Here is a 72,089-nt window from a genome sequence, read left to right on the forward strand (position 1 = left end):
TTATAAGAGATGCAGTGCCTTAATATGATTGTCCGAATGAAAGAGGAGGAAAATCGGAAAGAGACTTAAGTGCAAAGCATAGTTGGAGAGGTATCCGAAACGGGAGCTCGAGGTTTAATGTGGTAATAAAACTCGTCGCGTCATGTGAATGCCGAACCAACTGTTTCTTGATCAATACAGGTGGATATCTCACGTATGAACACCGTGTGCTTTGAGGGTCATTAACTTTTGTAATTGTCGCTTGAGGTCAAGCAACGGTTTAAGTTTGGGGGAGTTTGATCAGTGGTTTTCACACATATATTTACCGTTGTTTTTAAGTATGTTTAAGTTTTGTTATTGAGTATTTTATTTCTTTATTCGTCATTTTATGCTTTGGTTGTATGTTTTAATGTTTTCAGGTTCATATGGAGAAACCGGAGTAAATCAGTGCGAAACTCGGAAGTTTTGAAGGAATTTCAAAAACATGCTACAGGAGGCCTGACACGGGTGGCCGTGTTGCTCAACACGGGCCGTGTCAGGAAGAGCGCTAGGAGCAAAGTTTGAGAAGAGAGGAAAACAGTGGTGCAACACGGGTGCCCGTGTTGCTCAACATGACCCGTGTTGCTAAGTCTGGGACCAAGTGTAAAAAATAAATATTCCAGGGGACCAACACGGGTGCCCGTGTTGCCTGACACGGCCAGTGTTGGCTAAAACGCTGATTTTGCTGATTTTTGTGATTTTTTATTAAGTGTTGACCCAAGGGGCATTTTGGGTACTTCCAATCAACCTAAGTGAGTCTGCACTATTTAGAAGAGTTTTAACGATGAATTAAAAAAACTTTTTGGCTAGGAGAAGACACGATTGAAGATTGGAGAAAACAAGGGTTTGGGAGAGAAGAAGGTCTTCATGAACGGAAGCGATTGAAGATCAACTTTCATCTCAATTCTTGTAATGTATCTATTTTATAATTTGTTTTCTTTGAACAATATGAGTAACTAAACCCTAATGCTAGGGGGTGTCCCTGATTTGACTCTGTAATGATTTTGAATTCCTGAGTTCATCAATAGATTTGTTTTCTTATTTAATTTAATTGTACAAGGTTTTTATGCTTTCTTTGTCGGACCAACAAGATTGATTTACGGTTAACAACCAGCTGGACAGCGGTTGTTAAGGTTTTTGTACGATTAGACTATAGTAGATATCACCTAGGACTAGGGATACCCTATAGTTACCGGTTAACTCTTGATAACATAAAGGCTTGGTTTCATCATAATTCTCTAAGGACTTAGGAGTTAGGATGAATGTTCAAAGGTTTTCCCACTAAGGACTTAGGGGAAAATAATCTAAAGGGCGGTAATTAAAGGTTATGAACTTGTTGAAGAGATCTAAATCCAAGGTTATTACAGGAACAATCACACACTATACCCCTAGCATAATACTCATATTTGTCAAAAAGCCAATTTACTTTTCTGCTTATTTTAATTATTGTTTAGTGACAATTTGCAAACAAAACCCCAATATTAGTTTTTGTTTAATTGAACCACTATTGAAACTCGATATTAACGTGCAGTCCTTGAGATCGACATTCGGGGAATTTCCCTATTATTACTACAGAGGCAAAATAGTACACTTGCTATTTTACCGATCAAGCTCACATTCACCCAACGTGAAATTTATAAATAAATTATTTTTGAAATGCATTTTTTTTTGTTTATCACCGCCGGTTTAGTCCGGTTCGGAGATCAGTTCTGACATCAATTGGTTTCAGACCCCTCCCGATCGCAGTTGTGGGGGATGGAACTGTGGTTCTCCCTACCAAATCTAGCACCAATCACCACTAGACCAACTAATGATTGATTTTTTTAAATGCACTTTTGCTCTCCTAGTTTGTTGATTTTTGACTGTCAGTCTTTTATTTTAAAAATCAATTTTTTGGTGCCTCAACTTTACATCCCTTAAAATTTAGTTGGTCCCCTCCAATTTTGCACATCTAGCTTCCTCATTAATGGCGTGGCATTGCTATAGTAAAATCAGGTCCGATTTTATTTCATTTCTAATAAAAATTATTTGTTTTCACAATTATTATAACATTTAGGTTTATAATTGAATGTCAAAAAATTGAGCTAAAGAACAAATTTTAAAAAAACTCGGCTTCACGAAGAACACTTCTTCTTCATTCTTACCTATAACAAACCTGTCGGAAAAACAAAAAAAAAACAAAAAAATTTTGACATACGTAGAAGCATACCCACAAAATAAGATAAGAAGCAAAAAATTCTAAAATAAAACTCACAAATTTATTATTCAACTTTTAATTTTTACGAGGACAAAATAACAAACTCTCTCATACAATTGCAATTTTTAGAAGAAAATTACTAACCTCTCTCAATTACAATTTTTGGATAGAAAAATTATAAACCCTCTCTTAACTACAATTATTGGACGAAAAAATTGCAAATTATCTCTCAACTATAATTATTGGACAAAAAAATTGCAAACCCTCTCAACAAACTATTTTTGAACGGAAAAATAGGAAACTCTCTCAATAAACTATTTTTGAAAGGAAAAATAGAGGATTCTCTCTAGACATAACTACCCAAATCTCCAATACACCCAAAAGACTATATTTTGTTGTTATGCGTAAAACTCAAACTAACCATCTCTATTTATGCTATACTCCAATTCTCTTTTCTTTCTACTACCTGATGTGAGACTTGAATGAATATATTATTTATTTCTCCACACAACTCACACTTGTTTCTCAATAATCCCTCCCTCAAGTGTGAGTTCATCCACTGTGATTCCCCCTCATGATGACCCATACTAGTATCGGATTCCGGTTCGAGTAAGGGATCGACCGGCAACTTGTGTTGAAACTCTTCCTGACATGGTACCAGTTGAAGTGCTCATAATGAGATAAGGGTGTCTCTCAATGGCGGTACAAGCATGTGGATAAAAGAGTTTCCGCTTGAGGAGGATCTAATGGATAGACTCGCACTTAAGGGGGAGATTATTGAGAAACAAGTGTAAGTTGTATGGAGAAACAAGTGTGAGTTCTAAGTCCTACATTGCTTAGAAAAATGGAGGTTAAGCACTTTATAAATGAGAGGACCCATAGACCTAGTTCCTTAAAGTTTTGGATGAATAGGTGGTGTCTCTCTCACTTGTTTGGGTGAGTCTTTGGCTTTTAGGTAAGTGTTTGACCCAATGTGAATGCTTCTCTCTCATGATGACCCAACACAACCCTAGAAATCAAATCAACCACGAAGAAACATGTCATTGCTGTCTTTCGTCATATTCTTCCTCCTAATCCCAAATGTCTCGGAAATCAGTTTCTAACAGTAATAGCTTATTTCGTTCATTAAGGTATGAATCAAAAGTATATTTGTTTTAACCATATCATTGTTGGTGTATCTTCTTTCTTTTCCATTGAGATATCCGGGTGCAAGGCTGCAATAAGTGTAGTCATTTTGTTTGGTTGGATGAAGAAATGAACCCTAGAACAAAAGAAGTTATCTCTCCATTACTGTAGAATTTAATAAATGTATTTAAGCCTAAACTATTTTTAATAACATTTTACAATATTTATGATGTATTTATTAATTTGTAAAATTAAGAGATCATTTTGACTTGATTGGTCCTTGATTTATTTATCCACTATTTGTAAAGGCACACCACATAAAAAAAAACAATACCAGATAAAAAAACTCAAGCAACAAAAGTCACCATCCCTACTGGAGCACATGCTAAAGCTCAAGCTATTGGGAGCACCATCAATAAAACAAATACAACTAGTAAAGTATAAAACTCACTCCAACCTCTAAACCAGATCATAAACTCTCAATCTGCTATTGATTAAGATAGATGATTGGATTATAAAGTCATTCAGATTAATTACATGAGTTCATCACTAATCTTCCAAGATACAATTTTCACGCCACAAAAATGCTCTTTTTTCCACAATTTTCACATTTATTGATGATGTAGAGTAAATAATATCATTGTATACACTCCAAATAGTCCAAACAACATAATGCCAAATCATCATAAAACCACTCCTAACTCTCTCGTTATCTCCTAACGAGAGTGGATTTTAAAAAAATCTAGAATCTCCAAGAACCATTGACCACCCAACCAGTTAAGATCACATACCATATAGTCGAAATTATATCACAATTGACAAAGAAATGGGAAAATGACTCTACATCTTCCCTACAAACATGACAATATAACTTTATTGGATCAACAATCGCCTACACTTAATCTTATTCTCTTTAGATGGAATTCTATCTTGCAGAAATTGCCAAGAGAAAACAGTCACTTTATAAAGGATCCATCTAACCAAATGATAGGAATGGTCAAATGTGAGAGAGAGAGAGAGAGAGAGAGAGAGAGAGAGAGAGAGAGAGAGAGAGAGAGAGAGATTATTTAGGCCAATTCGTTTCTAGAGTAATGTCACCACCACCTATTTCTATCTAAAGTAAGAGTCAAAATCAAAACTTGAAGAAGATAAAGAAAAATTAGAAATCAAAGATTACTCGTAAAAAAAAATCTCTATCATCTCAAATCCAATATTAATTCTCCCTTCCTCCAAACTCGCATTGACGTGAAATTAGTAAATAAACTATTTTCAATAACATTTTATGATTTATGTGGTATTTATAAATTTACAAAAGTAAAACATCATTTTGATTGATCCTTAATTTATTTATCCACATCTTTGTAAAGGCCCGCCGCATGAAAAAACATAACTTGTAAAGAGAAAAAAAAAACCAGCAGATTCTTCACATCACTCATGAACATTTCACATATTGTATCTTAACTTTTATATGAATTAATCCTAATAAAAAAACACAACCTGCAAAAGCATTTAGAAATTGTTAATAAAGATCCCAATAATATTTGGTATGGCTACCTTCCTTACCTGTCCCCAAAGCCATTGGGATCAAAATAAAGTAGCATAAGAAAGAAAAAAAGACCACATTTGACAGAAGACATATTAACCATAAAGGAATAGACATAACCCCAGTAACAAGCAAGCTTTATAAAAAAGCTTATCCACTAGAAACCATGTGCAAAAAGTGTCTATATGATGTAAAAGTAATAAAACCATTGCACTCAATTCCATACTCTTTTTTCTTTCTATTATTAGTTTCTTATTTTGTGGTACCATTCCAGCTTTGTAGACAGATCATCATCAATATTTAATTTCTACTTAACACATGTCATTTATTCTACTTTATTTTTAGGCATAAAATACTTATTTAGTGTAACTTTAAATAATTTAAAAACAAAACTAAATCGGATTGGTTCTCTAGATTAGTCTGTCTTAAGAAATGTACGGTAGAGTATTGGTGCAATCGAACAAGTTTTTGGTGCGACGGTTAAGAGGATGGATTGCACTTCAACAATCAAGTCGGTGAATGAATTATAAAATAGTAGAGTAAGTTATAATTAGAGTTAATTTAGGTCTGGCGCGCGGGAGACTTTATATATAAGGAACCGTTAGAGATGTCTCATGTTTCCTGGCGTGGAGCGTGTGGGCATCGTTAGATAAATCTAATAGTGAATAATCGTAGTGGCGTGGATTGAGTGTGGGTATCAAGCTAGTGAATACACTATACCTTCAAGTTCAACACCTTATGACTTTTGACTGATGACTGATGACTTGTTATTAGCCTCTCGCCGGTCCGATGATGTTACCAAATTTGAAAAAGCAAAGTTAAAAAAATTTTATTTTAATCTATATTATTGTTGGATCAAGCAAGAATTTTACTTGACTTTTATACTTTATATCCAACTCTAATAATGTAACAACCTTTATATCAAACGTGCATTGGCATATATATTATATAGTTGAGTACAATTAATGTCATTGTGAAAGTTTTCTCTTTTGGAATTGGCAAGCTTAGATAGGTTTCACTGTTGGCTTGGTAAGAAATGTCTTCTCAAGAAATCATGCTATTAGGTCTCATGAAAGCAAAGTAAGTCTCTCAAATTATATAGCTTCCATCTTTTATCTCTTCAAATTGCATTTGTCTTAATTCGCAATAATTTTTATATTGTTGAGAATTATAGTCAAATGCAGATGATGTAGCCTCAACGTTGAGGCTACACAGACATCAAAAATCTTGATGTCGCAGTTAAAATTGCGGTCTAAACTCAGGCCGTGATTATCAACCACGAAGTTAGAATAATACAATGTTCTCTGTGTAGAGTTCAAGAATTCTAAAAAAGTTTTGAATTATCTCATGTTAACAGATAATGAGACGCAATTCAACCGAAAATCGAAGATGGATTTCTGTTAAATCATACTTGTGCGGAAATGAATTCAATTCAGTCCTTGCAGAGGAAGATTCAGCTTCATTCAAGAGTTCTGAAATCACAGTCACACAGTCTCTTCAAGAAGATTTTGCGACCGATAAAGAAGATACCAAGAGTGAAGAAACTGTTGAGAATGCAATAGATAAAAAACCAAATTCAAACCATAAATCATTGAATGAAGAAGAAGCAGCTATTATAATTCAATCAGCATATAGAAGCTTCAAGGTTAATCACTAATCATTAAATCGTAACTTCGATTTTTATCATGTTTAAGCCATGCATAAGGAATTATGTTTGTTTATGCTATGAATTTCAGTTAAGGTGTAAAAATGAAGAAATCGTAAGGTCGGAAACTCGTGAAGAGAAGCTCGATTTAGTGACGGAAAGTCCAGATAGAAAATCTATGGCTACATCAGTTGAAGTTCAAACAGGAAATTCCACTGAGGTTTTCTCAATTGAAGGAGAAAAGATTAGCATTTACAATCATATTCAGAACAGGAACAGAACAAGAGGAATAAAGCAAAAGGTATAAGTTATAACATAACACAATGTTACTTTGTGAATTAAAATTGATATATTGATATTAAATAAAAGAGTGGTTAACATTTTATCAGAAAACAAAAGGAAAAATATAGAAGAGTGGTTAAAAATATGTAAAGAAGATTCCTCTAGTTTTTTAAAGTTCAAGTGTGATGATGATGTTGTTGTAAAGTTTAATCTTTCATTAGGCCACTTTTCTCATACTTATTATTTGAATTTCCAACAAAACTAAAATCAAAAATGCTTCTTAAACGTGCAAGACGGACTAACGTATAGGGGCCAAAATATTTGTTCCATAATTAAATAGAGTTCATATTTGTTTTGTCACAGTTGAACCGTGACTAATCTACACCGAATCTCACAAAACTTAAGACGGCTTTGGCTTTGCCAAAAGTCAAATATCTTTTGCATAAGACATTTTTAAAGCTAGAGACGAGCTCAATATGAGAGAATAAAGAGTAGTTTAAGAAATCGTACATAACTCGTGTGTCAAATTTTAGACGACTTATAATATGAAACGGAAGAAGTTCTAAGCTATATTGAAATTTTTCAGGAAGATTGGGATGACAGCACTGTGAGTAGCAATGTTTCGAAACTGAGAATGCAGAACAGAATGGAGGCAACAACAAGAAGAGAAAGAGCATTGGCTTATGCTTTCTCACAACAGGTAATAAACAAAAACCATTGATAAGTGTTGAAGAAATAAGCGCTTAATTAAGTTGTTTATCCGTATTGTTGCAGCTACGAATATGTTCTAAGAGAAAATTAGCAAAACATAACAGCATGGATCAAAATGTGAGCTGGAGTTGGCTTGAAAGATGGATGGCAACTCGAAGTCAAGACACTGCATCGGTCGAGAGCCATGCTATGAATCAGTATGAAAATTTCACTAATGATCACAAAATCACTATAAAGACGAGGTTTTTAGATGGTTCTGGTGGCGAAGAAAAGGAGAGTTGTGGATCGAATGAAGTGCCGATTCATTATGATAATTATTCGATAAGTTCACATGAAGAAAAAGTTAGCAACTTCAAATTATCAACTACAAAGACAAATTTCAAAGCTAGGAGAACTGTGTCCAGGAGGAAAACTGTACCAAGTTATCAATTTCATGATGAGCATTCAAAGGTTAGAATTTCTTCATTAATATGAAGTACAAACACCAGAAATACGACACTGACATTGACACATTGATATTGATAATAATTCGAAAAAAGTAAATAAATTAAACGTATTCATAAGTGTTAGTAACGGTTTCAGAGACTAACACATTTTTTTCCAGAGGTGTCGCTGCCACATAAACATAGTACATTTTATAAATATGATTTTTATGATGTTGCAGGTAAGCATCAAAGATGGTTCAAACAATGCTAGTAAAGATATTAAGCCAAAACTAAAGCAAGATGGAAGCAAAACAGAAATGAGTCAAATGACAATTAGCACTTCCAAAACTTCTAATGAATGACTTATTGTAATTAACCTACAAAATAAAGTCAACTAATAATGTGTCTTATAGTATTGACTAAGAAGATGAACAAAAATGATATTTAGCACCCTCAGAGGTTTATAATGAGTGACTTCAAAGTTGTTACATTAGTATGTGTTAAATAAATTTAACTAGTGTGTCTAATATTGAGATTTAATTAGTGGTTGCATTTTCATTTAGGTTCTAATTCTATCATTCTGTTTGTATAACTTTTTTTTTTTACAACTGTTTGTATAACTTGTATTCAGTACAGTATATAATATTAAGTGCATGGAATGAGATGGTGGTTCTGATGATTTGCTTTTCATATATAGTTGGTTGTTCAGTTACTTAAAATTGTTAGATAACTTGCATTGCAAGTAACAGAGTTGGTTAAGTATTTGTTCACTATTTCTAAGGCATATACCACATGAAGTCGGGAGCAAGATGGATGATAAGGCTCAACCAATGGTGATGATAGATTATCCTTTAAATGTTGCATACAAAGTCTTTGATAAAATCCTATTTGTTATTCAAGAGAAATTAAACTTCTAGTAGTTTATCATATCATACTAAATTATAATCCTAGAACTTCTTCCCACCAAAACTCTTTTATTATAATTAATTAATAAATAATTAATCATACTAAATTATAATTTTAAAACTTAATTAATTAATTAAATAATAAAAAGTAAACCCCACTACTTCATTTCAATTAAAAAGTGATTAAAATTAACCAACTACCTTGAAACAATATGGGTCATGAAACCATTCCCCACTCACTCCATTAACTTTCAATACACCTCTTAAGAAAAAACAACTTCCATTAACTCTCTTATTTATACCCTATAATTTCATTTTTCAATCTAAATAGATCACTTCTTTTTCCTTCTTATTATTTAGTATTATAATACTCTTTAATTTGTTGTTGTTGTTCTTGCTGCACCATGTATAAGCATGACATGACATGAACGAAGGAATTGCATATGAAATCAAAATATTATTTTTAATTTTTTTATTTAATCAATTTAATATGTTTTTAATTATTTTCAATTGTTTGTATTTTTTTCTTATGTTATTTCTATTTTATGGTTTTTTTCTCTCATTTTTTAAATTTTTTTGTAAATATATATTGTTATTGACCATATATTTTTATTGGGTCATAGATCAAATATGGATTGAAATAATTTAAAATTATTAAAATGATAAAAAGAAGAACAACAAATTGAATTATTAAAAATATGATTTATTATGATAACAAATAACGCAAATTATTAAAACTATTACAAATCATAATTTATTATGATATACTACCTATAATATCTACATTTTTTTAAATCATTGGTTGTTTATTAGTATATAGCTTTTTTTATACTAATAATAACAACGGAAATACACTACAAGAAAAACACTCCCTAGCCACGTGAAGTTGTGACGTGATTATCTCGTGGGTAAAAAAAGTTAGTTGCGACGTGATAATCACGTCACTAATTTTTTTAATATTAAAATAATATACATAACGTAAACATTGTGGGTGTCAGAACTTTATTTTTATTTAAAAAAAATTGCGGCGTGGGAATCACCTCGCAACCATAAAATTAAAATAAAAAATTGAAAAGGCAATGATGTTCACATGGGGGGAGTTTGAAAATTTTCAAAATTTTAGTTGTGACGTGGGATTCACGTCGCAAAAATTTAAGAGGGAAATGGTCTGACTTGAGTAGGTGAGAGAAACAGCTTTTGCAGGTGAGAGAATATTAATTATGATTGTTGGGATGGTTGCGACGTGAATATCACGTGGCAAAGTTAAGACGTGAATTTCACAACACGTTTCACTTTCCCCATAAGCCATTCGTTCCCATTTTTTCTCCTCTTCTCTTCTTCTCTTCCAATCTCATACCCACCATATCTATAGATTCAAATCTAAAAAAATTTTCTCACAAATTTCTTCCAAATCTTGTATCAAAGGTAAATTACATCAATTAATTTTTATCATTTCGTTTTTATAATTGCAACAATTAATATTTCTGTTTGTTAATTTAGTTTTTTTTAAAGGTTTTTGAAGAGAAGAAGATTGAAGAAAAAGAAGGTTGAAGAAGAAGAAGGTTGAAGGAGATTGAAGAAGAGGTATTTTTGTAATTCTTTAAATAAATTTTAATAGAATAATTGAAATTTTTGTTTAAATATTATATTTTGTTTTGTTATAAATTAATTTAAAACGAAATTATATATATTTTTTATTATATATTTTGTAAAAAGAATATATTATAAAAAAAAAGAATTTGATTTTGATACACTTTTTATTTACTATGCAAGAATAGAATTTACTAAGTAACAATAGAAATTGATACTCTTTTTAAAAAAAATTGTTTTGAAAAATGTGGTCTTATTATTTACTAAGTAAGAAAAGAATTTGATACTTTTTTTAAAAAATACAATTTGATTTTCTGAGTGATAATTTAATATATTATCAAATGTGACAAAAACTGCATTAACTTGAACCACAAAAAATGACAGTATATATGTCAACTGCATTAACTCCTGATAATTTTAATTTTTAAAATTAAATTTATTTACTTATAAAAAATTAAGTTTGTATCAAACATGACATTATTAATAATTAGTATGTGATCATGACATTAAATAATATACTAATAAAAAAAGATTTTACCAATAAAAACACATTTATATTTTATTTACTGGGTTCAGTTTAAATGGTTTCACTTAAATGTGCATATATTATTCTTTTTACTTTAGATCTACAAGAAAATCAAAGCTTTATAATAATCGTTTTTTCGTTGCATACATAACTTTTTTAGAGAGTAATTATCATCCAAAAATAATAGAATAAAATGAGAAATGAATTTTCTTCAGTTAATTGGAGGTCTGAAATTGAATTAAATGTTGAGATTATTAATTTAATTTATATATTTTAATTTAATTAAATGTTGAATTAAATTGAATTAAATGTTGAGTATTTATTTTAATTAATTTAATTTATATATTTTAGTATATTTAGATTATTAATTTAATTTATATACAATTTATTAATTGGGTTTCAAAAATTATTTTAAAAAAAAAAAATTAGTGACGTGATTTACATGTCACTAAATAGTGACATGGGAATCACGTCGCAACTCATCAATTAACTACAATTATTAGTGACGTGATTTTCACTTCACTAATTAGTGACATAAATATCACGTGGCAAATAAAGCTGCTTTTCTGAACACCATCTGCTGCGTCTGCTTTGAGTTAAATGTTGAGAATCTCTATGCAAAATCATAGATTAAATGTAGTAAAATTAATAGAGTAAAACATATTTAAAATATATATTTTAAATATGTTTTACTCTATTAATTTTACTACATTTAATCTATGATTTATTTTATTTTTTAAATTTTGTTGAAAATATATATTGTTAAATTGTACGTTCTATTATTATTAGTATTATAATACTCTTTAATTTGTTGTTGTTGTTGCTACATCATGTATAGGCATGACATGGACGAAGGAATTGCATATGAAATCAAAATATTATTTTTTTAATTTTTTTATTTAATCAATTTAATATGTTTTTAATTATTTTCAATCGTTTGTATTTTTTTCTTATATTATTTCTATTTTATGGTTTTTTTCTCTCATTTTTAAAATTTTGTTGTAAATATATATTGTTATTGACCATATATTTTTATCGGGTCATAGATCAAATATGAATTGAAATAATTTAAAATTATTAAAATGATAAAAAGAATAACAACAAATTAAATTATTAAAATTATGATTTATTATGATAACAAATAACGCAAATTATTACAAATCATAATTTATTATGATATATACTACCTATAATATCTACATTTTTTTTAAATCATTGGTTGTTAATTAGTATATAGATTTATTGTATACTAATAATAACAACGAAAATATTTTAAATATGTTTTACTGTATTAATTTTACTACATTTAATCTATGATTTATTTTATTTTTTAAATTTTGTTGAAAATATATATTGTTATTTTTTCAAGACATACAAACAATTAAATTATTGCTAATTCAAATCATTGTATTTTAAACCATTAATTTAAACTATAATATTTATTATTTATTTAATAAAATTTATCCGCACATCGTGCGGGTGGACGTCTAGTTTATTTTTATATGAGAACTCCAATGTTTAGTGTAAATAATGATTTAAGAAAATGACTGAAAATCTCGGTTCTCTTCCAACTTAATTAGAGGTCTTGAGTTTGAATTCAGTTTTAAACATGCAACAGTGTTAAATTTTTTAGAGAGAATTTTCCGTCTATTATAGTCTTACAAGATTTGAGATATTAGTCTACGCAGTTGCACGCAGAAGATATCTGATTTATATAAAAAAAATTCTTTAAGTATTAAAAGCTGTCAAATTGTTATTTTAAATATTAAAAGAATCATCTAAAACAATATTAAAACATTACTAGAGTATATGAAAAATAAAATATAGGTCTACTTAGAGATTTGATCCTCTTATTTTATATTTTTATAAAATGGAAGAAAGATGATATTTTCAATGCGTCTTCATTAAACTTTTATAATATTTAAATTTTCAAATAATTTTATTTTTTGTATATTATTTAATTAAAGATAATAATATATTTATTTTTAAATAACGATAATAAGTTACAAAGATCTTTATTAAAATTTTAAAATAAAAAATATAAATTAGTTTAAAAAAATGAAAATGTCATCTATTTTTAATCCAAAAGTGTGAGAGGAACAAATTTTTTTTATAAAATTTCAAAGATTAAAAATATAAGTATTTTCCATATAAATATATAAAAAATAAACATTAATTTCGTGCCTAAAATAAAATAATAAATAAATAAATTTATATTTAAATTTAAAATATATGAATATCAAAGAATTCACTAAGAAAAAAAGAAAAAGTTTTTTACCTACCAAAAGATGACATTAAACAGAAGATGGGCAGTTTTGTCTTTTTCGCATCATCTTCAACAGTTTAGAGTATTGTTGGGGCAACTTAGTTTCCTTCTCCATGTTCCCTTATGTTGTCTCTGTCTTTCATCCAATGAACTACCAACTCCATTCTCCACAACCCACAAACCAAAATGCCACCTTTCCTTCTTCTCCTTCTCTTCACCTCTTCTTTCATTCACGGCCACGCACAATCTCCACCCCAAACCCAAGGTTTCATATCCATGTTAATCACCCAAAATGGTCTTGATTTTGTGAAAGACCTTCTGGTGAAAAAGGCTATTTCCTCTATAGTTTCACTCCGGTTACCGAATATTGAAAAGGGTACAAGGATTCCGTTTTTGGGTAATGTTTACTTGGTGCTTTCTGATGTGACAATTTATGAAATTGATGTTGCTTCATCGGTTGTTAAGCCTGGAGAGAGTGGGATTTCGATTGTTGGTTCTGGGGTTAGTTGTAATTTGAGTATGAGTTGGTATTATGCTTATAGTACTTGGATTGGTCCTGTTGAAATTTCTGATCAAGGTTTGGCACATGTTCAGGTATGAGAATTTTGTTTGATTTTGATATAATCTAGCTTGATGCCCTGTGTTTAGATGTTTTGAGTGTAATCTAGCTAGCACTCCGACGCAGTAATTGAGTGAAAAGTAGTATGAGAGTGGGAATGAATTGAATACCTCAGAGGCACGGTCTAATCCTTATTTAGTATGGGCTGTTAAAACCATCCTTGTGTGATTTGGCGCCTTGTACAGGTTGCTGTTCGATTAGATTCAACGATGAGAGATGTGATGGAAGGTGTGATCACATATCCTCGCAGGAATGAGGATCCACCTGTTTGGTGCGTCTTTCTATTCAATACTTGTTATTGGACCTTCTCTGTGAGCCTTGTGGATGGCTCTGGACATGAATGATTTCCTTTCTTCTTGTAAGAAGTTGTGTACTTTGGCAAGTTTAGAGTACATCAAATCATTACAGAATTAAAGGGAAGGGAAAAAGACTATGCTAAGTTTAGATTTCCTTTCATGACTATTCATCATGTGTTTTTACTTTCATCAATTTGGAAATATTTAGATGACAGTCTTTAGAGAATTGAAGTGATTGACGCCATTATGATCCCTAGATTCCCTCTTACAAACTCGACAGAACAGAATTAAAATGACTCAGCAATTTGATGATGAATATGCTTCACGGCTGCCTAAGTTCAATTAGTAGTTGTTGAACCAGTTCTAGAAGTTAGATCGTTTCTCCTCGCCATTTCTCACTAGAAACTCACACCGAACCCTGGTGATGACGTTCAACCTAGCAATGATGGCTTTTGCCAGTTAAGTTAGGATTTTTTAATGAGATTCGCAAGTACCTATTGCATCTAGTTCTGAGAAATTGGTGACGATGAATCAAAATTAAACTTATTGTGCGCACACGCTTTGAAGTCATTGCACAATCTTCCTCTTCATCTTTATTCTCTTTGTTGTAGGCTTATAGCATCCTCAGCCCACAAAATTTGATCTAAAAATCAATGTTTTACTTATTTTATATTTGTAACCACTCTTGTGAACATGGGCTCAAAACTATACCGGTTTCTTGTTAGTAATATTTTTGTTTTTATCTGTTTAATTTCTTCATAAATGTAATAAAAAATTTGATAAGTGCTGATTTTGGAAAGGTTGAAGGCATGGAAGTTGAACTTTCATTGGGATTAGAGAACCAAGAAGGATCTTTGGATCTCAAACTTAAGAACTGTGATTCTTCTGTTAAAGATATTTCAATAAAATTGGATGGAGGTGCATCTTGGCTTTATCAAGGGTATGTCCGCAATATTTCATTTTTCATGTTCTATTTTCATGTGACGGAAAATGATTTTGCGGTGTCTTGACTTAGTTTTGATTCATATCTAACAGGATTATTGATGCTTTTGAAGGGAATATTGGATCAGCAGTAGAAAATGCTATCACCAAGAAACTTGGAAATGGGATTTCGAAGCTCGACTCGTATTTGAAAAGTCTCCCAAAGGAGGTTCCGGTCGACGACCACTCTTCTTTGAATGTAACTATTATCAACGATGTCTTACTAAGTGAGTCGTCCGTTGGATTTGAAACCAACGGGTTATTTATACAAAGAAATGATTCCCTATCTATTCCTAACCTCTTACATAAGAATACAAAACTTCCAATTCTATGCACAAACTCATCGAAAATGCTAGCAATCACTTTAGACGAGGCCGTTTTCAACTCGGCATCAGCCCTGTATTATGATGTAAGTTTGAATGTTTGTTCATGGTCTTTTAAAGCATGAATTGTGTCGAATGAGAAATTGCTTCGATGTTTTCAGGCAAAATTTATGCATTGGATTGTGGACCAAATACCAGATCAATCTCTATTGAACACTGCAGGGTGGAGATTTATTATTCCTCAGCTGTACAAGAAATACCCAAATCATCGAATGAACTTGAACATATCTTTGTCTTCTCCTCCGGTTGTGGAGATTTCAAATCAGAAAGCCGGTGTGCACATATTCGCAGACTTAACAATCGATGTTTTGGAAGAAGATGAAGTAATACCAGTAGCATGTATCTCATTGGTATGATCTTTGATATTTCCATCACCATTCTGATTTCCCAAACACATTACTTTGGTGTTATCATTCTATTCAACTGCAAAATTCGTCGTATCGTATCAAATCTTTATCCGTGTCTTTGTACACTTTGCAATAAGTTGTCCTTTCTTGTTGATCTTTCACTTTGATGAGTATTATGTATTCCGTTGTGTTTGCGCAGATGATACAAGCTTCGGGTTTGGTCAAAATAAATGGAAACAACCTCGTTGGTACCATCCGATTGGATGACTTTGGAATGTCGTTGAAATGGAGCAACATTGGCAATCTACGAATGTTCCTTATTCAGGTGTGTTTATGTTTACGGATAGACACTTATATGATAAGTACTTCTGCAATAAGCGATTAAATAAGTTGTTTATCCAAATAAACACATAGTTAATTTTAAGATCTGTCTCGTTGATCAAGGGTGTGTTATCCTATTTTTTATGCAGCCGGCTATATGGACGATTATTGAAACGGTCTTTCTGCCGTATGCGAATTCACATCTAAGTAAAGGGTTACCTCTTCCTATTATTCATGGTTTCACCTTACAAGATGCAGAGATAATCTTGTCGACATCAAAAGTTGGAGTTTGCAGTGATGTATCATTTGCAGAATCAAACAAGCATTTCTTACCATTCATCATGTAGATAAAATGTGTTTTGTTGATGCATTGTAAATATGAAATCAAGATGATATGTCTCTCCTTGTGCAATGTTATGTTATTTTTTTAATTGTTTAGGCAACCGTTACGCCTAGATGTACAAAAGACATGCATCAATACAAATACTTGCTGTCATTCAGTTACATCTTAATATTTGGATATTGTTATTGAGAAGAAAATGTTTAGATATTGATTCAAACATTTTACAATGTGATATAACAATGTTACAATGTATTGTTGATATGCCCTTGGATTTGGAATGCATGTTTTATAGTTTTTAAAATCTTGTTTATTTTTTATGATTTCTTAAAATTGACACTAAATTATAACTAAGTTAGAGATGGATGGTTTGGGAAAACATAAGTTTGGGTAGGAATTGTCTCCTAATCAATCCTTATAAAGATGTGAATGATTTATTATGCATGTGCACAAGATTTCACTATTGATCTTTTCAATAACCTTTATTTTTCAATAGTAAATAATTTATTCTAAAAGAATTTGATGCATAGAAAAAAAAAATTTTAATAAGTAATTTGAACCTAGCAGGTTTTAAACCTGAGACCTTGAGAGGAGTACTCAAGACCCAAACATTTCACCGCTTGATCACACACTATAGAAAAAATATTTGAAAATACAAATTACAATACAGAACGTGTTTATTTAAACAATTTTGATCATTTCTTATTTTTTACACTAAAAATCAAGGACGTGTTTATTTTTTATCTAGAAAATTTCTAAAATATTCTTATACAATAATTTGTTGCATTTCTCAAATAACACGCCATTTAAAATGGAGATATTGTTTACTTTAAGTACAATCAAAACTAATTAAATTTAAAATAAATGAATTATTTCTATAAATCACTCAAAATAGATAATCAAAACTATAATTAATCCAATATCATGTAAATAGATAATCAAAACTATAATTAATCCAATATCATGTTATATGTATACAATGATTAGTTGATTACCATACAAATACAACTACATGAACCTTTATAAGAAGACAATGAAAGCTACATAGTTACAAAAATATATATATATTTTTTTTTTGTAAAAATTTGGTAATTAAAATAATATTTTATCTTTCAAAAAATGAAAATAAATTATAAAAATAACATTTATTTTAAAAAGACAAAACCAGTACCAACAAGTTAACCTTATCTTCCACAACATCCTCAGTGTTTCTTCAAGACAGTAGTTAGTTTCCAAAACCCTCTCAAAACCCTTTCCTCTCTTCTCTCCATGATAATTCTTCCGCTTCGCCATTCAACCATGCAAATTTCCCTTACAAACTCCCCCTTCAAAACCCCTCAAATTTTCCCATTTCACCAACCAATTTTCTCTCCAAAACAACCCAACCAAGTTTCACTTCAAACCCATGTCGTCAATGCCATTAAAGGCTCAGGTTATTTATCAGAAATCAGCAAAGCAATCGATTACGAAGAACAGTACCGCGTAGCGAAATCACAGGTGATTCGGAAAGGTTTGGACTTGGAAGGTTATTCCATTGAAGGGGTTTCAATTGGAGGACATGAGACTTGTATTATTATTCCTGAGTTTAAGTGTGCTTTTGATATTGGAAGGTGCCCAACTAGAGCTATTCATCAGAATTTTGTTTTTATTACTCATGCTCATCTTGATCACATTGTAAGTCATCACTCTTTTGCTTGTTTGCATTTGTGGTTGTTTTGTTGTTGTTTTGCTTGTTGCTGTTGAAATGCTGAAATAGTGTTTGTTTGGTTTTGGAGCACCCAAAATACATGTAGAATTGATTCTGTTGTGATTGTCTCTAGTAAAATTGATTATGTTTTCCAGAATTGATTCTATTTGCAGTTGCAGCTAAGATTTGTAGCTAACATTTGTAGCTTTTGAGTCTAAACATGATTGTGGGAATTTATCCAAACATAAATCACTTTACCTTCATCTTACTTTAACCCGAATCAATATAACAAAATCAATTCTCTCAAAATCAATTTTATGCGAGGGGGAAAGTGAGTTACGTATAGCATGCTATAGCGGATATTGTTCTGCAATACACGATTTAGTACAAGGTGCTATTTTCCTACGATACACAATTTAGTACAAAGTCTTGTTAAATAGCATCTATATGGGTGTTGTAGACTTGTAGTGCTATAGCGTAGCTTAATTTTCACTATAAGAAATGATGCGTGTCACTGTCATGAGAAACAGAATTATGAGTGACATAGTGAGTTTGAAGCATATATTATTAATCCAGTAGCTGCTATTGTATGTTTAGCCAAGACTACTTATTGGTCATTTTCTGTTCACAACCATAGATAGCAATGTGAACTTTTTGTCATAAGAAAGAACATTTCTCTGCCTTTACTTTCCACAATCTCGTGATCCGTAATTGACAACACTGATGCGATATGAATATATTAAAATAAGATAGCTTCTGAAAAAGTTAAGACACAGAAGTCGATTTTAACTTGTACTTTGGTTAGCACAAGGAGGAATGGTTGGTTGCAATGTGGTTTATACATAGCATTATCAAAGTTAAAGTTAGCTCATATCAAAACATATTTAAGTGAGAACGAAAAAACCAACACACGGAAACTAGTTTGAACTTAGGGTAGTAAAGGAGGGAAATGTGGGGTTACATTTGGCACAACATATTGAAAGATACCTAGATGATAGAGATTCTGTAGAACTGTAGAAGGTAACTTCAATTTATACAATAAACTTTATAGGAAAAAAATTCATTTATTGTATTATTCTTTTTTGAGAGTTTTAGGCTTTTAAGTTTTTTTGTACAATAGTTGATGAGTGTAAACTGAATATAAGCTCATGAGGATTTTGGATGATTTAGGGAGGACTGCCGATGTATATAGGAAGCCGTGCTTTATATAATTTGAAACCTCCCACCGTATTTGTTCCTCCTTGTATCAAAGATGATGTTGAGAAGCTGCTCGATGTTCACGAGTCCTTGGGCCAAGTTGAACTGAATTGTGAATTGGTTGCTTTGGATGTCGGTATGTGTCATTTCATTTGTCCTTATTTGATGGTCAGATGTTATCTATGAGGAAATGATTTGTAAAGTTTCATTTTAGGGGAGACGTATGAAATACGGAATGACCTCGTTGTTCGACCGTTCAAAACACACCATGTTATACCAAGCCAGGTATCTGTACTAGAATTTACCTCACTTGTACAAAAGCACATTTTTGGCCTTCTGCCATCGAGAATACTGCGATACTTTGCAGATCTCTTTGGGTAACAATGCGAACCTGGTTGAATTTTGCAGGGTTATGTAGTTTACTCAATTAGAAAAAAGCTGAGGAAGCAATACAGTCACATGAATGGGAAACAAATTGAGAAAGTAAAAAAATCGGGTGTTGAGGTTTGTAACATCGCAAACTCGATTCTAATTTGAATTTGTTATCTTTATTTTTAATGAACTCTTGTTTCTAGATTACAGACACTATATTATCTCCCGAGGTGGCCTTCACCGGGGATACAACATCAGATTTTATGCTTGACCCACTTAACGCTGATGCATTGAGAGCAAAAGTGCTTATAACCGAGGTACAACAATACAATCTTTTTCTAGAATGGTTACAATAATTTTGTCCCCGAGTTCAGCCTACTTTTTGTTTGATTTATTTGATTGTTGAAATTATTTTAACAGGCAACTTTCTTAGATGACTCGACCAGCGTAGAGCATGCACGCCAACGCGGTCATACACATATATCTGAGGTAATGCTTTATCCTCCATTATTTTATAGGGAGTTTGACATAGTCAAGACGCACATAGATGAAATTTTCCTAATCTCATGCCATTTCGTGATTTTGTAATCATGTGTTGATTGTAGCTCATTGAAAATGCTCAATGGATTCGCAACAAAACAGTTCTGTTGACTCATTTTTCATCAAGATACAATATAGAGGTACTGTTTTGGTTTTCCTTCAATAGACGTATATGTGCATGTTACTATACTATTTAGATGCAAAACTCTTGGGAGGGTGCATTACCAATGTTGTCGAATAACGGCTATAGCTATGTTATAGTGCTATTGTGTATCAAAATTTGAACAAATATCTGTTGTAATAATGTTATGTGCCTCTCTATCTGCAGGATATTCGTCAAGCTGCATCAAAATTGCAGTCCAAGCTGTCAGCAAAAGTGGTTCCTCTAACAGAAGGCTTCAAATCATTGTACTCTTAACTGTTCATTCGAAGTTAATACAAGTTGTACGAGTATCCGTATACCAATGAGCACTTAGTGAAAGAATGTAGTAAACAGTTTATGAAAAAGAATGTTACAAACTTCATTGTTTCTTGTAAATTAGTGAATTGTATCTGTAATGTAATTACTATTAGTTCAGCGCTGAAGATGTTCTTTGGCTTAGCAATAAGTCAGTTTCATATGTTTGTAAGTGTCATTATGCCAAAGCATTGAGATGATTTCTGGTAGAACCAAATAGGTTATATTCCTGAAGATGTGATTTGTAGTTAAGATAAATGTTGTCTTAGATATTGATTTCAGCCCTACTATCATTACCATACATCCGCAAATTAAAACGATCAAATTTAAAAAATCATCTCAAACTTTCTTTCAAGTTAGCAGACTAAAATTGGAGTCTAAACAACAAACAAAAGAATTAGAAAATACTACTAGTACCTCCGTCCCTAGTTATAAAGACCCTCTTGAATTTTTTTCTTGTCTTTTTTTATAAGATCATCTTCAATTTTCAAAGTGTATTAATTATTTTTTTTTCGAACATACCCTTAATTATATTAGATATTTTTTTGCAATTTGTAATAAATACATATACACAATGTTTTAAAAACCGGACCGGACCGGCCGGTCAGACCGGTTGAACCGGGAACCGGCCAGATAACCGGTCGGGTTCATTTGTTGGATCGGATATGTCATTGAACCGGTGTGAACCGGTTAAAACCGGTGTAAACCGGTAAAACCGGAAAAACCGGCGGTTTTCAAGAACCGGTGGTTTAAATGCATTTTTTATTTTTATTTTATTTTAAAAACTTAAAACAACATCATTTTAAATATTTTAATCAAAAATAAAAATAAAAAATAAAAATAGAAAATAAAAAAAAATAAAAATAAAGATTTTCGGATGCGGTTAATTTTGTTGCACATGATTTTGATATTGAAGAAGGAGATACCAACATTAAAATAAAATTTTTTCTTTGAAATTAAATTTAGTAGACAATGAAATGAAGTTACTTTATTATAATTTATTCAATTAGATTATTTTGCGATTAAATTTTGTTTGCAAGTATATATTTTGTAATTTTTTATTATTTTATTATGTGTGATACTTATGTTTAAAATTTGAATTTAAATTATGAACTTGTGAATTTATTTTGGACATGATATTTTCAAAAAATTTAAGTGCCGGTTATATTTTGTAGAGACTGAAACATCATGTTCGACATGTTTTATACCTATATAATTTTGTTATAACGACCGGTCTATTGAACCGAGTTATCTGGTTTAATCTGGTTTAGTCATGCGGTTCGACCAATGACCCAGTGGTTCGACCAATAAATCAGTGACCCAGTACCCTCACCGGTTTGATGTCCGGTCCGGTTTTTAAAACATTGCATATACATACACATTAACTATTTCTCTCTATGAGGATAAATTTGTAAAATTATATAAAATAGTCAATAAATTTATTTATTGCTCTAATAAACTTTCTTAAATCTCACAATTTACTCCATAGGGTCTTATATTTAGGGACGGAGATAGTATTATTTACTACTAAAACCAACCTTGATGAAAGTGGGAAAAATGAGCAGAGTGAAACATGAATTTCACTTACACAAAGCAAAGAAGTGCAGAAAATTGAGTGCGCTAAACGGGCTTAGAAAAACTTAGAAAAATCAAAACAACCTCTAACTCTTCATGTCAAACCTCAACTACACCTACACTAACTCAACTACAAAATGTACATAATTTACAACTGTTGGGGTGCCTCCCAACAAACGCTTGCTTTACGTCGTTAGCTCGGCGCTTTTATTGTGCTTAGCTAGTAACTTTCTCTTGTCACCCGATGTTTTTCTTCAACGAGCAACCCGAAAACAAGTGCCTAACCAAACACTTGAACAAACGTTACGAAAACAAGAAAATTTACAACACTTGAACACATGATGGACAACACATATATACATATACTTGAACAATAAGAAAAACACATATACACATGTATGGAAAACAAACACAAATGTAGACAAGTAAAAATATACAAGTGAAAATATACAATATACGATATATATATATATACAAAGCTCAAAAGCATTAAAACTATTGCGATGCAATTCAATATCAAAACACCAATCCCTAGCAACGACACTATTTTTTTGATGTAGTAAAGCGGCAAGCAAAAGATTGGAAGTATTTCGGGTTTTATCGTAGCCACAAGGATCGGTGCGAGGGAAAGAATGTCGTTAAATAGTTTTCGAGTATCTGCGCTTGGGTTAAAATGAGTTTTAAAGTATGAAAGGTAAAACTATGTACAAGAAAAGAAATTCATTCTCAAGAGAGGAGAAACTTATTAGGCATGAATTTAAACTACTCGTCACAAACTTAAACTTAACGATCAGTTGTACTCAACCTACCCTACTCATTAAAATTGTCATGTATCTCTTACATCAGTGTCCATTTTTAAAACACCTACAAAATGTACCACAACTCAGGTTATGTCTAACCCAAATTGTGAAAAAAACCGTATTACTCTCATTGGCGATGTCTCCCGCGGCTCAAACAATACTGAGGTATTAAGCTTTTGATACACATAGTGAGTATTAGCTCTAAATCTATTTCTAGAATCTAGAAACTAATAGATATTCATCTTCAATCAAGATTTGTTAGGTATATGTCTATAACAACACAAATTCAAACATAAAACAAAAAGATTAAGGAAGACATCAACAATGATTTGTAAAACAGATTTTATACAACACCATGAGCAACAAATATACTTAAGATTAGAGTAAGCTTACAAACAAGACCCAACAAATAGAGAAATATATAGAGAGGAAGAGAAATAAACTGACACTCCTCAGGTTGTCAGGACGGTTCATGCAAACTCATCTTTGATTCACTAAGATGCAAGCTCCAAATGTTGTTTTCTAGTATCTCTCTACAAAAGAATGTTTCAGATGGAGTTGGGATTAAAATATCCCAAAAATCATAACCTAAAATATGATCTAATTCTATTTATGTAAAACTAAAATTTGTAGACCGCATTAAGCGGGTTATGCGTGCTAAGCGAGTTGCCACTTAAATTACAAACTAATCTGCCTTAAACGCGTTAAGCATGCTTACAAACACAACCCTGCTATCTAAAAACTTCTCGTAGTGCGCTTGATGATGGGCTTAGCAAGCTCAAACTTTATTTTCTTCCAAAATCGCGTATTTGAAGTCATGCCTTCGATACTTTATTACCCAATGCTCCAAACATGCACCAATACCTACAAAAGAGAAGAAAATATATCAAACGATACATTAATTACATAAAAACGCAATTATACTCAATATGTATAAATATACCTAATATGTACAAATTCACACATAATTTGAGGCAAACGAGTCGATAAGTGCCATAAAACTGTATACAAAAATAACTACAAGTTGATACTTATCACACAAATAATGACAAAATCTTCATCAAAGTTATCTTCGACCATTTCATCTTATGGGAGGAGATTATATTCAGAATCTTCTATCTCAGGAAGACGAGTGTACTCTGTATCGAAATTATCTTTTTTTCTTCCTAAAAGAGCTACTTTCATGGCCAACCTCTGATTTGCTATGATATTTTCTTTCACATTCAGTCTTCCTTTTGGGTAATACTTCTTCTGCTCATGAGTTTCTAAAACTTTCCATTGTGATGTCGAGGCCTCTTTCTCAGCCTTTTTATTCCTTTGATAAAGCCTCCACTGCGTCCTAGTCATGGGATTTTCCCCTTTGTAATTAGGGGAAACAACACATTCTTTTAATTCGCCTCCTTTCTCTTGAACTTTCATCTCTCTTTCTTAATCAAGCACCTTCTACTTTAGCCTTTTCCCCCTTTCTGATTCCTGAGTTTCACCCACTTTTCTTGTGGGGTATTTGACGGAGGACGAAAAGTCTTTGGTCGAGGTTGTTGAATTTCCCTCCTGTATTCCTCACTGTGTCGAGGGACCCCCCTCCTGTCGAACACAAACCTTGGAATTAAGGATCTACCTCCCTTAAGATCATTCTTTTTCATATCCTCATACTCTTCAGCAGCTTTCACATCATAAACAACATTACACCTTACGCATAATCCGACCTTCGTTTCTTTCACTCTGCACTTTTCTAGAAAGTCAATCAAATCCTCATCAACTTGGGGATAAAACGCATGTAGTCCCTCTCCAGCTTTCATACCAAAACCACCATTAGCTTCGACCATCACAAACTCAAAAGGCTCAACATACAATACCTATTTGACTTTCAAAGGGTCAGTGTCCACTTGCATCTTTAGTTTTTCGCCAAATTGAAGTATGTCTTCTTTCAAAGCTTTATGCACCGAATCCCTGAAAAGGACACATTGACCCTAGGTAATTCTATTTGTAAACCAAAATCTGGTAATAGAGAGGAATAAGTAGGCCTTTGAAAGCCAATATTCATACCATTTCGAACCATAATTCGTTCGACCATGGCCTCCAGATTTTGCTCCTCGACCAATGCATTTCGTCGAACTTGCTGTAACACCCTTCTAAACCCCACGGAATTTATAAAATAATTTTCAGAGTAAAACATGAAAACAAGGGTGCCACAATTCAATTTAAAACAAATTCATCATATATTCATTGTCATGCTTTCACTAAGGAACAATTCACCATAATACATAAAATCTCATGTTTACGCAGCGGAAAATTCATCATACGGATAAGCATAACATCATCTATGCAATAATCCACAGAATCTAATACAATAACAACACAATAGAGTATCATCATAACTCTAAACTAGCGTTCCCCCAGTGTTACAATATCAGAGCATGACACCTGACGCTATACTAAACCCTGACTTATGAGCTAATCCTCACCAAGTCGAAAGCAGCTATCCTCAATCTGAAAATGTCAACAGTAAGGGTGAGTCTCATCACAGTTAACAAATGTTATTGCATCTTAAATAACAACACATCATAGTTATATCATTCACCCAATTTCATCATATTCAGATTATCAGGAACATCCATCTTTACTACTAATTCTCTTCTCACTAAAATCCATCGGTACTCAAGTCATCTTTATCACCGAACATCTCGTCAATTAATTCATCGACAACATATTCTACTCAATTCTGTTTCAAACAAACGCGGTAGTAGGCATTCTTATTCAACAAGTTTCACGCTTCCATAACCGACTTCAGAACCTTTTCTCATAGGGTCACTCTACCGTATTTATAACTCTTCCATAAATTAGAACACAATCCCTCCTCCTCGTAGGTTCAAACGGCACATTAATCCGACACTCGGAACCCAAGATATGAATTTTCCAATCATTGCCTGAAAATGCAACACTAACATCATGCAGCGACACTCTATACGATATATCCAAAACTCCTCAATTGGTAAATTCAATTCTTAAAATTACTTCTCAAAAAACCTTCCAAGTATTCCTTCGATCCATTCAACACTGACACTGACATCCCGTGCAGTACCAATAAACAACTCTAGTTATAAGAACAAGAGTAACCGTAACTTCGCCTCCTTCCAACGTCATCCTGTCACAATTAATTATGTTACAGCTGCTGCAACCATTTTTATAACAAAGTTCATCTCGTTAGCTTTCTGACGCTTCAAACGGAACTCAATTCGGGTGTCCAGAACTCCAGTTATGAATTTTCGAAGTTCCGCAGCTATTCAGCAATTTTCCTGCGTTTTGCTTACGAAAATCTCTCTCCAAAACCCATTCTCTTCAACTCTATCACATTCCAAACAGCCCCTTATCGTATCTCTTCACTTCCAAATATCCTTATAATTTAAGCGACACATTCCCCCGCCGAAGTCCGCTTTCTGCAACATCACGACAACAATCCTCCTTGCAAACTCGTAACTGAACCTCTTCCGAGACGCAAGGCTACTCAACAGACAACTTCGCAGCACACCAGCAGAGCTGACACATCGCAACTCTCCAATCTCCTTCTCTTACAATAACTGTCAATTACCTCTAATCACCTTCCTTCAAGATGTTCCAACTCAATTCCCAGTGAAGTCTTAATTCCAAGTCACCTTCAACTCGGGAAACAACAAACTCCGACAACGCTCGCACTGTTTCCAACAACAGCCTACTGAATCAATCTTCTTTCAACTGAAACATAACCGAGAAGTGAAGCTTCTCCCCCACTTGTTTCAATCCCACACCTACAACAAACAACCAAGTACCGACAGTGATTCACTCACATGTCGCATACCAAGGAAATAAAATGCCGACAGTATTCAACCGTCGTGCAACTCAACTGACTCAACAATTGGCCGGACGGACCGACCTGCTCTGATACCACTATTGTAACACCCTTCTAAACCCCACGGAATTTATAAAATAATTTTCAGAGTAAAACATGAAAACAAGGGTGCCACAATTCAATTTAAAACAAATTCATCATATATTCATTGTCATGCTTTCACTAAGGAACAATTCACCATAATACATAAAATCTCATGTTTACGCAGCGGAAAATTCATCATACGGATAAGCATAACATCATCTATGCAATAATCCACAGAATCTAATACAATAACAACACAATAGAGTATCATCATAACTCTAAACTAGCGTTCCCCCAGTGTTACAATATCAGAGCATGACACCTGACGCTATACTAAACCCTGACTTATGAGCTAATCCTCACCAAGTCGAAAGCAGCTATCCTCAATCTGAAAATGTCAACAGTAAGGGTGAGTCTCATCACAGTTAACAAATGTTATTGCATCTTAAATAACAACACATCATAGTTATATCATTCACCCAATTTCATCATATTCAGATTATCAGGAACATCCATCATTTACACAAACGTCAACAAAACACATCTTTCGAACAGACAATCATACTCAACATTAATTCAACAAAACACACAACCAACACATCATCGATATTTATAACACTGGAATACTTCCAATCATGTTATAAAAGTATGCATATGTATGAACTGACACTATGCATGTGGTACCAACCTCATCAAATGGGAATAACCCATGACCGATCCAACATCATCAAGATACGGCCCTGCCAGCACAGATTCCTCACAATGGGAATCATGCCCTTCACTGATCCAACACACCCTTATGGATACAGTATCATCAATGCACATGAATGAATGCAACATATACAACATACTTATACCATCGTCAAGTCTAATGAGTAACATCATCAAATACTCATTTCATCATCATCATTAACATCATCGTCATTATCAAAGTATGTTTATATACATTAGCATCATTCAATACAATCAATCATCATCATCATCATCATTAAAGAACATACATGTGTCCACATCAATCATCATCATCAATAAGGAGAACACACATGTACCCACATCATTCCAAAACAAATCAATCAACATCATACAATTCTCTACAAATCATCACATCATAATGTTTTCAAAACAACATCTTATATTGTCACATTTCATCATATATGTCGACAATACATCATCCAATCAAACAAATCGTCACATGATTAATATTTCAACATAGCATGTATTTAACACATCTCATCACATATATGTACAATACATCATTCATCAAGAAATAAAATCATATTTAAAAATAATTGGATTCACACCTCATTTCATCATTTAAACACGTAGGTTATCTCATAAGATTCATCGTGCTCGAAACGGCACTAAAAACGGACCTACGGTTCGAAAGTTACACATCATTTAACTTTTCCAAGAAAACAACTAACGCTACAGCACGCGGCGCAACCAAAGTTCGCGGCGCGACCTGAACCATACTAACACGTTCGCGGCGCCAACTTATGCACGCGGCGCGATGCGAGGAAAAAGTACGCCTTCGCGGCGCCAACACTAGGACGCGGCGCGAACTGGCGATTTCGCAGACTATCGGGTCTGCGTCAGATCCTGCGATCTGACTCAATCTGAGTCCAAAACTGACTCTAAACATCATATGCAGGCAGTTAAACATCAATTGCATCACTATTCATCATCACACATCAAAACAACACATAATCTATCAATAATTCATGCAATTTTCATCAATTCATAACCTCCCTAAACCTAACATATGATCCAATTGACTCAACAACATCCCTAATCAATATTATTATCTAAGAACACGATAATAGATGATAACTAGAGAGTCCCCCCTTACCTTAGCCAAGAGTTCTTGATTGGTCTCTCCCTCCATTGCTCCTCTTTCACGTTCTTCGTGTTCCAATTCCTCATCTCTTCTGCTATGCTTTTCACGTTCCTTTCCCTTATTCCCAATTCTTATTATTTTATAAAATAAACTTTAATTGGAATAAGACCTTTACTAACATAACACCCCCTCATTCCTTAACATCACACATGGCCCATCACCATAAACCATCCTTCTTCCAATTAAATCCCACAAACCACCAATAATTCTAATTATTAAATTAAATTTCCATTTAAATTAAAAATTAAAATATACGGGTGTTACACTTGCTGTTAGGAGTGAATTATTAGTGTTTTCATTTGTCAAATTAACTACCTTTTGAGCTGGAAGTGAACATATTTTGTGCTTTTTAAGGATTTTATAGTTAGAATTGAACTTTAGAGGTTCGGTGCTAATTGTATAACAACTTGCGTCACTTTGGGTGTTATTTGTGTAGATATTGAAGTTTAGAAGTAAAGACGAAGAAACACGTAGGTGTAGAGCTTCTAGAGAGGAAGAATCACAAAGAAGGAAGGTGAATCAAAGGCCGAGCCGCGCCAATAAGGAGCGAGACGCGCCATCCCTTCTGACTTGGGTTCGCGCCGCGCCAATACATGTCGAGGCGCGATGGTTGCATTACAAGGATAAATTGTTATAAATAGAAGCCCTAATCCTCATAAGAGAAGGATATTTGGTGAGCGAAATTCAGAGAGCAATCCTATTCCAGAGCAAAAGACAACTTCCGATGGAGAATTCAACATCAATTGAAGACATTCCCTTGATGAAGATGAATCCTTCCGTGAAATCTTGTGTGTTCTTCATGGCTATGGAGAGCTAAACCCCATTGTGTTGAGTTTAAGGTAGTAGTTAACCTATGAAGATGCAATTACTTTGATTAATTCCTGTGAACAATTGTTTAAGTTTTATTATCAATGAAAAACCTTGCTTTTATTTTATATCATTGTTGAACTATCAATCGAGAGATAGGGTTTATACTTTCGCCCTAGGTTTTTATATTGACTTGTTGATTAATACTCAGAGATGAGATTTTGAAGAAGTTTTCATAAATCATCGTGGTTAATTCCCTTTATCTTTATAGTTATTCTGAGAGATCGAATATCATACCGGTAGAGGTGGTTTTAGATTGATCATTAGACATAATATCAGTTTTGAGGATGAATGAAGATAATAACTTAAATAATGTTCACTCGTGGATTAATTGATTATTGTATGTGAATAGGTTGATGAACCCTAAAACTCAACATATTTATTCACCATTGTTATTCGTCTTTAAGCTTTTTATCAATCAATTATTATTCTGTTATATGCAATTTGAGAACAAACAATCAAAACCACTACTTTTCGCTAACTCATTATAATCCGACTATAGAACAGCAGCAATATTACTCAGTCTCTATGGATACGATATATTATAAATATTTACCCAAAATACTTACAACACTTACCTGACCACTTTGGTCGGCATTCCAGTTTCTATTAACTACTACACTAGGAGGCTGTTCTACAATCCTAGGTATTTGTTCAACACCATGGGGAGTCTCTTTTTCTTGTTCGAATATATTGTCAACCACGTCTTCACGTTGAACGTGTACATCTCGTTGGAGTTGTATAACCGGTTGAATTGGCATCCTAAGCCCCCCTAAGAAAATCACCTATTCGAGTCATTTGAGTTGCCAATTGCTGGTAACTCTGAGTCGAACTATGGATTAATGGTCGAAATATGGTACCCATTTGTTGAGTAACCATGTTGACTATTTCATGATTACTCTCATCCATCTGCTACCTCATAACAGCAATAGAGCTTGAGGTGAAATTCAGAATCGCTTGGGACGAAAATCCCAGCTCTGTGGGACGACCAAATTGGCTTCCCATAGGTCCTGATCCATGATAAGATAAGAACATTGATACTGTATTTTCAGCAAGTTCCATCATTGATGATGGCATTCCATAGATTCGTTCTCCACCATATAGGGGCATTGTGAAACTGGGTATGTATGAGCCAAAAGCACTTGCCCTAGTAGTTATTGGAGTTCCAAGCTAACTCTACGAGATTATTGGCTAACTTTGGATAGTCGAAGACATCACCACAATGTTTGACGTGGATATACCAATGTCAGAAGAATGTGAAGTACTAATTTTTTCTCATAAAGGTTGTTCCCCTTTTGAATAAGTGTTTTTAGGATCTACCATTTTCCTACCACTTCTCAATCTCATGCACACTTAATATTGAGAGATTTTTTATGAAAACATGCAAAAACTTATGAAAATATGCAAACTTAACACAACGGGTCCTACCATGTGTGCCAATTTGTTTGCACAGATTTCAGGCGAACAATCTCTAGCCTCTTATTAAAGTTAACTTGCAGGATCGACTATAAAATCCTAGAACATAATGATAAGTTTCTAAGTGGTTTTAGTGTTTGAATTAACTATTGAACTGGGTAAAACTTGAGAATTGCAAATAAAGTAAACAAAAGTAAGGACAATTTGAAAATTAGTGAAAAGTAAATTGCTTTTAGATTAAATTGGAACGCATTCTTACATTTTCAAAAGTCACATTTTCTCGCTGACACGAATATTTTGAGTTTTTCTTGCAATATTACAAAATGCGACCTTTAACACTGAATGCAAATTCTACTTATATAGATGTAAAATATAACTGCTACTAAACATTTGACTAATCACAACTTGCCACAGATCCATTCTATGCAAAACTGCTTTTGACAACTTCCCCACGTCTTTGACAACTGCTTGCAAAAACCACTCTTTTCTCTAACTTAGACAATTTGATGTGAAATTTGGTTAAGTCTCCAAATGTTTTTCTTGTAGACGTCGATCAACCTTATTAATCTTTCCAAACCAAATGCTCTTCGACGCCTTCCATTTCGACTGGTCATTCCTTCTCTTAGCCTTTTGATTTCAAAATTCTTGCGCCTTTATTCCTGCTTTAGTCGAAAATTTCTGGCTAACAGCGGGGCAAGCATATTAGAGTATGCGTGCCTAAAACTTTTGCCCGTCCAACAAAGAATGCGGGAAAAACGAACACAACAGATAGGTCGGGTGCGATTTGGCACCCATACCTGTTATCCACATTTTATTATAAAATATAACTTTATTTTAAATATTAAAAATATTAAAAAAAGTTCAAAAAATGCATTTTTGAATTATGAAATAAATGAACACTTATATTAAATATGTATTAGTTTAACATCAATGTATTTTTAAATATTAATAAAATATTGGTGCCAATACCTGCAACATACCCACTTATTTAAGTGGATAACTATCCGAGTCAGTACTTATTTTTACAAATTTATATTTTATGAATATTTTGATAGATATCCACTAAAAATGAGTCAAATTGATATCTATCTTAATGATAATTTATTATATTTTTTCAAATATATTTTTATTAATACATTCAATTTATTTAGAAAATAAAATATTAGATTAAATAAATCTTAAAATCAAAAGCTCAATCATTTATTATATCTTTTTCAAATATATTTTTATTAATACATTCAATTTATTTAGAAAATAAAATATTGGGTTAAATAAATCTTATAATCAAAAGCATAATAATTACACAATATATACATATTGATTATATCATTAGGTTAAATATATTTTTGGTCCTTATAAAATTTCTAATTTTTTCTTTTGGTCTCTATTAAATAAATGATATATTTTGGTCCTTACAGTATTATTATGCACATAGTTTTAATTTTGTTGTTAAACTAATGTGTATTTTTAAATAATTATTTTACAGACATGTTTAGAACGTTATAAAAAGCTTCTTGAAAAAAGAGGAACTCAAAATTTGATTTTTAAGTCAGAATTTTCACTACTTTTATTATTATCTTTTGAAATTTAAAAAATTCATATTTAATTCTTCTTATTTTAAAAAATTTTAAAATTTGGTAAATAAACAATCTACAGTATTTTAAACATGTATGAAAAGAATATTCAAAAATGTAAAAGTTAAAGGGTAATTAATTTTTTTTCAAAATTTAAAAAATTAATAGGAATTAAAACATATGTAAAATTTTTGTAGGGATTAAAATATGTCATTATTTTACTAGAGATTAAAAATAAAATTTAAAATATTTATAAAAAAAAACATATTTAATCTTTTTTTTAATTGATAGACAATATGGTACACATTAACTATGAAGATCTAAACTCAAGCAATTGTGAGATTTTAAAATAAATTTTAATAATATTGACATTCAATAAATAAATCAAAATAAAGTAATATATATTTTTTATATAAATAAAGAAAGATAAAAAAATCAATAAAATACTATTAAACATTAGTAATATTGTTATATCCTTTTTAAAAAAACTACACAATCAATTTATAAATCAAAATATTATATTTCCAATTATAAAATTCTACTATAGTAAATATCTAGAAAGCAAAGTTAAAAAGTAAAGAAAAGAAAGAAAAAAGGATTGAGTGTTAGTCTAGTTTTCAAATTCAAACCACCACAAGATCTATCTTAGAGAATAAGAAAAGCTATATAAATTATTCACTCATTCACCCTATCACGTGCCAAAACCTAAGATTCTCGAATCCCCCAAATATCCAAATCTTAACTCAACCAAAAACTAGGTTTCACCGTTCTGTTTTCCCTTTCATATTCATATAATAATTCATCTCTATAAATTATAATAATTACCTTCTTCATTCACTCATTCCCAATTTCAAATCCATTGAATCATATCTTGATTGATGACATAAACATTATAGAAAAAAAATAAAGAAACTTCCCTATAATTCACCCTTTCTTGTTTCTTTATCTTTTCCCTTTTTTTCTCTTCTTGCTGTGCTGTCACCACATAACAACAAAACCCTTTTTCTCTCTCTATCTGAAAATCGTTTTTTTTCATCTGGGTTTTTGTTAAATTGGATAAAGATCTGATTTTTAGGTTTGATTTGTGTGAAAGGCTGTGTTTTTCGATCTGGGTGTGAGTGAAATTGGTTGATTGTGTTGATAATGAGGAAGAGAGAGAGGGAAAACCCTTGTGGGGTATGTGGGCACTATCACAAATATGAAGAAGGTGAAGTGTGTTCGATTTGTGGGCATAGGGTTCCTGTTGGATCGGAGAAAAGTTCGATTCAAGTTAGTGCTTTTCCTTCTGTGATCTTGCCGGAGTTTCTTTACTTGGGCAGCTATGATAATGCTTCGCGCTCTGAGCTTCTTAAAACTCAGGGGATTTCTCGGATTCTCAATGTAAGAATCAGTTTCTTTCTTTTTGGATTGATGTTTCTTTCAATGATTGGATTGATGATTCAGATTCTGTTTATTCAATGATTGGCTTTTTCTTGATGATGATGATTCTTTTTGTTGGTGTTTTTGAATTGAAATCATGAGTGTGTTGATTGTTTTAATGTGGTGGTGGGATTGGGTTTGTGCATTTCGATTCTTGGTATTGTTGATCATCGGTTCCGGGAAAATATTGTTTTGATTAAATTTCTATGCAATAGTGAGCCTATAGAAAGAAATCGTTGATTGAACATTATCATGTAATTTGAACCATGTAGTCGACTTCACTTGCGGAATAAGATTTGGTTGTTATTGTTGTTGTGCGTCTGAGCATGGCTATAGCTGCTATTTGGCATTGCTTTGTAGTCTAGCAAACCAATAGCAATTTGTTCTAATTTCACTATGTTCTGCAACGTCACAAATGCGATAATATTGTTTATATTTGGATGATACTCAAATTTTGCCACGTTGTATTGCAATGTTAAGCCACAAATTTTTGTTTAGGTTTGGGTGGTACTCAAATTTCGTCACGTTGCATTGCAACATCTCGATAGCCATAATTTTTTTTTAGGTTTAGGTGTTTTCAAATTTTGCCATGTTGCAGCAATGCAATGTCACGATAGCCACAATTCTTGTTTAGTTTTTAGATGGTATTCAAGTTTCGCCATGTTGCAGCAATGCAATGGCACGATAGCCACAATTCTTGTTTAGTTTTTAGATGGTATTCAAATTTCACCACGTTGAGCATGGCAATGTCACAATAGCTGCAACACTGTTTAGATTTGGGTGGTATTCAAATTTCACCGTGTTGCAGCAATTGCAATGTCACGAAAGCCGCAATTTTTGTTTAGATTTGGGTAGTACAATGTATTATCATGTAGTAGCTACGATGTTGTCAATAGCCTAGTAGTGGTAGGGTTCAGTGTTGCACTATTAGTCCGGGATTTGCTGTCAGCAATAGCTGTTGTAACGGGCGCTAATCGTGGCTCCAACTGCTATCGCATCCACTATCTGGATTATTGGGATAAATTCATCATGTTTTTTTTAACCTGATGTCTTTTTTCTAGAGTGTAAATTTCAATCTGACGACGATCCTACTTTTAGTACTATTTCTGTTTTATTTTTCTTCTCTACTCAAGCTTTATTACTCTATACTTGAGTTTCATTAATTATTAAGTATGATGATCTCTTTAATTTTTTGTATTAGTCTATTTTCGAGTATTTATGTTTATTTTGTACACTACTTTTTAATCTGCTAATACAACTTCTTGATTGTTTTATTATATTCATTTCTGTTTGTGCAGACTGTCCCTTCTTGTCAAAATCTGTACAAGAACTCGTTTACTTATCACTGCCTCCCGGATGACAAAAGTTTCCAATTTGATGAAGCAAATCAGTTTCTAGGTATGTTCCTTCCTGTCTACTGATAATTTATATGTCTTGATCATTACATTTGTTAGGGTTATGGCAGAGTCTAGTCTCTCATCATGAACTGTCATCCATAATTGATAACTTTGATCTGTATAATATATCATGTATCTTATGATTCACGACGTTCTTTGTTCATGATTTAGAAAATAAGTCTATTTTCTACGTTATATTTACACATTATAATGAAATTGAAATCAACACCGCATGTTTGTTTTGCAGAGCAATGTGAGAAGGATAAGGAGCGTGTTCTGGTTCATTGCATGTCAGGAAAGAGTCGGTAAGACATTGCTGCAATATGATATAGGCCAAATACCTTAGTTAAACGTTTATAACAAGTTGGTTCTTTTAGTCCGTACATCGTTATAGTTTTCTCTCTGAGTTACATTACATATACATATCTTGTTGCAGGTCCCCGGCTGTTGTGATTGGCTATCTGATGAAGTCGAGAGGATGGAGACTTGCACCAAGTTATCAGTGGGTAAAGGAACGCAGACCGGCCGTTGAATTATCTGAAGGTATATTTATTTTCTTTACTGTTATTCAGTTTCGTTTCCGATCTCAACACAATCTTTCTGACAAGCATTCATATTTTCTTATTATAGCTGCCTATCAGCATCTACAGGAATACGAGAAAACTCTCTTCGGATCAGTCGGAAACTCTTTTCTTCTGCCTTCTGCTGCTTTCTCACCTCCAGCAGGGCCATCTTCACTTAGCTTCGGCTTCCCGAAACCCAACGACCTACCTCCACTCCCCGCCTTTCCCGCCTTCAGCTGCGCTGGAACTCCTTCAATTTTCACCCGACCACCCCTCGATATAGCTCCCACCGAGTTCACATTTGGAGCCGGCCAGAATGTTACTGGAAATTCTTTTAATACAAATCCACCTAATCCGAATGCCACAGATATTCAAATGGACGGCTCTTGATTCTGACCAACCAGCAGAAACATTTGGCTTTGTGGTATGGTTTATTACAGGACAACAATCATAAGTGAACTTGTCAATTCTATAGTTTTTTCTTCATCATTTTAAATATTTTCATAGTTATCAATCATTATGATGATGGTTGTAATATTGAGTTTTATCGAATTTTAGCACTTTATCAAGTTCTTTTCTTTTCCCTGTTGTTACAATTGAAATTCCATCTATAGAAGTATATACAATTAGACAATGTTGGTGCATTTTCTTTATTCTATTTTGAAGTTTGGCTGCGGTGGCCATGCTGTTTAAGCATTTGTTTGAACATATTGAAACTGAGGCATATGAACTTTCAACTTGAGCTTATGCATGATATCCAAACTAGGCTGTTCATCGTACTAACTCAGCTGAAAAAATTGAACCGAATCGACCATAATAAAAATTCGCCAGAATCAAACAGAACTATTTAGTTTGTTTGGAACCAAATTGAACTAAATTATTGGTTTGGTACAATGAAGTTTTAATTGTACTAAACTAAAGTAAAAGCTCTGAAGCATGGTTCTTCTAAAATTCTAAAGTACCTGTAGGTACAAAACCGTACCTGATGATACCATTGCGGTACTTCATTTTATTTTTTCACTGTGAAATTTGTGATTTTTTCAAATATTAATATAATATATTTATATATTTTAATTTCTTTGTTATTAGAGAAATTCTTGTATAAATTCTTGTACGGAAACGACCTTAAATTCATGTTTTTAAGAACCAATAAGAGAGAAATTTTTTAATTTATCTAAATTTTAATAATTTTTAATTGAATTTATGGGGTTATGAAGAAAAGAGAAAATTTTATATATATCTTTTAATTAATTAAAATTTTGTGATTAGTTGTACGTAAAAGAATTTCTTATATACATGGCTATCTAAGAATTTTATTTTATATATATATATATATATATATATATATATATATATATATATATATATATATATATATATATATATTATTTTTTAAAACTTTTATTGCAACAATTTAATTATCCACTCATGTATTTTATAAAAAAGATTTATATTTAATTATTTTAATTATTTTGAAAAATATCGTATCTCATAACAGTATCCCACATTGGATACCAGTATCATTTTTACCTTATTATAAATAGAATTGTAATATTTTTTTGAATTTTTTTTTAATAAAATCACATTTTTAGATTTTTTTCCTTTTATTTTTTTATAAACATTTATTTGTTTATTTATTTTTTATAATTATTATCTTATGTAAATATATCTAAACAAATTCGAAACAAATCACAAATCTATAAAGAAAATTTAAAATAAAAAAGGTAAAATATTATTGGGCAGTATATTATTCGGAGTAAATTTTAGATTAACTTTTTAAAAATCAAACTGAATTTTTTTAAAATAATTATTTGTTATATTTTAATTTTTCTAATATTACTTATTAATTTACTTTAATATATTTTTTTATTATTTTATATGTTTTAAATACATGAAATAAAATTGTATGTAATTTATTTTGGTCTCAATAAGTTTTTCTTAAACTCAATTTGAACTTCATTGTAATACCTTTTGTTTACTTTTGTTATTGTTTTTATTGTATTTTTATTTAATTTTTTTTATATTTCATAATTTTAATATCTAGTATTATGTTATAACTTGAACTCCTAAGCTTATCGATTAAAAATTCTACGCTTAATAACACTTTTGGTCCTCGTATTTTGACCAATTCACGAATCTGGTCCTTCATTTTTAAAACAAAATAAAGCAGTCCCTGAACTTTACTAAAGGATATAAAATTGGTCCTAACCCCCATTTCCACTCCAAAAAAACTGATGTGTCCAAATTAAGTGGTTAACTAGACATTTACACGTCATTAAAAACTGCATATTGTATTTACACGTCATTAATAATATTTGTTTTAAAATTTCAGAAAATAAAGAAAAAAATTAAAACAAAAAATCAATTTTAATTGAGTTGTTTGCAATAACCCTTAATCCCAATCTTCCGTAGTTCTCCCACCAACGATCTCCTTTTCACTTCTATCATACTTCATCCGTTCTCTCGATCTTCTTCGCTTCTCACTTCATCCGTTCTCTCAATCTTCTTCGCTTCCATGTCAGAATCACATGTCGTGTCCAGTAACAGTTGCGTGTCACGAAGAAGACAGGTTTGCTGCTTCTGTGACCTTGATTTGCCGCTCACTACCTCGTGGACGAAGGAGAATCCTGGGCGGAAGTTTGATGGTTGTGGGTTATACAAGGTAAACACCATTTTCTATCTAAATGTATGAATCTCCTTTATACTGGTACGAAATTTAGAATCTGAAATCTGTTTGTGATTTCAGTTGCAGGGACGAAAGCGGTGTAACTTCTTCAACTGGTACGGTGCAGAAATACCGGTTCGTGCAAAGGAGGTGATTTTGTCACTAATGAAGAGAATTGATGAAGATAAGAAGAAAAACAATTTAAAGATGAAACAAGATGAGAATTTGAAACAGAAGCTTAAGTTCTGCCAAGGAGTAGTTGTTTTAGTTGTAGTGGTCATTATGGGATTGATATGTACTGTTATGTTGAAAAAAATGTTGAATTAGTTGTTTAGAAGCTGAATTAAGTTGTTTAATTAGTTGTTAATTGTTGTAGCAGCTGAATTAGTTGTTTAGAAGCTGAATTAAGTTGATGAATTAAGTTGTTGAATTAGTTGTTAAGTGATGTATGTTGTAGTTTTCAAATGAATGTTAATGTAATTTTCAAATGTTGATTGTCATTATGTGTATGAATTGTGTTAATTGTCATTATAGAAAAAGAATTGTGTTAATTTTTAACCATCACAACCATAACAGAAAAAGAAGGATAATTGTCATTAAAATTTGGACACATAAGCTTTTTTGGAGTGGAAATGGGGTTAGGACTAGTTTTAAATCCTTTAGTCAAGTTCAGGGTCTGCTTTGTTCTGTTTTAAAAATGAAGGACCAAATTCGTGAGTACTAAAAGTATTATTAAGCCAAAATTCTAAAATACTAGTATTTAACTTAAATTATAAATTGTTTATCATGTATACAGATTAAATTGATACAATTTATTCTCAACAATAGTTTATATATTTAACTAAAAAGTTATATAATGAAGTGATAATTAAATATTAATTAAAACAATATTTTATTTAAAAAATTACAATTTAGCATTAATATCATAAATGTGATTTGTTTTTTGTTATATCCAAAAATATTCGATTTGTTGGACCGCCTAGTCGAGGTCGGAGGTCAAACCTCTCCTAATTACAGTTGCAGTGATCAAACCATGACTTTTTTTACAAAATCTATCATTAATCATTATTAGACTAACTAACAATTAGTGATTGAGTAGGTTTTGATTCAATTAACTATAATTCCGCTCATTAAATTGTTTGATAAACTATGAATTAGATTGTTAACTATAGAAAGCTGTTTGATTATCTAAAAACAGTTTGATTTGTTGTATGAATTTTTTTTTTTTTTGAAAAGTCCTAATCTAAATACATGTTTATGTATAAAATTTCATAACTGATTGTATTTTTCTGAAAGTTTTAGAAAAAAACAAATGTGCTTTGTTTTGGTGTTGTAGAATTGATTTTTATCTCCCAATTTCAATTTGGTTAAAAAACATAATCATTGATTTTAAAAATAAAGTTTAACAATATTTCAAATATTCACTTTGGTCTCAATTGATCAAATTTCACAACTAATCACTAAATTTTAATGTTAGTTAAATTTAAGAAATTGACAAGTTCTACCATTTTTATAGAATTCAATAGAATTCTACAGAATTGAAAAATGGAGTTCATCTAAATAAAAATGAATTCATCATAACAATAAAGAAGAGAAAACAAAATTGAAAAAAAGAGAAAAAAAAACACAACAAAAAATGAAGAAAACAAAGCTATTGATTATTATTCTAACAACAAAACCAAACTCATAACATGAAGAAAAACCTCTCTTCAATCTTCAACTTGATGAAATCAATGTCCCAAAACATCAACATTATTGTGTGCAACATTAGGAGAATCATCATCATTACGACCTGAGAAAAGATGTTCATGTTTCTCTCTCCTACCAACTGTTTTCTTTATGCTCTTAAAAGTGTCATCAATATCAGCATACAATCCAAGATGATCATCTTCATCTGTGCATTCTTCACCTGCATCTGAATGTTTGCTGTTACATCCAACAGGTATATCTTGATGTCCATGTGACCCTTTTCCATGTGCATGTCCATGTTCATGACCATTCACTTTCATGCACCATAGGCTTACAAGAAGCATTCCAATGCAAAAAACAAGCACATTCTTTGAATACATAGCCATGTTTGTTTTTTTTACTAGTTTTTGTGTTGGATGAGAGTGTTGTGAATTTCAAAGAGAGTGTTGGTTGCTTATATATTATAGGAGAGAAATCAAAGTTGTGGTTAAGAATGTTTCTACTTGTGTTACATAAAGAACTAGTCTTAAGGTAATAAAAAAAATGTTAGTGTCTTAATTTTCTATTTATAGTTTACATGTGTAATAATAAAAGGTAAGTAATTTGAAACTATGGTTTGAGGGATGAAGAATCGGATCCAACTAAAACTAATTCAACTCATAAATGATTTTGTTGTTGTTACACTGGTGCCTATCATGTAGGAGGTAAGGATTATATTCATAAATTTATTAATAGTTTTTTAGTGACAAAATGAATTTTAATGATATTATTGTTATTTTATTAGTTATTACTATTAAGGGTTAATACATATATTCTCCTATTATATGGATGAAACTTGGAAAATCTCCTATGAAAATAAGTATGAAATTCCTCCGAAATCTAATAAGATTAATTTATTTTAGTCCTTTATCAAACCCAATCACTAGAAAAAAAATGAGGTGGCATTACCATGTGATTTTTATTTTTTAAAATAATTTTAACTGACCTAATTTTTATTTTATAATTTTTTAATACCACAAATGCTTTTTTTTTTTTCATTTAAAATGTTTTTTTAAACTATTCAAATTTTAAACATTAAAAAGAACCAAATTGGAGTTTCATCACTTGGCAATTTAATTCTATTGTTAATATATTATCATCTTAAATACATAAACTATAGGATTTTCGTCGTCATCAACAACACATAAATTTGGAGTTTCATCACGGGGTTTCACCATAAACAACACAACAACTTCATCATTTTCTTCTTCACCACAACAACATATAAATTTGGAGTTTCATTATCATCAACATCACATAAATCAATTCTTGTTAGCAATTTCTCATTTTCATCATCATGATCACCACACCAACTCCATCATTTTCATCATTCACATCATCTCAACAACACATATAACTTGATGCATAATTTGTGAAGTTACGTTGAAGTATGAGGAGCCCGTGTTCATCTATGTCACTTTAGATAAACATTAATTGATGCACAAGGATCTAAATGGTGAGCTCTTGGAGTCAAACGATAGATGGTGGGAAAATGAACATGTTTGATGTTGGACAAAAGTTGAATTCAAGCTTGGAACCTCAAGGAAACTTAACTCGAAGTCAGGCTCTCAACTGACTTAAACACTTAGCCAAAATTATGAATTATTTGCCAATTCTAACAACTTGATTCCAAGACTTTAGCTTCAAATATCTTTCCAAGGAATCTTTTTGGCTCAAATTTGGCACAATGATGTAGTACTAAGCGCCTTATATAATTATAGACCCTAAGTGTCAAAAACCAAAGCTTGAGATGATCACAATCCTCATTGAAAGTCATGCACATGAACATGTTCAAAAACTTAGAAACATTTCTAAGTCTTTTGAGTTTTCCACCACTTTGAATTACCAACTTTAGGCATCAATATCTCTTGATTCAAGGGAGCTTTTGAGTTCAAACCTTTTGAAAACATGTAGTAATACACAAGATCTTCAATTAGATCCCTTGAATTCAAATGTAGAATCATAGAGGAGAGAGATACATCCCTTGAACGTCAACCACTTGAACATGAGAATTTTATACTTTAAATATTTTTGAAAACCCTAATTTTGCAGCTTTGGTGATTTTCATGATTTCTCTTGATTAAATTGGTCAAACCTCATATTATCATGAATAATGACTTGACATGTTCATGGTTAACCAAAAACCTCAAAATTCAACTTTGACTTTGAGCCTACTTGACTTTTTTCCAATTGAATCAATTCCTCTCCTTCAATCTTTTGGAATCTTTTGGAACACTTTGCAAAGCTCAATAATGTACACATAGATGCCTTGAATCATATACTGAACCATAGAATCACGTTTTGCTAAAAAATTCAACTGATCATACCTGATCAGAATGGATAGTCTTTGCCCGCAACTTGATGAACTTCTGAGAATGAGGAGGGTGTACCTGCAAGGTACTCTGATGCCAAAGTAAGAAAGAGAGATAAAACCAGAGTGCATGTACAATAGAGTAAGAGTATGAATAATGAATACACGAACCTCTATTGAAAGAGGGTATTTATAGCCCCCAACGTCAGGCCAAGGTCTCCATATTGGGTTGGGCGTCCAGGCCCAAAGTGGAGACTGTCAGGGTCCACATGTGTCGTGGAGACCAGCACGTGGTCTCCAACCTGATTCAACTGCTCCGAAATACTTGGAAGACGCGGTCTTTTTAAGACAGGATGACTCCGTAATGTTTGGAGAGGGTTGGTGACAAACCCTACGAGGAGGTGATATCATCGACGTGTACGCGGAAGGTAGCTGCTCGAGAGGCACGAGGGAGTACCTTCGTATGACATTTACTGTTTGGTCGGCCTCCCTGAACTCGTCTTTCGGGCAGATGTTCTTTGGGCCTTTTGCCTAATAGCCTCGGATTAGGCCTTGGGCCATGTATTGGGCCGAGTGTCGGCCTAGTCCAGAACATCAACCATAGGTTTTCTTTGACCAAAACCCTAATTTGAGCCAATTGACTTAGGAGCTTGTAATCAGTTGTGAAATAATGAAACCCTAATTCCTTTGATGATCTTGAGCAATATATGAAGTGAATGGGGACCTCAAGCCTTGAGGGTATGACTATGATGAGTATAGATCAATTTTGGTCTTGGCTTGAGTATGGTAACCTCCTCTTTCAGTGGGGAAGGATCAAATCACAAGGAACATTGATCACATAGCCTTTAGATTTCCAATGAAATGCATGATTGTGTTTTTTATGACCTATTGAAGGATGAAAATGAGTACGAAGCAAACCAAATTAGGGTTAGGTACAAAAGAATAAATTTTGGTGTGCAACAATGTTGATTGACACTTTGATAAGACTGTACTACTGCTTAGGGAGAGTAGTCTTTGGTTGCTGGCTATATATGAAACTATTTAGGGGGGGCTTGAGTGTATGTCATGATTGTTGTTGGTGTTTAAGGACATTTTCTTGCTTCTGCTACTACTGCTGATATGTGTGCATGACGTCTTACCAAATGTTGTGACATCTTGCCTGAAGTTTTTGTGGAGTAGGTTGAGAAATGAAAGTATTTGTACCAAAAGAGATTGGCTTTGAAAAATGAATTTGGTAAATATGCTCCAGACTTCAAGAGAATGGTAGATCTAATTGAGGTAGTTGGTTTGATAAGAAATAATGTTGGTTTTGGAAAATATTTTGAGAATTTGTTCTTGTGATTTTGGTTTTCCCTTTACAAGCAAGCATAGTCCTACTTGATGGTTTGGCCAAAATTATGGCTAAAAAGAGGGAGAAATAGTTGTTGTTGGGTTGTGCCCTTGAGGGAGATTTTTGGTTCCATGAGACATGAGGAGTATTGTGCTGGTTCTGTGATGTCAGATAGGATGTTACGACATATGGTCTCTGGTGGTACTCTGAATCATATGAGAGTGTCAATTCTCTCTATGTGTGTGAGACTAAGTCTTTCTATAAGGGTTTGATGTGTATAATTGTGGTTGTTTTTTCTTGCCTCTGATGTGTGATATGAGGTAGTTCATATTTTGTTTGTGCATTATTATGAAGACGAGCCTTTAAAATAATAATGATTGTGTATCTCTCCTAGTTTTGTTTTTGGACGTTTTGTGCAAAGATTGTTTTATCCAAAATATTTCCAAAGGGGGGACTGTTAGGTTTTGATTTGTTGGCTGCATTTTGGTAAAACAATAAGTTCAACAAGATGGTGTGACATGTTGCTACGACATTGTAACATGTGTTGTTTCTATTTCTGGAAGATCTATTTCTATTGTTCCAGAAGATTTTCGAACCATTTAACCTAAATCACTCGGTTCTATTTATACTGTCTCTTCCCCCTTAAAAATCTCAAATCTCCCATTAGCGTGGAGGTAGGGAAGCAGGCGTTTCTGCGTGAGAATCTCCAGCCAGAGATATAGGAGCTGAGACCAAGTAAGAAGGAAATTGATTTGAGTGTGGCAGGCGATTTGTGAGTGAAATGGCAAGTGGGGGTGCCACCTTCACTAAGTGGCAGGCGCCACCTATACAAGTGGTGGGCTCCACTTTAATAAGGTGACAGTTGCCACTAAAGGTAGTGGTGGGTGCCACCTTAAGGGAGTGGGTGCCACCCTCCTTTTATATTTCTTTTTAATTTTTTTTCTTTTTTTTTCTTTTTTCTTTTTTCTTTCTTCTTTTCACTTCTTTCCCTATAAATATCTCAAATTTCAGTTTTAGTTCCTATTAAAAAATGATATATTTTAGTCCCTACAATATTTTTATACATGCTGTTTTAATCTCTGGTATTTTTTAAAGTTTTGAAAACTTTTAAATACCCTTAAGCTTTTAAATTTTTTAATAATTTTTTTATATGTGTTTATATTAGTATAAAATATTTTTTTTAATCAAATTATAAAAAAATTTAAAATGAAAAGAATTAAATATGAATTTTTAAACTTTTAAAAGATAATGATAAAACTAATATAAATTTCGACTTAAAAATCAAATTTTGAGTTTATTTTTTTCCGAAGAACTTTTTATAACAGTATAAACGTGTTTGTAAAATAATCATTAAAAAATACACATCAATTTAACAGTAGGGACTAAAACTAAGTGCATAATAATTTTGTGGGCACCAAAACATGTCATTTTTTAAATAGGGACCAAAAACAAAATTTGATAATTTTATAGAGACCAAAAACATATTTAACCCAACAAAAAATATCGGCATAACAAGACATAGATAAACAAAAACTAGATAAAAATTCATGCGAATCGAGTCAAATATACGATACAATTTTGAGTTATCAAATTCTCCCATACTTGAACCTTTGCTTGTCCTCAAGCAAATAATAATTGATAATAAAACTGAACACGGGTTTGAAATAAAAACACATCAAACCTTAAATCATACGTGGTTGCGAGGCTTTTGTTTGATAGATAGGTATTAAATGTCAACACCAAGGATACCGTAATGACACGAAATCATAAAATACGATCAAAAAAATTCCACTTTTCGAAAATCAATTTGAATCATTATATTATAACTTGGCCTATTTCTTTTGTCTCATTTCACCCATTTTCATTTAAGCGCAATCACATTAAGCCCTTTATCCTTGCATACTCATAGTAAAAAAAAGACCCGTTAGCGACTATGATAATTTTTGTTTGGGGTAGTGGTAACTAAGCGGTGCTAACCCTTTTATCCCAACTGCACTTGCGGAGGATCGGACCGTAATCCTCCCTTCCAAGTCAGCACCAGTGACCTCTGGACCAACTAATAACGGGTAATCATTAATCTTTTGCAGGTTTAACAACCGTTAAGCTAAATAACCGGGTGAGGGTTGTAACGCCCTTCTAAACCCCGCAGAAAATAGAGCATAAATCAGAGTAAGATATCATACATATTAATTCAAGGGTGTCACACATAATTCAAAAACCATAAACACCTGTCATGCTCTATAACACTTAAATATAATTCATGTTTCCATGACTCCAACACATGCACTTTCGCATCGGATTCACATTCGATCAGACAAAACACATTACTGTATCATAATAATTTCATTTCATTAAGAACTTAAGCATATTGGCCAAGCATCACATAGTTTTATCAAAATAACACAATAGAAAATAATACAAGGTATCCTTCAAAACATGAATCAACAATGTTTCCCAGTGTTACATAATCAGAACACGACTCAAAACCCAAAAATACTAAACGAATAAATAAAGGACTAGTTCCACTACTAATCCTTGCAAGCAAAGCCCCTCTACTTCTCGGTACCTGAGTGATGTCGTATAAAACATCATTTCAACAGAAGGGTGAGAATTCACATCATTATAGAAATTTATAATAATAAATAATGCATAATAAACATTTACCAATCGAATTCATCACACTTCACATATTCATGTAATCAACATATTTCTATACATCTCATATATCCACATATATCACATTCCTCAGGGATTCAAAATGCCAAAGATAATCAATCACAATTGTCAAAATGTAACAATCAATTCAATTATCACATATTGCACACCCAAACACAACATTCACATCGACACATGTGAATCCAATGTAACTCTATGCAACTCATGCATGTGGTACCAATCGTGAACATTAGGTTCATCTCGCTCCAAATTTGAGCAACTAACAGGAGTATAAACTCCCCCGGAAGAATAAGCTTCCCATGAACATATAGTTCCGTTCCAGATCCCCACCATAAGACCAGAACCACCATTTATGAACATATAGTTCACCGTTCCAGATCTCCATCATAGGACCAGAACCACCAAAACCCGGAGTATAAGCTCCCCATGAATGCATGTGCAAAACAACCAATATATGCAATTAAGATCATCTCTCAATCTTAATTATACAAGCATATATCTCACAAATTCATCACATATGAATTTCACCACAATTTGCACAAACATACACAATTCTCATATTATCAAATACACATGAAAAACATCTCCACACACTCACCAAATCAACACATCACCGAATAACAAGTAGCAAAACATAACTCAACAATGTTATTCTCAATTAATCACAATTCACAACACACATAATCTCTATATTCAAGTATTATGTTCATATAAAGAATTTCCTTAAAAGTTATCCAAACATCAATTCTCAACATATATATATATATATATATATATATATATATATATATATATATATATATATATATATATATATATATATATATATATATATATATACACACACACACACACACACATATCATTTTACACAACCACATAATGATAAAATCAGCTACTGTCAACAAAACTATTTTTATTGAAAAGAATATCACGCTAATTTTCTAACACTTCGAACAATACTCAAAACGGATTCATGGTTTGAAAGTTATGAAATTATAAAATTTCAACGAGAATGTAAACACCGACATCATAAACTGACAACTCTAAACATGTCAGCGTTACATAAAACAATTAAAAGTATGACTCTTAATAACTCAACAATTTTGACAATTCTATCAAAATTGAAATTAACTCAAATTAAATAATTAACTCAATTGTTTATGTCTAACTCAAAATTCTTTAAAATATTATATTAATAATATTAAATTATTATTATTATTATTATTATTATTATTATTATTATTATTATTATTATAAATGAAATATTACATATTAACACACTTGAAATAAATAATTAAATAGATAAGCATCCACACAAAAAATTGATTTGATATATAGACTTACGTAAAACTACTCACAGGTCAATTCATGTTCTTCTTTCTATCTTTAATTCACCATTTCTAATACTTTGGGTTCAATGCACACGCCATACAAGAATGAAAGATTAAGGGTCTGTTTGAAATAGTTTTTGTTTTTAGTTATTAAAAACTGAAAAGTAAAAATCAAAACACAATTTAGCCATTTCAGTTTTTTGCTTTTAAAAACTGAAAAATTGTGAAGAGTTTTTAAAAACACATTTGTAAAATATTATATTCAAACAAGTTTTTAGTTTTTAAATTTTCAAAAACTAAAATAGAGTTTTTAAAAAGCCTTTCAAACAGGCCCTAATTAACTTTTCCTATATTTTAAAATAGACATTATCTAATTAACATAGTTTTCTTGGTTTTCAAACATGGGCAAGCGATATAAGATATTCACAATGGTACAGTACAGTAAGGAATTTCAATATTCACAACCTATTTGATACAGTATATGCATAAGGAGAATGGCACTACAATACTGAAATCTAATATATATATATATATATATATATATATATATATATATATATATATATATATATATATATATATATATATATATATATATATATATATATATATATATATATATATATATATATATATATATAGGGAACATATCAAATGAGAGCATTTTATAATGAAAGATGAGAGGAATAAATATCAACCATTTGATTCATCAAGAGAGAGAATGTTAATACTACCTCCGGTCCCATTTATAAGAAAAGATTCTCTTTTTAGATACATTGAATAAACAATGTATTTGGACAATATGTTGTCCAAATATATTGTTTATTTATTCAATGTATCTAAAAAGGGAATCTTTTCTTATAAATGAGACCAGAGGGAACACATTAATGTGGCTATTAATTTCTCTCTCTTGATGAATCCAATGATTAATATTTGTTTCTCTCATCTCTCATTATAAAATGCTCTCATTTGATATGTTCTTTTATATATATATATATATATATATATATATATATATATATATATATATATATATATATATATATATCATCAAAATCATCACATATCAAGGATTATCATCAAAATTTAGCAATCACAAAACCATGAAAATTTAGGAATTTTACCAAAAACATGTCAAAGTCTAAAAATTGAAGAACAAAATTCCTTAAGCATGTAACTACCATTACATACATCATTATACAAACTCATAATAAAAGAGAAATCCCACCTTTATCTTGATTTCTTGATGACTTTTTGATTTCTCTCTTTGGTGTTTTTCTCCTCTTTCTCCCTTTTCTCCTTTCTCTACTTTAGCCTCTTTTCTTCTTTCTCTCTTACAAACTCTATTTTTCTCTTTTTTATATAAAACCCTTATTCTAGTAACTAATGGGCTTACTAACACATAGCTCCACTTTTACTCTTCATATTCTCAATATTAGGCCAAATAATTATTTTTCTCATTTTCACACTTAATAACCCAAAACACATATATCACCAATTAATTCAAATAATTCATATATTCACAGCAATCACACAATTTAATTAATTAATATATCATATGATAATTAAATAAATAAGAAATAAAAAATCGGGGTGTTACAAGGGTCACCTGACTTAGAAGGCGTATTCCCATTTATTTATTTATAGATTCATTAAAAATTATGATCATTCACTTATATTCATCTATCTTCCTACGTATAGTATACTTAGGACGATGCCGACTGATAATATAAAATACTTGAAAAGATGCAGATAACAAAAATTTGTTTTGCTGATGACTTGGTCCTTTTTGCTATAGGGGATGAAATATCAATTCAACTCTTGATGAATAAATTCAATCAATTCTCTGAAACTACAGGGCTGAAGGCAAATCCAGATAAATGTAAAGATTATTTTGGGGGAGTGCATGAGAAAATTCAACATAAGTTAAAAGACACTGCAAATTTCTTTACATTTACGCTACCTTTCAAGTACCTAAGTGTCCTTTTATCTAGTAGAAAACTGGTTGTGTATCAATGTTCGCCTCCAATTAGTCGTATTATGAATGGAATTAGACATTGAATTGCAAAATTATTGAGTTATGAAGGGATCCTCAAACTGATCAAAAGAGTCCTTTTTCTCTATCTGCTTATTGGATTCATATCTTTCCAATACCCAAGAAAGTGATTAAGAAAATTGAAATATTTTTCAAAAACTTCTTATGGAGTAGGACAGAGGAAGTGAAGAGAAATGCTTATGTGGCTTAGGATAGATTTTTCTATTCTAAGAAAGTAGGAGGATTGAATATCACATCTCTTGTAGAATGGAACGTATCAACCATTAGCAAGATACTCTGGAATTTCCCGGTCAAATATGATAAGTTGTGGGTCAAGTGGTTGGATGAGTACTACATCAAAGGGGAAGACATAATGAGATGGAAGAGTACAAAAATTTCTCTTAGATTGTAAAAAACTATTCTAAAATGCAGGGAAGTTGTAGAGCACACATGGTATTGGGAGGAAGAAATTCATAATGGTTTGTATAGAAAAACTACCATGCACAAGGAGATACGAGATGATAAATTAAATATGGAGTGGCATAAAATGCTTCACCAAAATTATACTAGACCAAGATCTCAAATCATTCTCTGCATGGCCCTGAAAGATAGACTTCTAACTAAGGATAGATTGATGAGATTTGAGAGTATAACTAATGGAATTTGTACCATGTGTAATCAATCTGAAAATTTAGATCATCTCTTCTTTGACTGCATAAAGACTAAGAAAATTTGGAAACTATTTTAACTTGGATCGGTTATTAGATGGACCCTACACGTTGGTGTAATGAGAAAGCTTGGCTTACTCAAGAGATCATGAAGAAAGGATGGAAGAGACAAATGCTGGAAATTTTTGTTGCATAAACAATATATAGTATTTGGAAGATAAGAAATGAGGTAATTTTCTCCCAGCAAACCTTAGATGATAGATTCATAGATAGTATCAGTTATTTAATTTGGATGGTGAGTTATAGGTTTTTATACATTCAAAAGTTGAAGTTGTCATGATTGAATGTTGTCCTTATCTAACTAGAGTTCTCTTTGTTCCGAATCACATAAAACAACTTTGATGCTTATTCGTCATGGTGAATCATTGTCGTATAAAAAAACTTGTTCATAGATTGCATTGATGTACCAATTAGGAAGAAGGGTATAGATGAGGCAATTGAAGCTAGAAAAAAATTAGTAGTATACTTAAAAAAAATTAGAAGAATGTTGTTGTTGGTTTTCATGATTTTGTGTGTTGTGTGTTGTTATTTGGTGGAACCATTGAATTACGGTTTAATATTATATAAAATTTGGTGCAACTACTTTAGAATAATTTGCAATGGCAAAGATGGCTAAGGAGTAACTTTTAAGTGAAGAGGACATGGTTTCAATTCTTCCACAATGCAAAAACTTTATTTTGTTAATTATTCATTCATCATCTAATCATTCTTTGATACATGATATCAATCACAAAGAATGATAATAAAAGGACTACAAAATTAAAAAATTAAATAAAAAAAGAAAAAAATGCATTTAAGCCAATATGTAAAATATAGTGTATTGCAACCTAAGTACTAAAATTACACACACATGATAGCACATTATTTATGAGATATTTTAAATCTTTATTACTTGATTTCATTTTGTTTAAGGCTTTTTCTTTGAATCATCGTCTTTACCAAACCATCCAGAAAAAGGATTTTCATGTTTCTCTCCTTTATTAACACGTCCACCTGACTTCTTCATGGTGGTCTTAAGAGTAACATCATCATCTTCTACATGTAAATCATTTCCAGGTTCATGTCCTTGTTCATGACCATTTACATTCATGCACCATAAGCTTACAAGAAGCATTCCAATGCAAAATACAAGCACATTCTTTGAATACTTAGCCATGTTTGTTGTTAACTTTTTTTAACTACTTTTTGTGTTTGATGAGAGAATGTTGTGAATTTCAAGAGATTGTTGGTTGCTTATATAGTACATGAGAGAAATCAATGTTGTGGTTAATAATATTTCTATTTGTGTTACATAACAATTTGTTATTTTTAGTTGACATGAATAATAATAATAGTTAAGTAATTTGTAATTTTAGTAAGAATTTACTTGAGTGGTGAAAAATCAGATCCAATTAAAACTAATTTAGCTCATAAATGATGTTGTTGTTACACTTGTGCCTATCAGATAGGAGGCATGGGATCATAATTTTATTTAGTGACTAGATGAATTTTATTATATTTTTGTCATTTTATTAGTTATTATTATCAATATGCTTTTGTGATGAGTATATTATATATGAAGGAGTTTATTTGGAATAGTAATTGTGCATCTTTTAATGAATTTTGATATATTTAATTGGGTTAAATATGTTTTTGGTCCCTATAAATATTCCAATTTTCGTTTTTAGTCCTTTTAAAATTTTTCTTCAAACAATCGTCCTCCTAAAATTTTCCGTCTTCAATTTTCGTCCCTGCCGTCTATTTGGTCTAACGGAAACTGACGTGGCATGCCATGTGGCACGCCATGTCATTGAAAGTCAATACTACAAAAAAAATGTGATAGATAGCGGGGGTTTAAAACCCCTTTAAATAACTGAAAACAATTAAAAAAGAAAAGAAAAAGAGTCTTCTTCTCCCACCCACGTCATCTTCTTCCTCTATTCTTTTTAAATTTTTCATATCGACGAAGATGAGGAGATGCTTAAAGTTCAGATTATGGAGTGGGTGTGGATTGGGTGTGGATATCTCATTATAATGTTAACCTTTAATGTTAATTAAAATCTTTTTAAACATTTTAAATTTCTTAGATAAGAAAACTTGGAAAGCTGTGCTCCATATTTCAATATGTACCACTAGATAAAGCTTTTGAACTGGAAGAAAAATAAAGAATATACAAGCTATTAATGTCGTTGAGACTTAAGAGTTAGCACTTGCTTTTTGTAAGTAGGATAGTCTTTTAGGTGTTATCACCATTTTTTTTCTAAATTATAAATATATTTGTGAGTGTATGTATATTAAGTTTCATATAATGCAGTCAGTAATTATAAATATATTTGTGACTTGTGAGTGTCAGTAACTCAAAATAATTTATTATTCTATTTTTATGGATTCCAAATTAACATTTTAGCATGCACCATGATAAAAGGTGAAATGTAAAAGAGGGCCCAATTCATGATAAAAGGTGAAATGGATTCCAATTCATGTGAAACGTATGGCCGCATACGGTATCTAGTTGTAGTCTGTCATCCGGGATGAAAAAATTTAAATAACAATGTTTATAAAAAAAATTACATAAAAAACAAGGTTTTCAGAAATTTTACCAAAATGTCTAGGTTTTGCGGGATCCCTTAGAGTATGCGCCAAACCATTTGGCGCATTAGTATAAAATTTTTTGAATTAGCCAAATGAATTGTCGTATATGTGTTATGAAAAGTAAAAAAAAAAAAAAAAATATTTCCACATTTGCGCCAAACCATATGGCGCATACTCCTAATTTTTGTACTAATGCGCCAATTCATTTGGCGCATACTCCATGGGGTCTTCAAAACCTAGACACTTTAGTAAATTTTTTGAAAAATTTGTTTTTTTGGTAATTTTTTTTTTAAACCCTGTTATTTAAATTTTTTTTCGTCATCCGGTTGGTAATCCAAAAAATATACTTTAGAATTTCAACGAAAAAAGATACAACACTGCTCACATCATGATTGCCATCATCTAGCAAATCTTCTAAACCTTAATTTGTTCCTTTAATTAGCTTAATTTGTAACATTAATATTCTCAAACTAAAGTTCATAATTATATCACATTAAATTCCATTTGCAAAGCATTTTAGTCTACACCATAGAAAAGATCTTCCCAAACTAAATATCTTCTATCACTTTTATTTTTTTTTTAGCAACCAAAAGAAATATAATAACAAACAGCATCAGAAGTGCTAATATCAGTCTGTTACATATAACAATCCTACTGCAATAGTGACCAGAATAAAATAAAGCAGGATTTTGGAAAAAATATCTTCTATCACTTTTATTACAGTTATCCCACGGTAGATTCCATGTTCGGCATGTGCTGGCTGTTGGATTCTATGTTCGACATCTTCCAAGTTTTATAGTATTGATTAAGTACATTAAATCAACTCCTACATATATCAAGCTATATTTAGGATCTCAGTGTGACATTAATGAAACCTACCCATGTTCTAATGGGAAGTGTTTGATTTCAGATTTTCCATTGATAAAGCAAATGAGTAAATTCAAAACGGAAAATATAAGCATCTCGCAGTTTCACTCAAAGAATGATATTGTGCTCAACTGTTACAATACAACAACTTTGAATATATTTTCTACTCTTATGAAAACATCGCCTAACAAACAAAAAGAGAAATTCATGGAGAGAATGCAAAGAACCTTTCCATTCACATTCAAAAAAATTTAAAATTTAAATTTATGGTGAGAAAGTTGAAGAGAAGAGGAAGAAGATAATATGGGTGGAGGAAGAGAATGGAAGAGGAGGAAGAAGACTTTTTTTTTAATTGTTTTTCATTTATTTAAAGGGGGTTTCAAACCCCCGCAATCTGTCTTGTTTTTTGTAGTGTTGACTTTCAGTGACGTGGCGTGCCATTTAACGTGCCACGTCAGCTTCCGTTAAACCAAATAGACGGTAGGGATTAAAATTAGGGACGAAAAATTTTAAGAGGACCATTGTTTGAAGGAAAATTTTAGAAGGACTAAAAGTGAAAGTTGAGATATTTATAGGGACCACAAACATATTTAACCCTATTTAATTTATGAGATTAATATGTAATTTTTTTACACATTACTTCATGTTAAATAGACATTCTTTTCATATATTAAAAAATTAATATTATATTAGTATATTAAAATAAAATACTAACAATTAAGTCTCTAAAGTCAAAATTTACAAAGAAATGGCTTATATGGTAAAGTGTAAAATGATAATAAACCAAAAAAGTTAATTAAGTTGTATCAAAATTATATATTTTATTATTTGAGTTATTATAAACTTTATTTAGAATTCCTTGAAAAGAATATTGTTTTTTCTAAAAAAAAAACAAATGATATTGATTGAAACCCAAAATAATAACAATAGTTACAAGGCGATCGCGAAAGGAGGATTTAACATGCCACCCCTTTTATTATACATGCCTCCTCCCACATTTGTTTATTTCAAAATTACCGTTGAATAAGTTAGTGAGGGGTGAAGCATGAAATTTCTGGTATATTTTTTTCAAAAAAAGAATTGTATTATCGGGAATTTGAAATTTCTGGTAGTACAATTTTTTTTTTTTGCAAAAAATATATTGAAAATTTTGAAAAATCCGATAATTTTTTCAAAATTTTCGATAAAAACTCACTAAAATTTCTAAAAGTCCTGTATTTTTTTCGAAATTTCCGATAGTTTTAAAATTAATGATTTTAGACAAAAGTATAATAGTAAAAATATAACGTTGAAGGGTGGCATGTATAAGTGGGGTGGGGGGAGGGTGGGGGCACACTCTAATCAACAAAAGGCATGTGAACAAGCTTTTATTCATGAGTATATATATCAAAACTAGTAATAAAAAATTTATTAAATTGGATTAAAATTTCTCTCTCAAATTTTTTTTTTTCTATTTTTTAATTGACCATTACTTGTTAGATTAATTTTCTATCTTAATTTTTCATTTAATTGACGTTTCATCAGACTCTTCATTTTCTAAATTTTAATAATAAAAATTACATTAAATTGGATGAAAACCTCCCCCTTTCAACGATCTTTTTTTCTTAAATTTTATAAAGAGAATATTTTTTAATATATACAAAGAATAAAATAATCTTATAACATTGCAAATATAATCAAAACTAATAATAAAAAAAATTATAAATTGGATTATAATATCCCTCTTTTAACAATTTTTCTTCTATTTTCTAATAGACTATCAATATTAAATTAATTTTCATCTTTAAATTTCCATTGAATTGACATTTCATAAGAATCTTCGTTTTCTAAACTTTAATTTTAACAATTTTTTAATACTATTCTCTTTAATTATCACTTTAATGACCACTAAAATTGTAATTAATATACACACTATATTTATTATATAAAAATTATAAACAAAAATTTAATTAATTAATAATTAATACTCAACAAAATATTCAAACAAAAAAGATCAAGTAATCAATCTCAAAAAAAAAAATCAAGTAATAATAAGTGGAGTTACATTTTAATAATTTACAATACTCATCTTTTATCAAAATTTTAAATTACCTAATTTTTCAAAATTCTTTGTAAAACAATACCTTTTTACTTTATGTGAAAAATGATAGGTCATAATACATTACATTACAATTAGTTTTTAATAAAAATCAAATATTTGTGCAGAAATCAAAGATCAAATGGGTGCAAATGGGTGATGGCAATATACACCTTATTTTCATGTAATTGAGGCTCCCAATGGTAATTATCTCAATAACTTTTAAGATATTGAAGGAGAAATTTTGAGATTCTACATATAGCTAATTGGCACAACTGTTGGAATTAAGGATATAATTAATTGGCACAACCGTTGGAATTAAGGTTCTTTTTGTGCGTATGACAAGGGTTTAGAAATATTGGAGGCTTGAATAGAAATTAGGTAGGAGAACTTTTTATGAAAAAGAGAACTTTGTATTTTGTTTGATACATATGTGTGAGATTACATCTCTATTAATAGTACTCTAAGGAGAATTCTAGACTCATTAATTCTAGAGAGTTCTCAATCCTAGAAATTCAAAGAGTATTATAGAGAATATTACAATAATAAGAAATATCTAGACTCTCCAAATACTATAAGAATTCTCTAGAAACTTGATCCAAAATTACTTAAGCCCAAAATAACTAAGCCTAAGAATACCAGTAATAATTAGGCCCAAATCAAGTTTATTATTTCAACATCCTCCCTTAAACTTAATTTGTGACTCCAAGCACACTCCTTAGCTTAACTAAAGTTTCCAACTTGAGTGGCTTGGTAAAAATGTCAGCAGCTTGATCTTGAGACATCACATACTTCAACTTCACCTCCTTCCTCTCTACGCATTCTCTTATGAAGTGGTAACGTGTGTCGACGTGCTTACTTCTTTCATTAAAGACGGGATTCTTTGCTTAAGAAAGTGCTGATTTATTGTCAACACGTATTTCCATTGGATCCTTATGTTTAACTCTTTCATCAAGTTCCTTAGCCGAATTGCATGACAAACACATGATGTGGCGACGACATACTCGGCTTCACAAGTTGATAGTGAGATTATAAGTTGCTTCTTTGACATTTAAGTGAAAGAAGTATCTCCCATAAAGAACACAAAACCGGTAATGCTCTTTCTACCATCCAAGTCTTCACTCCAATCACTATCACTATAGCCAACAATCTCATAATTGTTAGAAGAGTAATAAGGCAAGCCAAAATTTGTTGTACCTTTGATGTATCAAAGGATTCTCCTTGCTGTCTTGAAGTGAGTTGTTGTTGGAGCTTCCATGTAGCGACTTACGACTCCTACGACATAGAGAATATTCGGCCTTGTACATGTCAAGTAACGTAAACTTCCAACCAAACTTTTGTAAAGAGTTGGATCCACGATCTCTCAATTTTCATGTTTGCTCAACTTGCTTCCATATTCCTTTGGGGTTCCAACTGGATTGACGTCATCCATCTTGAATTTCTTGAGTACTTATTTGGCATAGCCTTCTTGGGTGATGAAAAGTCCTTTGTTTTCTTGCTTTACTTTGATGCCGAGATAATATGCCATGAGCCTCATATCTGTCATCTCAAATTCATTTGACATGTGTTTCTTGAACTCTTCAACATGCTTGATTGTTCCATGTGAAAATTAAGTCATCTACATACAAACATACAATCAAAATATCTCCATTTTTCGCTTTGATATAAAGTGCATGCTCATATGAACACTTGATGAAGTTCTTGTCTTGAAAGTACTTGTCGATTCAAACATTCCAAGCTCTTGGTGCTTGCTTGGGACTGTACAATGCCTTCTTCAACTTCAAGAATTTTTCTTCTTGCCTTTTTACTTCATAGCCCAATGGTTGCTCGATATAAACTTCTTCTTCGAGGAAACCATTCAAGAAGGTTGACTTCACATCCATTTGATAGATCTTCCATTTATTTTGGGCTGCCAAAGAAATGACCAGTCTAATAGTTTCAAGACGTTGCTTTATATCTCTCCACGTCTCCTTTTGCATTCTTATTTTCCTTGTACACCCATCTTACTCCGATTTATTTGTGATTGACTTTATTTCTTTGTCCATGGCGTCTCTCCGCTTTATGTTTTCCGATGCTTCTTGGTAGCTTAGAGGCTCACAATCACAAAAAATACAAAAGAGGTTAATGTCGTTTAGGTTTTCAGTTACCTCATAAAGCTCTCCAATGTTCCTTAGTGTTGAAGCGGTAAAGCGGCAAGCAACAAAAATGAGGAATTATTACTTCGGGAAAAATTATCGTCTCCACAGGGATCAGTGCATTGAACTGCCGTTCAACAGTTTCCAAAGTTATGAGTTTTGATTGAATAGTTAAAACATAAAAATGGAAAAGTAAATATCAACACAAAAAGAATTCACTTTTCAGAAAGAAGAGACTTATTAGGCATTACATATAATCTACTTCTCACAAACTTAAACTTATCGATCAGTTATACTCAACCTACAATACTCATCAATATCATCAAGCATCGCTCATACCCTAAGTCATTTCTAATCCAAAGTAGAGAGAACTATTATATCATCTCAGCGACGATTTCTCAACCAACCTTAACAACACAGCAGACAACCGTATTGCTCACATGGACGATCTCTCAACCAACACAAACAACACAGAAGCATTAAGCTTCAATACCCACAGCGGATATTAGCTCCAAAAACTATCTCTAGAGTCTAGAACTAATAGACATCCATCCCTAATCAATATTTGTGAGGTATATGTCTATAACAACCTAAATCCAAACATAAAGCAAAAAGATTAAGGAAGACATTAATAATGATTTGTAAAGCAAACTTTATACAACACCATGATCAACAAATATACATGAGTTCAAAGTAAAATCATATACAAAATCCAACCAAAGAGAAATACACAAAGAAGAAGAGAAATGAACCGAAAATCTCCCGGTTTGTCTACTCCGATGGATGATCAATCTACCTCCGATCATCCAAATGCAAGCTCCATAGTTGTTTTCTAAGCTAATCTACCTAAAAAATGTTTGGTGATGGAGTGAGAGCAAAAAATACTCAAACCATAACCTAAAAAATGTGTCGCTCAGGCCCGGAGACTCAATACAACAATTTTTTCACGTTTTTGGGTCGCTCAGGCTCGCCTGGCGAGCCTAAATTTCGCCCGGCGAATTACACCAGAAACAACAGAAAATTCTGCACTGTTTCGGTCATAACTTGAGAACCGTAACTCTGATTTACGACCGGTTTGAAGCATTGGAAAGCTTATTGAATGCTCTATCTAACTATGAATAAATATCAATGCTTGAATACCTACAAAAAATGAGATGAAAACAATTAAACTCAATGATATTTACACGAAAACGCAATATATACACTATAACTTAAACTATACCGAATATACACTAAAGTTGAGGTTTATTGACGAAAAGCAAAAGAATTAAGCCAATGAGTGCTAATTATTCACACTCAAATTTACACAAATTTAGCACTCATAAAACTCTCCCCAACTTAGACTTGTTTATCCCTAAACAAGATTTAATCAACTCAAAGAAACAAAAGCGACATCCAAGCAATTACGCAACAACAAGTTTTGAAAAACAGAAATAAATGATGGTTCAAGTGAAAAACGGTACACACAAAGAAACATATTTATCACTAACTACGATGATAATATAATCACGAAATAAATGCTAAATACAAAGAATATACAAAACATTCTAAAACATTACTAGTTCAAAAATGAATCACACCTAGCACACAATCATCGATAGATGAAAAACACAAAAGTGGGGTAATTTTCATTCATCCACAACCTTGCAAACAAGACTAAATTATGAAATCATCCAAAAATCATGTTAAAAACATAAAAGCAAGAATCACAAGGACTTTTCAAGCTTGTAACGTGGTCGGGTGAACAAACAAGGGATAATTCCTAAGGGGGTGTTTGTTTCATGGATTTAAATAGGGTTCCTGAGAATGTGAGGTTGGGAATCTCATATTCCCATGTTTGTTTGAAGTTTTAATATATTATTCCTAGGCACTTTTTATTCCTTGGAATAAAATTTACTCATAAAATTTTAAGGATTTATTCCCATGTTAATGGGTGGGAATCTAACATTCCCATGGGAATAAAAAGTAACCACCTATAACTACTCATTTACATATTATTTTAATATTTTAATATTAATTTTTAATAATTTAAAATTATAAATAAAATAAAATTTTGAAATATACCTAGGAACCTAAATAACTTGCCAAACAAATTGATGGGAACTATTTTCCAAGGATTAACATTCCTAGGAATAACATTCCCAGGATTGTAAATTTAATCCATCAAACAAACACACCCTAAGGCTAATCGACACAAAAACTTGCTCAAATCTATGGGAGTGATCAACTCCCAAAGTTCAAACATAAAAATCCAATCAAACTTCTTCATAACCCCAAATTTCTCAAACCAAACCACATACTTATTCGCACAATTATTTGAACTCTTTTTTGTTTTTGTTTTTCAAAACTTTTCTCTTTTTTCTTTCTATTTCTTTTCATTTCTTTTTTCACATTTTTTTTATTTTTCTTTCTAAATCTCATAGAAACCACGATATAAATGAGCAAAACATTTCTCTCCCCAACTTGAATACAACCATCATCATAATATGAATACTCCCTACTTTCTAAGGCAAGACAACAATTCAAACTATAAACCATAATTGAGGGTTCAAGAAAACAAAGAATCAACATCCGTACAAAAATGAGAACCTAACACTCATAGACAAGCATTTAGCAAAAATAACATGGACATTGACAAAAAGGCTCAAAAGGGATACTAATGATCATACACTCACAAGGTGAATTGACTATTTGGCGAGGTAGTTATGCTCAAAATGAAACCAAAAATGTCGTGATCCTTTTCATGCTTTCATATAGTCAACTTAAACAAAAGATTAAGCATAATAAAATCCAGTTAGAACAATAATTATGGTCTCCATCATATGTGAACAATGGAAAGCTACCTCACGAAAAGGGTAGGAACTAAAGTAATTCACAAATGAACAAGTATACAAAAGAATGAATGACATAGAAATTATAAAAATCCTAAGTATCATGAATATGCTATAGTCTAGAAACCGATAAACACATACCTTGAACCTGTACAAAACTTTAACAAAATCATTACCATACACTCGCAAGTTGAAGCGATCAAACTTGGAAAATCACCTTAAATTCCTCAAGCTACTCAAAACGAGCTCAAAGGAAAACACACAAACTATTAATATTAACAAACTAAAATACCATATGAAACTGTCTAAACAAATTTAAAAGTGAAGATTTGAAATTTAAGAACTGGTCCGATCTAAATTTGTTTAGACAATTGCATCACACTACCTAAACTAAACAAAAACTAAAAAAATTAAACATGCTTGTTTTACGTCGTAAACTCGATGCCTGTTATTTAAGAATGTTTCTCCAAGTTACTTCCACCCTGTTATTCCTAACCACATACAAGAAAACGTGAAAAGAAACAAACAATGATATAACAAATTTACAAGTATAGAAAACATGTACAAGTATAGTAAACATACACAAGTATCAATATAAACAGGTGAGAATATACAATATGTGCGATATATACAAAACTCAAAACCAAGAGACTATTGCAATGCAAGTTCAATAAAACACCAATCCTCGGCAAGCAACAAAAGTTTTGGAAATATTTATCCGGGAAATTATCGTGTCCACAGAGATTAGTGATATCGAACCTCATTCAACAGTTTCTGCAATTATGAGTTTGGATTGAATTGGTAAAGTATAAAAACAGAAAAGTAAATATCAACAAAAAATAATTCATTTTTCAGAAAGAAGAGACTTATCAGGCATTGCATATAATTTACTTCTCACAAACTTAAACTTATAGATCAGTTATACTTAACCTACAATACTCATCAATTTCATCAAGCATCACTCACACCCTAAGTCATTTCTAACCCAAAGTAGAGAGAACTACTATATCATCTCGACGATGATCTCTCAGACAACCTCAACAACACAGCAGACAACCGTATTGCTCGCGTCGACGATCTCTCAACCAACAAAAACAACACAGAGGCATTAAGCTTCGATACCCACGACAAATATTAGCTCCAAAAATATCTCTAGAGTCTAGAACTAATAGATATACATACCTAATCAAAATTTGTGAGGTATATGTCTATAATAACCCAAATTCAAACATAAAGCAAAAAGATTAAGGAAAACATCAATAATGATTTGTAAAGCAAACTTTATACAACACCATGATCAACAAATATACATGAGCTCAAAGTAAAATCATATACAAAATCCAACCAAAGAGAAATAAACAAAGAAGAAGAGAAATGAACCAAAAACCTCCCAGTTTGTCATCTCCGATTGATGATCAATCCACCCCGGATCATCCGTATGCAACCTCCAAAGTTGTTTTCTAAGCTAATCTAGCTAAAAAATATTTGTTGATGGAGTGGGAGAAAAAAAAATCCCAAACCATAACCTAAAAAAATGTGTTTTTGGCTCTTTTAACGCACTTTTGTCCCGCCAGATTCGCCGGGCGAATGACACCAGTAGCAACATCACTATTTTGGCCATAACTTGAGAACCGTAACTTCGATTTGCGCCCGGCTCGAAGCATTGGAAAGCTTATTCAATTTCCTATCTAAAAATGACAAAATATCAACCAAATTGATGATTTTTTATTCTTTGATTGTGAGCCTTATTCGTTGATGAGTTGGTTCCGTTGCTCAAAATCGCGCATTTGAAGTCGTGTCTTCGACACTTTATTGCTCATGCTCTAAATACGAATCAATACCTACGAAATGAATAGAAAACTATCAAATTGTACTTAATGAATCAAAACACGAGTATAAACAAACTAAATGTATTTACACATTAAACGAGGAATTATTCAACGGAATTTACAAAAAAACACGATAAGTGCCACACAACTATTTATAGAAAAGCACTACAAATTATCACTTATCCGATGGAGATGTGAAGGAAACAGTGCATATTGTTTCACCAATAATATATTGTACAATGTGTAGCGGGGAAATTCTGATATCGAAGCCATAGGATTGACTCGAATCAATATTTCGTTTGAAATCGCCACCGCGCTTTATTTTTTTCAAAGGAAAAGGGAAAAGAACGTAAAACCCAAAGTTTTGTTTTTAAAACAAGAAAGAGAACTCAGGTTCGGGTGTTGATTATATGAGGGGAAGGTTTTAAGCACCCCTCATATCTGTGGTACTCCACAGGAACCTTTTTGAAAATCTGTGTCGTGTGTGCTAAAAAACGGTTTGTTTTATTTTTAAAATAAGCTCGACAAAGCGTTAAGCTTTGTGCCTACATACCTCCTCGGTGCAATGGAGAAGTCAGAGCTAATGTAGTTCCGCTTAAAAGGGAAAACATTTTTAAAATGAATAAACACTTTATCGTCGTTGGAGAGAAATACTCAGCCATTGATCTTGAGCATGAGAACAAATGAGTTCTTTGCATCGCAAATGAAAGAAGGGCTCCAACTCGGATAAAATAAACGAGTATGCCACTAGCTCTCTCACGCGGAAAAGATCTCACTATATCAATCAATTTCAAAATCGTGGGGTATAACCACTCGTTTCGACGATTAATAGTGTCTAAACTTTCGAAGAAAAGGCCACTAAGGGCAAAAGATATTTTTTAAGAAAAAGGTTTTGAAAAGATTTGCAAACATAAGAATATTTTGAAAAAGGGAGAAGATTTTGAAAATTTAAGAAGTGGGAGGAGATGAAGAGGCTATCCTATTGCGTAAAATAAAAGCTAAGGAAAAGAACGGTCTAACCGAAATAAGAAGCCAACACTTGACATTGTGAGTCAAGGTAGATTTCCCATCCTTTGGACTTATCAATACCAACACATTTAACACTTGGGGATCCAGATGAACTTATTGTCTTAGCACCACTTTGCATTAAGCACATTAAAATTCTGACAAAAATCGGGCAGAGTAACGGCTGTTTTCGGGTAAAATCCTTATCTCAATGCCTTGGAATTAACCATCAAGGACTTTCAAGGAAATACCTGCACATACAAACAGACAACAATCCAATGCCAGACAGACAGAATAACAGCAGAGTAATAACAGAATAGGGGGTCCAGAGGCACTAAGTCCATAAGTCCGAATCTCCAAAATGCTCAGGATAGTAACCAATAGTCCAAAAGAGCCTTAAGAGTTTTTTTAGATTTTTGTTATTTATTAGTGTTTTAGCATAAAAGTAAAGTATGGTCCAAGTGGACAAAGAGAAAATAGCGGAAACATAAACATATGTCCAAATGGACAAAGAGAAAAATAGCGGAAACATAAACATATGTCCAAATGGACAAAGAGAAAAATATCGGAATGTAAATATGATGAAATGATAAAATAAAGCAATAAAGCGAGAAACATAAAGAACGGTATAATAAATTGCGGAAATTAAAGTCAATTGTTAGATGTTAAAGATAACCATCTTGAAACTTGTCAAGTATGTTATCAAAGTTAGTAGTAAAGATCGATGGTGAGTGAAGGATGTTCTCGGATTTAAATTCAATGGAACTTTATCAGAAGCTTGATAAAATCATAGCGACTACACGATAAATTTCCATAAGTCTTAAATCAACCGCATACAATTCTCTTCCATATTTGATCTTTTTTATTCGGGACACGAAATATTGCGCTATGTTAAGCAGATCACCAAGTGATTTATATAGAAATCACCCTACAACGAGGTCGGTCAAAACTTTATGTGCTAATGCATGCGAGAGAAATGATATGTAGATCATTCTCCGAAAGCAATACCGCACGAAAAGAAAATAGGTAACGATCTAGTCTTTACTAAGAATCCATAAGAATTCTCAAAGTATTAAGACTTTCATCGATCAAAAAGAAAAAAAAAAGAGAGAAGAAGAAGATAAAATGCATAAAGTAAAATCAACTCACACTATCATTAATATCATTCATCTAATATTATGGATTTGGTCCTTTCAAACCTATCAACATCCTAGATCCAATGATATTAATGAAATGGAGGAAGAAGGAAGCCAAAACAAGCATAAAAAAGGCAAAAAACCACATTCTGCCAGCAGGAAATCGATTTCATGCAGGGGGAAATCGATTTCCATAGTGCAGTTTTCAAAAAAACAAGTTACGTTCAGCCGGAAATCGATTTCAGCCTTAAGGAAATCGATTTCATCAGTGTAAATTTCAGCAAAAACATCATTTAAAGGCATGAAACTTGATTTGAACAAATATACAAACACCTTATGAGCACACATCAACTTGAGCACGAAATTTCCATCACAAAACCAGCAAATATCATCAATATAGCATCAAAGATGCATTGAACACAAGCAATAAAGATCTACATCATGGATCTAGCAAATTACCACTTCTTGAACAAAAGTCTTGGAGTAGCTTCAAGAGCAAGCACAAAGTGTATAGATCCTTCAAATTTGGAGATGAACAACCAAAGAAAAGAGAGAAATGTAGGAGGTTTAGTTCAAAATTAGCAAGATTCAATGTGAATCTCACTAATCTTATGAAAATGAACTTTGGGTGAGGGTTTTGGAAAGGGTGAGAAATGAATTTGCAAGCAATTTTTTGGCTCTCCAAGCTTGAGAAATGAGAGAGTAGTGGCCTCTATTTATAGGATGAGAGCAAGAGTAGTGGCAATTTGGTCATTTGCTCTTGGTTAATTAACTTGTGTTTAATTGGTGATTAAAGTGGCATTTAAATGGTAAAAAATGGTAAAATGAGGTTAAAATGGAATTAATGAAGGGAATTATTTTGGTGAGGTGGAAAATTGGTAAAATGACAAAAAATGGTCAAAGAAAATAGGTGCCAAAATCAAATCAAGCTTCCCTCTCTATTTTTTTTTTGAATTTCGCCTTAAGGAAATCGATTTCTCTCAGGAGTGAAATCGATTTCACTCTGTTCCAGAAGAGAATTTGGCGCAAAATACACTAGGGAAATCGATTTACCCAGGAGGGAAATCGATTTCATGCTGTCCAGAATGTGATTTTGTTGAAAATTGCTGTAGGGAAATCGATTTACCCAAGAGGGAAATCGATTTCATCAGTCCAAAATGTGGAAAATGCCTTGTTTATTGCATGTCTTGGCTTGGTACCTACAAAACAAAAGCCTACAAAGAAACAAAGCAATATTTTTGGTATTTGGGTTAGTATAATATGCATACAAGATAAACAATCATTGGTGCTTGACGGTCCCTCTTATTGATGAGGTGAGTGCAACACCACAAACAAAACTTCCAAGTGAAGCTCTTGATTAATGATTGGGATATGAATGATATATGATCTTAGGGTCAAAAATTGGGGTATGACACAATGTAAAGAACTGTGCTCTGGTAACACTAATTCCAAAGAAGAGTGATGCTAAAACCTTGAGAGATATGAGACACATAGCTTGATGCAATGTGTTTGAAAAAAATTAAGAGAATTGCTAACTTCAACTACCATCCAAAGTATAAAAAGATGCAGATAACAAATATTTGTTTTGCTGATGACTTGGTCCTTTTTGCTATAAGAGATGAGATATCAATTCAACTCTTGATGAATAAATTCAATCTCTGGATGACCCTGAAAGATAGACTTCTAACCAAGGATAAATTGATGAGATTTGAGATTATAATTGATAGAATTTGAACCATGTGTAATCAGTCTGAAAATTTGGATCATCTCGTCTTTAACTTCACAAAGACTAATAAGATTTGGAAACTATTTTAACTTGGATCGGTTAATAATAAGACCCTACATGTTGGTGTAATGAGAAAGCTTGGCTTACTCAAGAGATCATGAAGAAAGGATGGAAGAGAAATATGCTGGAAATTTTTGTTGCAGAAACAATATAAAGCATTTGGAAGATAAGTTATGAGGTAATTTTCTCCCAGCAAACCTTAGATGATAGATTCATAGATAGTATCAGTTATTTAATTTGGATAGTGAGTTATAGGTTTTTATACATTCAAAAAGTTGAAGTTGTCATGATTGAATGTTGTCCTTATCTAACTAGAGTTCTCTTTGTTCTGAATCACATAAAGCAACTTTGATGCTTATTCGTCATGGTGAATCATTGTCGTATGAAAAAATTTGTTCATAGGTTACATTGATGTACTACTTAGAAAGAAGGGTATAGATGAGGCAATTGAAGCTAGAAAAAAATTAGTAGTATACATATATATAAAAACTTAGAAGAATGTTGTTGTTGGTTTTCATGATTTTGTATGTTGTGTGTTGTTATTTGGTGGAACCATTGAATTACGTTTTAATATTATATAAAATTTGGTGCAACTACTTTAGAATAATTTGCAATGGCAAGGAGTAACTTTTAAGTGAATAGGACATGGTTTCAATTCTTCCACAATGCAAAAACTTTATTTTGTTAATTATTCATTCATCATCTAATCATTCTTTGATACATGATATCAGGGACTACAAAATTAAAAAATTAAATAAAAAAAAGAAAAAAATTACATTTAAGCCAATATGTAAAATACAATGTGTTGCAACCTAAGTACTAAAATTACACACACATGATAACACATTATTTATGAGATATTTTAAATCTTTATTACTTGATTTCATTTTGTTTAAGGCTTTTTCTTTGAATCATCGTCTTTACCAAACCATCCAGAAAAAGGATTTTCATGTTTCTCTCCTTTATTAACACGTCCACCTGATTTCTTCATGGTGGTCTTAAGAGTAACATCATCATCTTCTACATGTAAATCATTTCCAGGTTCATGTCCTTGTTCATGACCATTTACTTTCATGCACCATAAGCTTACAAGAAGCATTCCAATGCAAAAAACAAGCACATTCTTTGAATACTTAGCCATGTTTGTTGTTAACTTTTTTAACTATTTTTTGTGTTTGATGAGAGAATGTTGTGAATTTCTAGAGATTGTTGGTTGCTTATATAGTGCAGGAGAGAAATCAATGTTGTGGTTAATAATATTTCTATTTGTGTTACATAAAGAACTAGTCTTAAGGTACTAAAAAAAAAATAATGTTAATGTCTCAATTTGTTATTTTTAGTTTACATGAGTAATATTAATAGCTAGGTAATTTGTAATTATAGTAACAAATTACTTGAGTGGTGAAGAATCGTATCCAATTAATTAATACAGCTAAATGATGTTGTTCTTACACTTGTGCCTATCATATAGGAGGTATGGAGTCACCATTTTAATAATAGTTTTTATGACAAGATGAATTTATTTATATTTTCGTTATTTTATTAGTTTTTTTTTAAAGTAAGATGATATGACTAAGAGTTCTCCAACCTATTTATATAACAAAATGGAAAAACAATTCGACAAAAAGAAAGAAATTACCATCCAATTCTCATCACAAAAACTTATTACTATCAAAAAGTTTTTTGTGATGGGTATATTATATATGAAGGAGTTTATTTGGAATAATAATTGAGCATTTTTTAATGAATTTTGATATATTTAATAAATGAGATTAATATGTCATTTTTTTATACATAATTTCAATTAAATCATGTTAAATAGGCATTCTTTTCATATATTAAAAAATTATAACATATAAAGAAGAAAAAAAATGAAATAATATTATAAATATAATTAAAATTTATAATAAAAACATTTGTATTCAAAATTATATATATTATGATTTTTTATTTTATATATTTTTGGCTATTAAAAAATTATTGACAAAATAAAAAAATTTGTTTGTGCCTTTTAATGTATATAAAGAATAAAATAATGTTATATCATTACAAATATAATCAAAATTTATAGTAAAAAAATTATTAAATTAGATCAAAATTATATTTTTATTATTTTTATTATTATTATTATGACTATTATTATTATTATTATCATTTGGCTTAAATGCACTATTGATTCCTCTATTTTGATGTTTCTAAATTATTAGTCTCTCTATTTTAAAATCCACTTTCTATTCCTTAACTTTACTTTCCATGAACTTTATTGGGTCCCCTCCATTTTTTCACATGTGTCCTCATTAATGATGTGACATTGCTACAATAGAGTCAAATCAGATTTTATGCTATTTTTAATTAAAATTCATTATTTATTATTTTATAAGTTATTAATAATGATTTAAATTTAGCTTTAATGTAATATTAATGTATTTATATATGCAAAATAGCAAGAACACCCTAATTACATTTTTAGAAAATTGAATGAATAACCCTAATTCCTATGCTCTTCAATCACCATTCTTGCTCAAACTCAATCACTCAAGCACCATCATTCCTCTACTATTGGAGTGCCATTTTAAAATTTGATGTTTATTCATTCTCCAGTGTTTGATTGATATCCTGTAATTTTCTCTCGCTAAGAAGCGTGATTCGTGATGGCATTAGAAAAACCAATCGCTGTAGATAACAGTTCACCGAAAATCATGGATGTTTATGTCGACCAAGAGAAGTGAATCAAGAAGTTTTATGAGTACATCTACAAGATTCTGAAGCAGGTGCACCCTGACGTTGGTTTCTCTGCTGAGGCTTTGACAATGATGAACAATATCTTAGGAAATATGACGTTGAAGATTTCTAAGGATGCTTCTTAGTTTAATAAAAATCGTGGAAGAAGTGTAACATTGGTTTAAACTATTTTCTTTTGGAAGACTTTCTGGTGTAGTAGTTAGGGATGCCAAATTCCTTTTCTGAAGAAATTGAATTGTCCAACAAGGTATTGTACATGCTTTCAAATGTCTAACCAATTATGTTGTGGATAACTGGTGTGATGGATTTACTAAGATTTAACCGTTTCTAATAATTTTAGTTATACTCCAATGAATTAAACTATGATTCTAATTGCATTTCAATGAGATTTGTTTAATTTGTGTTTTAAGCACCGTTGTTAATAGGATCCTGTATAGTAGAGAAACAATGGTGCTTAATATTACATTAAAATTGAATTTAAAACATTATTATTAATTAAAAAAATATAAAACAATTTATTTTAATTAAAAATGACATAAAATCTGACTTGGCTTTACTATAGCAGTGCCATGTCATTAATGAAGAGGCTAGTGTACAAAATTGGAGGGGACTAATAAAATTTTATGGGAAGTAAAGTTGAGGGACCAAAAAGATGAGTTTTAAAATATGCGGACTAGAAATTTAAAAACATCAAAATAGGGGGATCAAAAGTGCATTTAAGCCTTATTATTATTATTATGGAAAATGCTAATTGTTAAGAAAACATAAAAACAAGAAAGGCAAGAATAATGGGGGTAGTGGTGATAATGAATGGTTGAGATTTATTCTTGCCTTTCTTGTTTTTATGTTTTCTTAACAATTAGCATTTTCCATAATAATAATAATAAGGCAATAATAAAGTATTTCTTATTTCAAAATATATATAATAATAGAGTAATGCTATTTAGTACGAAGGAAATTGGAGAAGAAATGCAAGAATGTCCACATGTCACTATATTATTGCCTTTCTTGTTTTCAAACATGTGGACATTCTTGCATTTCTTCTCCAATTTCCTTCGTACTAAATAGCATTACTCTATTATTATATATATTTTGAAATAAGAAATACTTTATTAATCCAAAAACAGTTCCTACAAGCCGATCACATGGATCCAAGCAACCGACCAAGACAACAAACTTAATAACCACCATTACTTAATGGCCATATTTACTCTATCTATATGGATATTGAGAAAACTATTGAAAGATCCTCTAACAACTATAACATTCTTAATATCATCCATCAAATCAGTGTTAATATCAGTCTGCTTAAATCATATGGGATTTCTAATCTTCCAAACTTCATAGACAGTGTCAACTATAACAATTCTAGGGAGCTTTCTTCTCCAACCTTTACCTTTTGTTTAGTGCATGATCCAAATGCTTTCTAAAATCCACTATCTTGGAGTCCTATAATAGTCAATCCAATGCAAGATAGCTCTCCAAATATTATGAGTTTCCTTGCACGTAAATAGGAGGTGATTCAAGCTCTCAACATTCTGAGAGAATGCACATTTCATATATGTACTAACACCAATCTTCGCAAGCCTATCCTTTATGTTAAGCTTGCCTAACAGGGCGAGTCACATAATGAACGGAGCTCTAAGACGAGATTGATTACCATATAAAATGTTATTCCAGCTCACATGGGGTTTTCCCCATCTTAAACACTAGTACATGCTAGAAGTTTTCTAAGTTCTTATTTGGTCAACCTCTGCCCAGTATCTAGTTTGTGCCACATTTTCTCTGCATTTGATGATATTTCTCAACAACCATGAAGTTGTTGTGTTTGGTTGCCACCCCATAACAGTCCTCCCCTTTAGATAGTATGTGTTAATCCATTTAACACATAGCTTATTAGATTTGGATTAAACATTCCAAAGAGGCTTCTTAATAGTTGCTTGATTCCCTTCCACCAAAGATGTGATGTTCAGCCCACCTGCTTCCTTGGGGTTACATACATTATCCCAAGCTACATGTGTTCTCCTTGTAATCTCATCATCATTACTCGAGAGAAAGCTACGACAAATTGCTTCAATGTTTTTAAGCCCACATTTAGGAATTGGAAAGACT

General features: G+C 31.7%; 4 protein-coding genes across 4 annotated transcripts; all 4 read left to right on the top strand.

Annotated features, from left to right (window-relative positions):
* Positions 1-5,829: 5,829 nt before the first annotated feature.
* On the top strand, positions 5,830-8,687 carry LOC131617700 (protein IQ-DOMAIN 33-like). Its single transcript, XM_058888963.1, has 6 exons — positions 5,830-5,963; positions 6,241-6,528; positions 6,620-6,829; positions 7,397-7,510; positions 7,585-7,971; positions 8,186-8,687. Exons 2-6 carry the CDS (start codon positions 6,244-6,246, stop codon positions 8,306-8,308), a joined length of 1,119 nt encoding a protein of 372 aa, XP_058744946.1. The 5' UTR covers positions 5,830-5,963; positions 6,241-6,243; the 3' UTR covers positions 8,309-8,687.
* A 4,610-nt stretch (positions 8,688-13,297) lies between these two features.
* On the top strand, positions 13,298-16,782 carry LOC131621079 (putative BPI/LBP family protein At1g04970). Its single transcript, XM_058892289.1, has 6 exons — positions 13,298-13,827; positions 14,949-15,088; positions 15,184-15,538; positions 15,614-15,862; positions 16,059-16,184; positions 16,330-16,782. Exons 1-6 carry the CDS (start codon positions 13,420-13,422, stop codon positions 16,525-16,527), a joined length of 1,476 nt encoding a protein of 491 aa, XP_058748272.1. The 5' UTR covers positions 13,298-13,419; the 3' UTR covers positions 16,528-16,782.
* A 916-nt stretch (positions 16,783-17,698) lies between these two features.
* LOC131617701 (tRNase Z TRZ2, chloroplastic-like) lies at positions 17,699-20,945 on the top strand. Its single transcript, XM_058888964.1, has 8 exons — positions 17,699-18,194; positions 19,378-19,540; positions 19,619-19,689; positions 19,813-19,908; positions 19,980-20,093; positions 20,197-20,265; positions 20,382-20,456; positions 20,645-20,945. The coding sequence occupies exons 1-8, from the start codon at positions 17,790-17,792 to the stop codon at positions 20,732-20,734; spliced, it is 1,083 nt and encodes a 360-aa protein (XP_058744947.1). The 5' UTR covers positions 17,699-17,789; the 3' UTR covers positions 20,735-20,945.
* Positions 20,946-33,511: 12,566 nt separating this feature from the next.
* LOC131621080 (protein-tyrosine-phosphatase IBR5-like) lies at positions 33,512-36,887 on the top strand. Its single transcript, XM_058892290.1, has 5 exons — positions 33,512-34,192; positions 35,530-35,629; positions 35,876-35,933; positions 36,065-36,171; positions 36,259-36,887. Exons 1-5 carry the CDS (start codon positions 33,956-33,958, stop codon positions 36,579-36,581), a joined length of 825 nt encoding a protein of 274 aa, XP_058748273.1. The 5' UTR covers positions 33,512-33,955; the 3' UTR covers positions 36,582-36,887.
* The last annotated feature ends 35,202 nt before the right edge of the window (positions 36,888-72,089 follow it).

Source organism: Vicia villosa, linkage group LG7 (assembly GCF_029867415.1).
Source record: "Vicia villosa cultivar HV-30 ecotype Madison, WI linkage group LG7, Vvil1.0, whole genome shotgun sequence".
NCBI classification, from domain to species: domain Eukaryota; kingdom Viridiplantae; phylum Streptophyta; class Magnoliopsida; order Fabales; family Fabaceae; genus Vicia; species Vicia villosa.

Bases quoted from the DNA above. Each gene is read 5' to 3' on its own strand.
- LOC131617700 (XM_058888963.1), top strand. From the start codon at position 6,244: ATGAGACGCAATTCAACCGAAAATCGAAGATGGATTTCTGTTAAATCA. The intron at 6,830-7,396 runs GTATAAGTTATA...GAAATTTTTCAG, and splicing joins CAAGAGGAATAAAGCAAAAG to GAAGATTGGGATGACAGCAC. The intron at 7,511-7,584 runs GTAATAAACAAA...GTATTGTTGCAG, and splicing joins CTTATGCTTTCTCACAACAG to CTACGAATATGTTCTAAGAG.
- LOC131621079 (XM_058892289.1), top strand. From the start codon at position 13,420: ATGCCACCTTTCCTTCTTCTCCTTCTCTTCACCTCTTCTTTCATTCAC. The intron at 13,828-14,948 runs GTATGAGAATTT...GATTTTGGAAAG, and splicing joins AAGGTTTGGCACATGTTCAG to GTTGAAGGCATGGAAGTTGA. The intron at 16,185-16,329 runs GTGTGTTTATGT...TTTTTTATGCAG, and splicing joins TACGAATGTTCCTTATTCAG to CCGGCTATATGGACGATTAT.
- LOC131617701 (XM_058888964.1), top strand. From the start codon at position 17,790: ATGATAATTCTTCCGCTTCGCCATTCAACCATGCAAATTTCCCTTACA. The intron at 19,541-19,618 runs GTATGTGTCATT...GTTTCATTTTAG, and splicing joins ATTGGTTGCTTTGGATGTCG to GGGAGACGTATGAAATACGG. The intron at 20,457-20,644 runs GTACTGTTTTGG...CTCTATCTGCAG, and splicing joins CATCAAGATACAATATAGAG to GATATTCGTCAAGCTGCATC.
- LOC131621080 (XM_058892290.1), top strand. From the start codon at position 33,956: ATGAGGAAGAGAGAGAGGGAAAACCCTTGTGGGGTATGTGGGCACTAT. The intron at 34,193-35,529 runs GTAAGAATCAGT...CTGTTTGTGCAG, and splicing joins GGATTTCTCGGATTCTCAAT to ACTGTCCCTTCTTGTCAAAA. The intron at 35,934-36,064 runs GTAAGACATTGC...ATCTTGTTGCAG, and splicing joins TGCATGTCAGGAAAGAGTCG to GTCCCCGGCTGTTGTGATTG.